This window comes from Coffea arabica, chromosome 5e (genome assembly GCF_036785885.1).
Source record: "Coffea arabica cultivar ET-39 chromosome 5e, Coffea Arabica ET-39 HiFi, whole genome shotgun sequence".
NCBI classification, from domain to species: Eukaryota; Viridiplantae; Streptophyta; class Magnoliopsida; order Gentianales; family Rubiaceae; genus Coffea; species Coffea arabica.
In genome coordinates, this window is record NC_092318.1 from 3,917,322 (window position 1) to 3,988,035 (window position 70,714).

At 32.9% G+C, this 70,714-nt stretch overlaps 1 protein-coding gene and 1 long non-coding RNA gene across 3 annotated transcripts; both read left to right on the forward strand.

Moving 5' to 3' along the window:
• The first annotated feature begins 22,204 nt into the window (after positions 1-22,204).
• LOC140006187 (uncharacterized) lies at positions 22,205-37,553 on the forward strand. 2 transcript variants are annotated; one of them, XR_011813824.1, is made up of 3 exons: positions 22,205-22,491; positions 23,621-23,984; positions 37,174-37,553. It is a non-coding gene; the product is annotated as an uncharacterized lncRNA (long non-coding RNA). The 2 variants fall into 2 exon arrangements; XR_011813823.1 differs by lacking the exon at positions 23,621-23,984 and adding an exon at positions 36,306-36,397.
• Positions 37,554-62,020: 24,467 nt separating this feature from the next.
• Positions 62,021-63,664, forward strand: LOC113722650 (alkane hydroxylase MAH1-like). Its single transcript, XM_072048312.1, has one exon. The coding sequence runs from the start codon at positions 62,041-62,043 to the stop codon at positions 63,574-63,576; it is 1,536 nt and encodes a 511-aa protein (XP_071904413.1). The 5' UTR covers positions 62,021-62,040; the 3' UTR covers positions 63,577-63,664.
• Positions 63,665-70,714: the final 7,050 nt, after the last annotated feature.

A 70,714-nucleotide genomic window follows, 5' to 3' on the forward strand; every position in this document is an offset into this window, starting at 1 on the left:
TATAGCCAACTAAGGGAAAAGACTCCCATACAAAAACCGATATGGAACAAAGCTACACATAACACATTATATGAAAAAGCTTACAACAATTCATAATTCATTTGCATCAATCCTGATGCGATCCTTGTTGCTTCAACTTTTGCAGTAGATGCATTAGCATCCTTCAGAAAAAAGTAAATTAGCTATTTCTATATCTTTCAGCTAAACTGATGAAAGATATTACCCCTTCAAGCTGTAGTGGCATTAGCACAAATACAGCAGTGAAGAGCTAAAGCAAGTTTGATCCTCTTTGAGCTCCATGAAAGACATTTACTCTCAAGAAAACAATGATAGATGTGTGTGTTCCTGTTATAATTTTACCTTTGCCTTTCAAATACAGAAGGAACTGAATATGCCATCTTGATTCCGAATCTATCAATGAAACAAGAACATCAAGAAATGAATAAACCTAGAAGAAATGAATGCAATCACTTTGGCAATCCTAGAAAGCAAAATACAAGGAGAGAGATAAAAAAGGAATAGGGTGAAAAAATAATAGTTCCCAAGCAAAACCATTACTATAGAAAATCAACAATCTGCAATAAAAGTACATAGCTTTCAGGATATTTGATTGTGCACTGAGAATGGTTTGTAGCTCATTCGCATTAGAGTATCTTACCTCTTCAAGTTCTTGCTTTTCTTCGTTCTCGATCTCCCATCCATGCTTCCCACAAAAGAACCGAAAAACAGGAGAGGAGCAGGAAACTTGAATCCAAGCCAGCCACACATACACACACATATATACATAGTTACATGCATACATATGTATATATGTGTGTGTATGTGCGTGTGTATATATGTACGTTATGTATGTATGTTGACGGGTACTTTACATATACGTACAAATTAAAAAAACCGAATAACACCCGTTCACTGCAAGTATACAGGTCAACTAGTAGTTTAGGGTATATATCGGGTCGATCCCACGAGAAAGAGTGAACAACTACCGGTATTAGTAAAACTTCTCTATTATTTAGACTATCAATGAATTATAACAAATTTAACCTATTGTAATTATACAAAATAACAAATAAAAGCTCCTTAGGTTGTGGTATCCCTAACTACTCATGCAAGTGCTATATTTGGATCATTGAGTACTACATCTAGGCTAGTTATGGTGTAATTTCCTTGTGCATTTGAATCCTACTTTCGTAGTGAATCAATTATACTTATAACTAATCCATACCTATTCTCATGGTTATGAAATTAGCTACAAGTTCATTTATTCAGTGAAATTATATGAAATGAATCACTAAAAACCACATAGGTGCACCTCTACTTTCGTGAGTGTACTCCCTATGTTTAGCACTTCTTGAACTAGTGTTAAATCTCAATTTGCATTGCAGAAATAACACCTTAGATAATCACCATTAATGGTACCAGATTAATCATGATTTAAAGAGCCAAAGTGCTAAATAACTTGCTCAAATCATAGCAATCAAATAACCTCCACACAAGTCACAAATCACATGATAAGAATTAAAAGCATTAACATTCCTCCCTTGCTCAATTTCATGCATAATTGTATCCATTTGAACTTGTAACATCATAACATTAGCCTTGAAGCACCTTAAACCATCTTCAAAAGACATACATTCAGTAAATTCTTGATTACCTCTGTTGAAGGAGCTTTGCACTTGGTAACCATTCATTGCCAAACTTCCATTTCTCAAGCATTGTCCTCCAAATTGATCTATCCTTCTCATCACCTAAAATTGCTTTTAAACAACCTCAAAAGCAAAATTAGGAAGAAAAATAGGTAATGAAACACATACACAAATAAAATACAAAAATAACAGAAAATAACATTCACACTATAACTAATGAATTGTCTAAACTAATAAAGATGCTCTTCACACCGATATTGCCAAATCTTCCCCGGCAACGGCGCCAAAAACTTGACGTGCGTAGGGTATACATATAACATTAAGCTCATCCTAATCAAGTTTTACATTTATAAACTCCTAAATACCCCACATGCGATTTATCGCAAGTATACGAATCGTGAGCGAGTATAGGGTATTAAGGGTCGATCCCACAAGGAAGATTGCAATTACCGGCACTACTAAAGCTTCTCTATTATTTAAACTATCAATGTATTATAAGAAATGAAACCTACTAAACTTATGCAAAATTACAAATGAAAACTCCTTAGGTTATGGTATCTCTAACTACTCATGCAATTGCCATTTTTGGATCATTGAGTACTACTATCTAAGCTAGTTATGGTGTAATTTCCTTAAACATGTAAAACTTACTTTCGTAGTGAATCAACTATACTCATAACTAATCCATACATATTCTCATGGTTATGAAATTAGCTACAAGTTCATTTCTTCAGTGAAATTACATGAAATGAATCACTTAAAACCACATAGGTGCACCTCTACTTTCGTGAGTGTACTCCCTATGTTTAACACTTCTTGAACCAGTGTTAAATCTCAATTTTCATTGCAGAAACAACACCTTAAATAATCACCATTAATAGTACCAGATTAATCATGATTTAAAGAGCCAAAGTGCTAAATAACTTGCTCAAATCATAGCAATCAAATAACCAAATAATAAACACTAACAATCATAGAAAGTTCAACCAAACCCAAGGCATAAACTTTAAAGACACATATTAAACACAAAATCCAGAACTTGTATATTAACTAAACTTGGAATCAAGTACAAAAGATAAAGAGTTTGGAAGGAATGTAACCCTTGTCACATGAGTTCATCTCCTTGCCTTCTTCATCCTCCATCTTCATCTTTGCCTAGCTAATAAACAAGAATGGATGAACTACTAGCTAAACTATCCTACACTAAGAAGAATGGTAGAGCTACATTTTTGCAGTCCAAGCTTTCTCCCGTATCTCTCTCTCTCTCAATATTTGCTAGCTAGAGAGAATTTGCTATCAGAAAATCTGGCTACGTATGGATGTCCAGACATCTCCCAATGTCTCTGCATAAAAACTGCTTAAGAGCTCCATTTTTCCAAGTCAAATTCCACCTTTTGATTCCCAAATCTTAGATTTGTTAAGATAGTTAATAACCAAGGTTTTTGACTTGAAAATAAGCCATATTATCTGCCATTTTGTCTTCTGAAGCATGTGCAACGAATTCCCTTGCAACTTATAGTTGGAAAGTAGTCTGAACACAAGAGAAATGGCTGAGCAAATTGCAGAATTTCGGCTTGAAAACGCGCCTACAAAAAACGCGGCTTCAACCCACGTTTTGTCAACTCGCATTTTCAACTCTGCGAAATTGGACTCACTTCAACTGTGATTTTCTCTATAATGGAGGCCGAACTAGCTTTTGTACAAAACACCAAAGTTGTATTCCTTTGAGTTAGTTTTACAATGCTTTGAGAATCATCCAAATCGGAGCTTTGTAGCCTGAGATATGATCGAAATACTATCACCTGGTCAAACCCCTGTTTCGATTTTTGACCACAGAATGCAGCTTCTGTATTCCGACTTTTTGTCCATGAAAACAGCAGAATTGGATTTCGATCTCTTCATAATAATTGTAGGTCTCTTTCTTAGCTTTAAAATGGTATAAAGATCACCTCAATCCGATAAGTGTAGCTTCAGATATAATCAAAATACCGAAGAGTGTCAAAACTGTCTTGAACCACACTTCTTCACTTAAGAAGAAAAAAGATATTCCAGGGGTTGAAGATTCAAGATACAAAGTCCGGTTGGTTGCAAAGGGCTATGATCAGGTATAAGGTGTTGATTTAAATGATGTGTTTTCACCTGTTATTAAGCATGGTTCTATTCGTGTTTTGCTTACTTTATTTGCCATGTATAATTTGGAGTTGGAGCAGTTAGATGTTAAGACAACTTTCTTATATGATGAATTTGAAGAGAAAATTTATATGAAACAACTTTAGGGATTTGAAGTTGAAGGAAAGGAAGGCTATATTTGTTTGTTGAAAAAATCCTTATATGGATTGAATCAGTCTCCAAGACAGTGGTATAAGAGATTCGATACTTTCATGTTGGATCATGGTTATTGGAAGACTATATGCATGGTAGTTGTGTTTATTTCCGAAAGTTAGATAATGGTTCTTGAATTTATTTGTTGCTTTATGTTGATGACATGCTCATTGCTGTCAAGAATTTGTCAGAAATTCACACTTTGCAGTTAAGTAGTGAATATGAAATGAAACATTTGGGAACAACTAAAAAAATTCTTGGTATGAAAATCAAGAGAGATTGAGAAGTTGAAATTTTATTCTTGCTTCAAGAAAATTACCTTGAAACGGTCTTGGAGAAATTTGGCATGAAAGATGCTAAAACTATAACTAGTCCTCTTGTTAGTCATTTTCAACTATCTGCTGCTTAGTTACCATAGTTAGTTGAAGAGAAAGAATATATGACACAGGTTCCCTATTCCAGTATAGTCGGCAGTATTATGTATACAATTATTTGTGCTCGTTCAGATATTACACAAGTAGTCAGTGTTGTTAGCAGTTAAATGTCTTGTCCTAAAAAAGTACATTGGTAGGTTGTGAAATGGATTCTTTGATACTTACGAGAGACTTCATACAGTTGTTTAGAGTTTGGGAGAAACAATGACACTTTGGTTGGTTTTGTAAATTCTAACTATGCCGGAGATCTTGATAGGCGAGGATCACTTTCAGATTATGTATTATGCATTGGTGATTAAGAAATTAATTAAAAATCTACTTTACAACCTCTTGTAACTCTATCTACTATAGAGGCAAAGTATATGGTTGTGATCGAGACAATCAAAGAAATCTTGTGGTTGAAGGATTTGTTTGGCGAGGTCAATCTACATTAAGGTGTTACTGCTATTTATTGTGATAGTCAAACTGCCATTTACTTAACTAAAGACTAGATGTATCATGAGAGGATGAATCACATTGATGTGAAGTTTTACTTCATTCGTGATACTATTGTTGAGGGAAAAGTTCTTGTTCAGAAAATTAATACCAAGGAGAATCCTGCTGACATGTTCATAAATCTCTTCTAGTCTACAAGTTCAAGTAGTGTTTGGACTTGATTAGTGTTCGTTATTGATGATTTAGACCTATTGGGACTTATATGGAGAAGATGGAATAGATTTGCTATTGTCGATGTTGAGGACACGCCAAGGTGGAGGTTTCTTATGTGTGGCTTTGTCCCATATCACTTTTTGTAAGGGAGTCTTTTCCCTTAATTGGTGATAAATAAAGTGGGCCTGTGATGGGATTAAGTGTACCAAATCGAGAGAGTTTTAATGGGCTACTTGAACTTTTGGGTCATTAAACCTTTTGTTTAGTAAAATATTTTTGGATTCTCTTGTATTTTAAGTATTAGATGTTTTGGATCTAGGAACATTTCTTAAGGCAATTTTGTATTTTCTTCTTCATCGTGAAATTTTGCTCCTTCTCTACCCGTGGATGTAGGTCAATATGACTGAATCACAGAAATTTCTTTGTTCCTGTCTTATTTATTTTTGCTTTGATATTTGTCTTTTGGAATTGTCAAAAATCCTTTTGTCAATTCTGGTTACTAAATTAATCTTATTGTGCTTTAAAATAAACTTAGCATATTGCATGCTTTTTTATGTGGTTTAGAAAAGTTTTCAACTATAAAGCAAAGAGAATGGTGTCAATTCATTTGGTTCTTGGAATCAACTGAGTAATTGGAAACATTTCCTTAGTGTTTTCTAGGAAATAAATAAGGACTTGTCCTAAAAATTAAACAAAGCATTCTCTCTATTAAATAACTTGGACTTGTAGATCAAAATCAATTGGCAATGAATGGAGTGGCCCAACACATTATATGTATGGTTGAAAATTTTTGGAATATCAATGTGGAATATTCAACTAACACCCCTTCACAAACATGACTTGGCAAATGGGATTAAACTAGTAGAGAAAGAACCAAGTCACGGGTAAAATAAATGAGGTAACAAACAAACGCAAGGTCTAACTCTGATACCGTGTTAAATTACTTAGAATTCCATAATCAATTGACAATGAATGAAATGGCTCAACACCTTCTTATATGTATGACTGGAAATCCTTGGAATATCAATGTGGATATTCAACTAACACTCTCCTTGCATCTAATTGTGCATAGTCTGGCTCTATTTCAACGATTCTACTAACTGCTCCTATCTCTTGAAGAGATAGTATATGCCTAGTAATAAATTAGACCCACACTGCGAGTAGGTTCATTCCATGTATAAACTTCAAAACTCAAGAAATCCATTCGACAGGCAAAAAAAAAAAAAAAAAAAAAAGAGACATTTTTTCCCTAAAAAAATTATTATTTTAGCACTCATAACTTGGCATCTAATCATAAATTTCATTGTCAAGTCATTTTCTAATCATAAAAGACATGATCATTGACTTGCAAGTATCGGAGTCTGATTCATAACAGGATTAGTATTAGATACTGGAAAAGTTTAAGAAACGCTTTTTCTTGTGCAATTTTCCCAAGATAGAGGAAAATCTATTAGCACCATACATTCAAGGAAGCCTGATTACTTTGACTTAGCTTCCTAATTGTTCTGAATCTATTATCATATGTCATCTTAAGGCTCTTTTTTTTGGTTTTCAACATAGTCGCTTGAACTAACATACCGTCCAAACTTGACCATTTCCTGCAAAGTGCTGGCAAAAAGCAAATATCAAAATGTATTAGAAAATGAAACATAAGGAACGGACCAAAAAAATTTGAAACTTCACAATGTTTATAAAATATGTAGTCTAATTTAAGGAGCAGAAAGGAGCAAATTTGAAACTTAACAATGTTTAGAAAATGAAACATAAGATTTTTCTTAGTTGGTTAATCGGAAAGAAAAAGTTTTGACATTAGGTATGAAGTCACTGCATTAAGATTGATAGGGTAAAATGTATGTCTATAAATATATATATATATATATATATATATATATATATATATATATATATATATATATATATGAATTTCAGGGTGTGAAATGGTCAATTCTTATAGTTGCACATGCATTTGACTACCTATAGCCAATCTGTGAGCACCTAAAGATAAGGATTGAACAATAATGTCATTAAAAATAAAATTCTTTTAGATGCATTATCATCTATAGGCACAATAATTGCTTGTGAAAAACTTTAACGGTCAAGATTTAATTAAATGCAACCTTGTAAGCAAATAGTGAGATCAATTTATTACCCATCTTTAACACTTGAAAATGTGCATAACTATGTGTTCAAGACTTAGGAATTTACCCAAGTCCACGAGCAATTTACCTAAGTTATTTCAAAGAAAGCGAGGAAACAGCTCTCAAAAACAGGTAAAACAATGCAAACACGTCAAGATGTTAAACCAAATTCCCATGCTCACTCACAATCCCACAAATGTGGGGCACCCTCATGTGGATGATTTCGTTCGATTCATCTGTTATGGGTTTAGATTCACAAATTTTTTCATATGTGCGTATTATTGTTCATCCTTAGTTGTCCCTTTTTACTTAACAGAGGTCAGGTTTGGCCCTCCTCTAATTCGCTGTACTCTTTTCGGTTATAAATAAATTAAGGGATGGCATCCCTATTTAAAAAAAAAAAAGACTTAGGAAATTTAATCATAGGTAATCAATTAATGGCAATACATGTAGACCAAACCTGAGCCTTTTTAGCAGCTTGCGTCTAGCATCAATTTGTAGCATCAATTTGCCTGAAATAGACATTAAACAATAAAAATGAATTCTTCTCTAGTTTAGAAACTAAAAATGTTGATATGATTTTCAGTCCAAGTCTAGTTTAACTGTTCTCGTATAATACGTTAAAATAAAGTTTTAAGACATCTTTAATATGGAATTCAGATGAACTATATGAGAACCACCATAGCAACTAAATCAATTAAATGACCATAGCATGTGGGTGACCAATTGTTCTTTGCCTGCAAAATGCATACATAAAGTGTTCCGCAATTATAATCAACATAATTAAGTGATGCAATGAAAAAAAATTTCGAAAAAGTTACAGCAAAATTCTTGAAAAAGAGCAAGGTCGATTTAACTTACCACCAAAGGCACTTGATCAACGAATTCGTTACATTTTCATAACAAAAAAAAGGAAACAAAAAAAAAAAAAAAAGAAAACATTTCTGGAATAACGTCACTTTAAATGCTTTAATTTTTAAAGAAAGATTTTGCTGCTCACCGATCGGTTATTGCTTGCTCTAGTTCAGGACTATCATTAGAACGTGCAATTTCCTCAAGTCTATAAAGAAGAAATATGTACGACTGATTAAACCAATACGGAAACATATTCAAGTTATAGGATATATAACAAATTGTACAAAGATGAAATTGTTGATATCTAATACCTGTTCAACTCCTCGACAGGTGGATTTTCAACACTTCTTTTACGTTTTTGAATTAGCGCTTGAGCAGTAGGGTTGCCATATTAGATGTGGCCAAGAATTTTTTTCTTTGCCATGACTTTGTTACTAGGAAATTGTGAGAGAAATATGTACAGTCTTTTTGAGGTATTTATTTAGATCTAGAGGCTAAAACCTTCTTGTTGGAGAATGCATTCTTTTCTTTTCTTTTTTGGTTGTTTGGGAGGGAGAGAAAAAGAGGGAAGAAAATTAGTCACTATAGTAGTAAAAATCCTGTCTTGGACACATCAACATTTTTAGTGGTCAAGGACATATGACGTCTGGCATTTTTACGTTATCAAGTTTTAAAAAATATGTATATCTTTAAAATATTGGAAGAATATTCAATTAGAATTTAAGTAGTCTAGACAAGAACAACTATTAATAATTCAACTACTTTCAGGTACGAAGTTTTAAGAGTGGTGACCATTGAGTAAAAGAACGCCTTGGATGGATCCAAAGTAGCATTTAATTTTCTTTCACTACTTTTTATGACTTGAAAATTTGTAAGACGAAGAAAATTAAACTTGTAAGACATAATAGTACCAGACTTTAATTTTTTTAGTATTTTCAATTAGATTAATCTTGATAGCACAACATCCAACCATGGTTTCAACCAATGTTTTAAAACTCGGATTGTTAATTGAACCGGTGAAGTGTTCGGGTCAAGGTTCAACCGATCGGACCGATTCAACCTTGGTTCAATAAATTTTTTTAAAAATAATATATATAAATATATATACACACAAAATAAGACATGCAATGGATTAATTTAAATCTTTATATGATGAAAAGTTTAATATTTTCAAAAAACTTGGATTTTCAAAAATAAATCTTTTAAACTATAAGTTGAAACAAATAAATTTCATTTCAATCTCAATTATATCTAAAAAAAAAATAATCTTAAATCCCACAAAAAAATATCACAATATTTTGAAATTATACAAAATTCACATATATGGGAATTAAACATTGTGAGTTTAAATTTTAATTCACGTTTTTGGAATTTAGAGATTGCATCTTTAAAAAAAAGTTTGGAGTTTGGAATCGAAAATAGAGATGCAAACTTGATAAGAAACAAAAAAATGAGATGAAAGTGAGTGGTTGTGGTATTTAAAAATTAGTTTTTATGGTTAAAAAACAATTATTTTTTAAAAATTTTTCAATTTAATAAGCAAAAACAAAATTAAAAGATGGAAGAAAACATCAATAAATTAAAACTAAAAAACTTGATTAAAAAGGGGTGACAAAAGAAAAGAGGAGAGAGTTGAAAATTACAAAGAAATATTTATGAGAGCATGAGATTTTGTAGGGAAACGGAAGAAAGAAAGATGGAGATTTATTTTATATAAACGTGGTATAAAACGAGACTAAGTGAATGTGATGGTGCAATGGTTATTATGTTGATCTTGTGTAGCAAAGGTCTTAAGTTCAATTCTTACTAGTCATATTTTGCAAAACTTTAAAAAAATATTGAGGGAAAACTAAAAAATCGGAAATTGTTGGTTCGATCCGGTTTATCGGGTTTGACAGTTATGACTGGTTCTTGGACAATTTCAATTGTAACATAGAATCAGACCCGTGTCATGATCGGTTTGTAGTTCAACCGGTTGAACTGGCCGATTCGGTCCGATTCTCAAAACATTGGTTTCAACAAGAAATCTAGCATAAACAACCTTATCTTATCCCATAAACATTTTTAACCATCATGTAAATATTGTAAAAGAACATCAACCTAACAAATATATGCTATTGAGTGTAGTCACTTATTCACGAAAAGATGAAGTCATACAAAAAATCTTAAAAGGTTTATGAAATTGATATCCCTAAAAAAATAGTTGAACTACAGAAAAGTAGAAAAATGGATCAAAATACTTAACATTCATTTGGTAGATTACAAGTTTGAAATCAATGGCATGGACTCATGTTTGACAGCCTATTGTATTGTATACAATACAGTATAAGAAAAGTTAAAGATCAATATCTAAAGACAAAAGAACATCAAATGTAAACAATTAGTCCCATAAAATCTCGATAAAAAGTGATATTAAGAGAGAGGAGATAATATGATTTTATTACTCCACATCTATTAAATTGTTTAATTAATTTAATATGTGCCCAAGCATTAAAGTTTGTTGTTTATCATCAGGGATTAAATTACATATGGTATCAAAAATAGTATATTATCTATATATTTTAATGTGTAGATTTGTATTAAATTTAAATTAATTATATAATGTCGTAGATGAGGAACATGATGGAATCATATTATCTTCACTCTGCTAATATTACTTTTTAATTAGTGATTGGGTCTAAATGTTGCAAGATAATTAACTTCAAGAGAGGTTAGTGTAATTTTTTATATTTGAAAGGAGACCAGTGAATAGTCAAAAACCTCAGGAGAGGTTTCTGAAATTATCCCTATCTATAATAATTCGTTACACTAAATAAACTCCCCATTTTACAGTCTTGCAAAATGGATGTTGGAGACAGCCATCTGAATAACTTTATAAGGCCCAAACAGTGGTTTATTTCATGGATCATTCAAGAACTAGTAATTGTTTATTATTACCGACCAAAATCATATTTACCAATTATCATGTGGAGAACATCATTAATGTTAAAAGGAAACATCATTCGGAGTACTTGTTTTATTGAGAATTCCTTTCCTTTTCCATGCTACTTTATTTTGGTCAACAAACAAGAGAAAGAAGTGAGAGAATTCCTTTCCTATCTCTTGGAGAGATCGTAGGAGCCTAGTAATGAATTAGTCCCACACTGCAAGTTGTTTCATTCTATGTATAAACTTTAAAGCTCAAGAAATCCCTTGGACAGGCAAAAAAATCTAAATAAAATTAGGCATTTTTTTCCAGAAAAAGAGAAAATTATTTTAGAATTCATTATTTTGGCATAATAAAAAATTTGATGGTCAGATTATTTTCTTTAGATATCTATTATTGGTACATAAAAGTTTCTGGATATGACATCTTCATTATCGAGTGATTTAGCTACATGAATTCAACCTGATTTATTTGTTGCGAAAGTAACCACCAAGCAACAGTCAATCCATAAAGATATATTTATTGACATTGTTTCCAATACCAGAGTCCTACAAAACTATATTCATAATAGGATTAATATTAGATACTGGAAAATTTAAGATACACTTTTTCTTGCACTATTTCCTTAAGATAGAGGAAAAGCTATTAGCACCACACATTCAATGAACAAGCCTAATCACTTTGACTTAGCTTCCTAATTGTTCTGAAGCTATTTTCATATGGCATCTTTAGACTCTTTCCTTTGTTTTTCACCATAGTCGCTTGAAAAAACGATATATACCATCCCATCCATTTGCTGCAAACTCCCAGCCAAAAAAAAAATCAAAATGCATTAGATAATTGCTAAAATAAGAAATGTAAAATTTCTTTCTGATTACTTGCTGCGACCTCATTAAATGTAATTTTCATGCATTATATGAGCACAATTTAACCTACATTCAATATTTCATTCTACGGGAGATGCAATTTTTATAGGATATGTTCCCTATAAGTACTCTTAGTTTGAAAATTTTGGAAAAGGTAGCAATTTTATACTCCAAGTCTTGATAATGGTCACTATATTAGTTAAGAATTGATTTTTTTTTTCTCTTGGCTAAAGAAATATGTAGTATAATTTAAGGAGTGGAAAGGCGCAAATTTGAACCTTAACAGTGCTTAGAAAATGAAACATGAGATTTTTCTTATTTGTTTACTCGGAAAGAAAAATTTTTGGCACTAGGGTATGAAGTCACTGCATTAAGATTGATAGGGTAAACATGTATATATATGAAGTTCTTGGTGTGAAATGGTCAATTCTTATAGTTGTACATTTATTTGCTTACCTATAGTCAATCTGTGAGCACCTATAGACAAGGATTGAACATAATGTCTTAAAAAATAAATTTTTTTTTTGTTTAGACACTTTCTTATATATAGAGACATTAATTTCTCTTGGAGAACTTTTGAATAATGATGATCCATCATCTAATGTGGACTGGCAAATCTGCTGTCAAAGAAACGTCGTAGTTCATCAACTTTTCTTGTATATATATATATATATATATATATATATATATATATATATATATATATATATATATATATATATATATATATATTTTAACCAATATTTTATTTATTTTAAGAAAATTTTGACAGAGTTTCCCCTTATAATTGGATGAAACTCCCTGCCAACAATCCAACTTTTCTTGTATAAAGAAATCTTTATATGATGAATATTGTCCAAAATTTGAGATTTAATTTGTTTTCTTAGCTAAATATACTCTTTTATGGCTGCATTGATTGAACAACATTCAATTAGGTATTATGATGTATTGTCAATGATTGGTACCAGAACACTAGAAACTTTAAAGAAGAATTAATTTTAGATAAGTGCATAATTTTGTTGGTTTTTCTAGCAGATTATGTTTGGCAAGTTCATCATTGGCATAGCGGGATAGAATTTGGGGGGGGGGGGGATAGTTATTTAACTGATTTAATGTCCATATTCTCGCCATAATTAATATTTTTTCATTGTTCTACTTGATAAATGAAGTAAGTAAATGAAACCTTGCATAAATTAGACATTTTTTCCAAAAATAAAAATATTGTAGGGATCATGACTGACAAAACTTCATTCATCATAGAATTAATACGAGATACTGAAAAGGTTTATGAAAGACATTTTCTTGTGCTATTAGCACCACACATTCAATGAACAAGCCTAATCACTTCGAAATAGCTTTCTAATTGTTCTGAAGCTATTATCATATGGCATCTTTAGACTCTTTCCTTTGTTTTTCACCATATTCGCTTGAAAAAACGACAGATATTATCCCAACTGGTCCATTTCCTGCAAAAAAACAAAAACAAAAATCAAAATGTATTATATAATGGATTAATCACATTTTATCCCCTTAAAAAATACCCCATTTTTCAGTTTACCCCCTAACCTTAATTTTGCCCACTTAACCCCCTTTAGGACAAAATTGCCCTTGCATTATTTTGACTTTTCATTTACCTTGTTTTCCTTTCTTTTATTTCTTTTCCTCTTTCTTCTTTATTTAATTTTTCCTCTTTCCCACAAAAATCTTCACCTTAATGATTGAAATTAAAAGAGAGGAATTGCAGAGATCTATCTTCTCCTTAAATGATTAAAAAAATATTCAAATCACTTCCCTAAAATACAATTTTTTTAGCCTTTCAATTCTTTTAATTTTGGGTTTTCCTCTTTCCTTTCTAGTTTCTCATTTTATTCTCAAGAAAATATCATAAGATGAAATTGTTTTTATTTCTTTTATTTATTTTTCTCTTTCTTCTCTCTTTCATCCTTCCCAATAGAAATTCCATTTCAACGAAAATTTTTGTTTTGAGTTTGTAATTGCATATTTCTGGTTGAAGGTTTAAAAGGCATCAAAAACTAATTTTGATTTTTTGTATGATGCAACGTGTCACAAATTTTAATTGATAATTATTAATCAGGTCACAATTTCATCTTAAGATATTTTCTTGGGAATAAAATGAGAAACTAGAAAGGAAAGAGGAAAACCCAAAATTAAAAGAATTGAAAGGCTAAAAAAATTGTCTTTTAGAAAAGTGATTTGAATATTTTTTTAATCATTTAAAGAGAAAATAGATCTCTGCAATTCCTCTTTTTTAATTTCAATCATTAAGATGAAAATTTTTGTGGAAAAGAGGAAGAATTAAATAAAGAAGAAAGAGAAAAAGAAATAAAAGAAAGGAAAACAAGGTAAATGAAAAGTCAAAATAATGCAAGGGCAATTTTGTCGTAAAGGGAGTTAAGTGAGCAAAATTAAAAGTTAGGGGGTAAACTGAGAAATAGGATATTCTTTAAGGGGATAAAATGTGATTAACCCTTATATAATTGCTAAACTAAGAAATTTAAAATTTTTTTCTCATTATTTATTGTGGTCTCATTACATGAACTTTTCATACATTAAATGAGTACAATTTTAACCTACATCCAATATTTCATTCTACAGGAGATGTGATTTTTATAGGATAAGTTCCTTGTAATTGCTCTTAGTTTGAAAATTTTGGAAAAGTTAGCAACTTTATACTCCAAGTCTTGACAAAGTTCATTGTATTAGTTAGGAATTGATTTTTTTCTTTTGGCTATAAGGAATATGTAATACAATTTAAGGACTGGAAAGCAGGAAATTTGAACCTTAACAATGTTTGGAGAATGAAGCATAAGATATTTCTTATTTGGTTAGTCGGAAAGCAAAATTTTTGACACTAGGGTGTGAATATGTAAGGAAACATGTATATTTATGAATTTCTTGGTGTGAAGTGGTCAATTCTTATAGTTGCACATTTATTTGCCTAGCTATAGTCAATCTGTGAGCTGCTAAGGATAAGGATTGAATAATAATGCCTTCAATAATAAATATGTGTTATTTCTCTTAGAAAACTTTTAACTGTCAAGATTTAATTAAATGCAACTTTGTAAGCAAGTAGTGAGGTCTTTTTTTTTTTGTAAGGTCGATTTATTATCTACCATTAGCACTTATATATGTGCATAACTATGTATTCAAGATTTTGGAAATTTAATCATAAGTAATCAATTGATGGCAATGCATGTACACCAAACCTGAGCCTTTTCAGCATCTTGCTTCTGTTTTCGACTTCCCTGAAAACGATATCAAACAATAAAAATGGATTCTTCTCCAGCTTAGAAACTAAAAACGTTGATATGATTCATTCCAAGTCTAGTGTTAAATGTTTTTGTATAATATGCTAAACATAAAGTTTTAGAATATCTCAAACATGGAATTAAGATGAACTATATGAGATCTGCAATAGCAAATAAATCATCATACTCTGAGGGTGACTTGCTGTTCTTTGTCTGCAAAAAGCAAACATAATGTGTCCCGCAATTATAATCAACATAATAAAATTATACACTAAAAAAATGAAAAACTGACTTCAAAATTCTCAAAAAAGAGCAAGGTTGATCCTTAAAATAAATAATACTAACATTATTGAAATAATGTAAATTTAAATGTTTAATTTTTAATGAAGGATTTGGTTACTCACCGATCGGTTGCAGCTTGTTTTGCTTCAGGACTATCATAGTAACGTGCAATTTCCTCAAGTCTATAAAGGATGAATATATTCAAATGATTAAACTAACACAAAAACATAATCAAGTTACAGGATATATAACAAATTGTACAAAGATGAAATTGTTGATATCTAATACCTGTTCAGCTCCTTGATAGGTGGATTTTCAACACTTTCTTTACGTTTCTGAATTAGTGCTTGAGAAGTAGGGTTGCCAAATTTTATGTGGCCAGGAATTTTTGTCTTTGCCATGACTTTTGTTACTAGGAAATTGTGAGAGAAATATGTACAGCCTTATTGAGGTACTTATTTAGATCTAGAGGCTAAAACCTTCTTGTTGGAGAATGCAATCTTTTCTTTTCTTTTCTGGTTGTTGGGGAGGGAAAGAGAGAGAGAGAAGAAAATTAGTCAATACAGTAGTAAAATCCTATCTTTGACACATCAATATTTTTAGTGGACAAGGACATATGACGTCTGGCATTTTTACGTCATAAAGTTGTAAAAGATATATATCCTTAAAATATTGGAAGAATAGTTAAAATTTAAGTAGTCTAGACAAGTACAACCATTAATAATTCAACTGCTTTCTGGTACGAAGTTTGGAGAGTGATGACCATTGAGTAAAAGAACACCTTGGATGGATCCAAAGTAGCATTTAGTTTTATTTTGCTACTTTTTATTACTTGAAAATTTAGAAGACAAAGAAAATTAAATTTATAAGACAAATAATAGTAGAGTTTGAATCTGATCAATTTGAGTGCTATTTGACATATGCTAAAAACAATTCTTTCTTTATTTTTTTTTAGTATTTTCGATCAGATTAGCCTTGATAGGACAACACTCAACCATGGTTTCAACAAGAATTTGAGAATCGTTAACAAACTAGTATACACATCCTTATCTTATCCCATAAATATGTTTAACCATCACGCAAATATTGTACAAGAACATCAACTTAACAAATATATGCTATTGAGCGGAGTTACTTATTCATGAAAATATGAAGTCATACAAAAAATTTAAAGGGTTTATGAAATTAATATCCCTAAAAAAATAGTTGAACTACAGAAAAGTAGAAAATCGAATCAAAATACTTAATATTCATTTGACAAATTACAAGTATGGAATCAATGGCATGGACTCATGTTTGGTAGCCCATTGTATTGTATGGGGTGATCATCTTCAAACAATGTGGTATAAGAAAAGTTAAGATCAATATCTAAAGACAAAAGAACATCAAATGTAAACAATTATTCCTATAAAATCTCGATAGAAAGATGCTTTATGACTATTAAGTATTATATCTTAATCATTGCTCTCTATTTGAACAAGCATCTATTATTAAGATATTAGTCTCAAATGATGATAGCTCATTTCATAAAATACACATTTGAGTTGTTAATCAAAATGATATATTGCTTGTTGAGTGGAACACATTTGAGTTATTAATCAAGAAATTCACAACTTTCATAAGTGAAGTGACTGACAAAAATTATAGGTGTTACAAAGTTGCTTGATGTGCCCTAATTGTCATGTTTTTATGTCCCTCTATCACTACAATTTATACATATTTTATCTTTAGAAGTACTACTTAAGGTATAATTTATGATTGGATAGGTTAAACAGCACTTAAAGTGAAAATAATGCAAAAGAAGTTTAATTTGGAAGGGGAATGCAAAATTCATGAAGGCAGCAGCTAATGGGCACTATCATGGGGGCCAAACACAAGGCCTGTCTGAGTTTGAAGTTGATTTTATTCAAATTGACAAATTAACCGATGATGGGCGCCCGTCTTACAACCTAACTTAGGGCCCGACATTGTTTGGACATGCATTTTCTTAGATTTAATGCACCTATTCAATTACAACACAAAACTCTACCTCCTAGCACTATAAATAGAGGGTTTTGATCGATTTTAAGAGGGTAAGAAGAAGAATGGCTACTTTCTTATATGCTACATTCTTAGGAGTAGATTAGAATAAGTGGAATTAGGATTTGGTTATGAACATCTCTGTTTCTCTCTTGGGGGTAGCATTTAGCTAATTCTCTATTCAAGCCAAGGATCAAAATCTTTATTCCAATGATTGTGAAACCGGATTTGATCTTTTCAATCTTTAATTTGCTATGCATGATTCCTTAATTTATATTCTATTTTGTTATATGTATGATAGAGTAAATGACCAATTATTCTCCATATGTGTATTCGTCATGCCAAAATACTAATCTTGTTCCGTAATTGTCTTGTGTTAGTATTTTTATGTGGCAAATAAGGCTAACAATTCATTGTTCTCTTTGTGAACCCTTAGGAGGAGTTATAGGGTGTTCATTAAATAATTGCGTGTATCATGGGTTATCGTCATCTTTGGTTGATTCTTGATTATTATGCTATTATTAGGTTAATTTGAGATTGCGTCAATACCTAGGCTGTCTAATAACAAGAATACAATTTGAGTACATCATTCTGATGGTTGAATTCGGAGAATCTATGAGTTATTACTGACGTCTAAGGTAAGTTAGGCCAAATAGTTGATTAAAAGTTGAATCTTTAGGAGTTGATGATCAATTGGAATAAAAATCTTCATGTCCTTGGTTTGGCTCGTTGTTTATTACTCTTATCTTCTATTGTTATTATTATTGTCTTCATTTTAGTTGTAGTTTTAATTATTCCAATCTACTTTTTACTAATTTAACAAAGGAAATAGAAGGTTTCAGCAATTTCCTGTGGGTTCAACTTGGACTCCCACTACTAAAAGTTTTAAAAATTCAGTAATTAATTTTTGACACTCGCGACAAGTGATTAAAATTTTGGCATTGGTGCTGGGAAACAATGTTAACTTTTATTTTTCTTTTGTTAATTTTTGCATATTTTTGTTTCCAATTTTATTATTTTTATTGGCCACAAGTTTTAGGTGTATCTTATCTTTAAAGGTAGTTGAAAGAAGCAATGGCTGGTGCTTTTGGTCTAGAAGGGACACTTTCTGATTTGCCCTCTATGGTTCACCAATTAGCTGAGATGAATATGCAAGCAGTAGAGGTTTGTAGAGTTTGTTCATTGGCAACACATTTTACAAACATGTGCCCACTACTTCAAGAAAACCCATATAAGCATGTTCAATTTGGGGAAAGCATGCATGATCCACCCCAGATGAAATATAACCCTTATTCATATACGAATAATTCGGGGTAGGAAGGGTATCCTAACTACATCTATGGAAGTCAACCAACTCAAGGTTCCTACTAGTATTACCTATTTCCACATCAAGGACCAATTCAACAACAAGTGCTAGATTATTCAGGTACTAATGCTGGTTCATCTCTAGAGGACATGGTTAAGTCGTTAGCTAGTTTCACTATGCAATTTCAGCAAGAAATGACACAATTTTAGCATGAAACAGAACAATTCCAATGTTTAACTCAAGCAAGTATTCAAAATTTGGAAACTCAAATTGGACTGTTAGCCACATCTATAGCTGATTTACAAGCTCAGAACTCACGAAATTTGCTATCTAGCCTATAGTAGATCCTTAGGATAGTGTCAGTGCAATGATTTTTAGAAACGAAAAAGAGTTGGAGCAGCCTGCTCAAGGAGAGCAGGACTCGGAATCTCAGTAAACCATATCAATAGAGGAAGTGGAGGATTTACCAATAGTAAGTGACAGTAAAATTAATGTTTCTAAACCTAATATTGTCATTCCTTCTCCTTTCCCGAGCAGATTAGTGAAACTAAGAAGGATGAGGAAGGGCAAGATCTTGATGTGTTTTGCAAGGTGGAAGTTAACATTTTATTGCTTGAGGTGATTAAGCAAGTTCCAAAGCATGCAAGGTTCCTTAAAGAGCTATGTATTACAAAGAGGAAGTTCAAGAGGAATGAAAAGGTGGCTATCAATAAGAATGCCTCTACCATGACCCAAAAGAAGCTATCCCCAAAGCACAAGGACCTAGGTATGTTCACAATTCCTTGTGCTATTGGTAATGCTCAAATTAAACAAGTTATGTTAGACCTAGAAGCACCTATCAATGTCATGCTTTTGTCAATGTATTCTTCTTTGAATTTAGGTCCTTTAAAAGAAACTAGAGTCATTATTCAACTGGAAGATGGATCTAATGTTTACCCTGAAGGGGTATTGGAAGATCATCTTGTGCAGGTTGATAGATTAATTTTCTAAGTGACTTTTATGTTTTGAACATTGAGGATGATAAGTCTCCAAATCCAGCACCTATTTTACTTGGAAGACCCTTCTTGAAGATTGCTAAAAACAGAATTAATATACTGGTACATTGACCATGGAGTTTGATAGTGAGATCATTAGCTTTAATATTTTTGATGCTATCAAATATTTAGTTAATGTCCATTTTGTGCTTTCTAGTGATGGTGAAGATTGGAGATTTCATGTCGCACCTAAGAAGGATCACTGCATTTATGAAGGATATCAGGAGCATATTGTGGAAGCAGTGAAGCGAGTTGAAACATTTTATATGTAGCTATGTCGAGTTAGCAACATTAACCAGAGGCGCTTGTAAGGAGGCAACCCAACATTTTCATATTTTAAATTACTTTATTTTATACTTAGTTTTATATTTATGCTTAGTAGTTTTTCTTGATTATTTAGCAGGTAATAATGAAAGTAGTGGTAGTAATAAATGGGCAAAACATGTTTGATTCTATGTCTGGCTCTCTAAATGGTTTTCCAATTTGCATATTCACATCACTTAATATTCACCATACCTACTCACGATTTCTGAGGAGAGTATTCTTTTTTTTTTTTAATTTCTTTATATCATTGAGGACAATGTTGAATTTAGGTAGTGATGGTTAATTATGTTCTTTTGTTTGTTTTGTTCATGAATGTTAGTAGTTATGTTTAGAGTAGTGTAACAATCATCTAATGCTGCGTACAATGCTGCGGTGATATTTTGCAATCTTGAATTAATTGATGCAATAGACAAGTCTTGTGTAGAATTGGCCTAGTGTGATAAACAACAACCTTATGAGCTTTTGGGCCTAAAGATTGAGTTTTCATGGTCAATCTATTCCTCTTTGTTATATGATATCGTTCATAAATTTGTTACTGTAGAACTCACTCGGTGTCTTTCTTGAAGTTATCTTGGAAATATGTATGATGAAAATGATTAAGGCCATCTTTATTTATCAAATTTTGACTTGAGTAAATGAACCAACCTTGGTATTGAACCTTTTGCTAGACCTATTGAGCCAAATGACCGTTTTTCTTGGTTTTCAAATTGTTCCCATCTTTTAAACTCTTAATTCTAATCTTCATTTATCTTTCGTAACCAGTGAAGTATTTTTATGTTAAATGGATGGGTTATTTCTAGTGAATGGGGGTTATTTTGTTGAAAGCGTGTGGGGTTGATATATTGGGCAAGTTTATGATATTTGCACAAGAGGGAATTATGTTCAAAATTTGACAAGGATACAATAAATAAAAAAGCTGAAAAATGAGAAAAAAAGAAGAAAAAGAAAAAAAAGAAAAGAAAAGAAAGTATTTTTTTCTCGTTATTAATAAAGAATAGAAAAGAAAGTATCCCTTTTCGTTATTAATAAAGAAAAGAAAAGAAAGTATTCTTTTTCATTATTAATATTCTCTTGGTGCTTTATTGGTTTGTTATGAGTTATTATTGTCAATTGGGTAGCTAATGGTTGCAGAATGACTTCTTGTTCGCAAGGGATACATTTGATTCTATTGAAGAGAAGTTTTGGGAGTTATCTTCAGTGGGAGATTGTTTGTATGCTCTACTAGTTCTAATGATTTATCTTACATTCCCAACTATCTTACCTTTAACCTTGGCCCCATTACAACCAAAGTTTGAAGTTCTTATGATTCATGTTATGCATATTTTAGGGTGTTGAAAGAGTAGATTCTTTGCAAGATTATAGTAGTGTATTTTATGAAACAAATTTGAGTGATATATAGCCCTACTTGTGTGATTATTGCATATGCTTGAGAGAGTGAAATCATCCTGTGAAGTCTATCACTTAGGTTGATTTTTGTGCTTGGGTGCTTTTGTTTTGTTAAGAGATTTTTGGTTATTTAATATCTCGCTCAATATTGTATTCTGGTTTTTGGTATTTGATCGTTTTGTAGGGGTAGTATCACTCCAATGTTCTAATAGAGAATTGAGTTAGTTGTTTGGGCATTATTCATGTATTCTCTAGTTGAGTTTGGCCAAGAACATGCAAAGATTTGGTGTAGGGGAATTTGATGTGTCCTAATTATCATGTTTTTATGCTCCTCCATCACTATGATTTTATGTATATTTTATCTTTAGAAGGGCTACTTAATGTATATTTTATGATTGGACAGGTGGACAATGCTACAGTGCCTATAGTTATGGTAACAATATTAAAGAAACCTACTATTATAGGTTTCTATTACCTTTAGTGACAGATCCAATTTTTTAGCGACTTTTTAAATATTATATTAAAATAATTAATATTAACTTTAGTAAGTTTTTAATTAAAATTAGTAAGTTTATGCCTAAAAGATAAGTTTTAGTCAGAAATATAAATTTACACTTTGAGTAATTTAATTTACTTATTATTTGACAAAATTTACTTATGTTTAAATTAAACTTACTAATACTAAAAGTAAAAAATGTTCATATTTAAGTAAAATAGTTACCAGAAAACGGTTTTGGATTCCTGAAACACTTTCGGGTATCATCTCTTTAAAGTCATCTGCATTCTTATTACTTAGTTATCAGTTCCAACAATACGATTGAATTCCCAGGCAAAGGATTCCACTTTGGTCCACACTTTCTTTTGGTTACAATTGAATAAATTTTCTCACTTCAAAATTTTCATCTTCAGTTCCCACTTTCCCTCTATCCTTTCTCATCGATCGGTTGTTTTTGGGTGCTGCCATATGCGGACACAATAAAAGGGTTAGCGACGGTGGTAGCCAATCAGAGAGCATATGAAAAATAGCAGTGGCGAGGTTAGGCCATCATGTCCTCTTGAAATCGTTTCATTATATTGCTGTAATTTATTTATATTTCATTTGTTTTGTTTGTCAAGATTTTCTTGCGAAATCAAGGCTGAGAATTTGAAGATTTTATTGCAATTTTGGGGCTGAAAATGTCCACTGAAACATCTAGGAAATGGTTGTAGTTTTGATTGTCTACGGGTAAAATATGCTTAATAGCCATATGAAACATCTAGGAAAGGACTTGAGACTAGACGTTTAAATTAAATGTGATTAATTTGTGAATGCATATAAGATGTTTGGTGAAATGTCAAAGAGAAATTTCTGTGTTATGATTGCTACTCGGTGCGGGTGAAAATTAAAAGTTCTAATTGCCAAATGGAAATAGCAGTCAAATTGTTAAAAATCTTATCGGAGGCTTCTTAAATTACTCCTTTTTAAGCATACCATTCACTTTCAGCCGGCACATCCTACAAAATATCTGCACTGCAGTCCGCATTTGGGAAATTAATTCAAACCAAGATATCGGAAATATTTCCCCTAAGAATTACTCTGGATGCAAATACTAAAACTCTAAACAGAAATGATGTTTATGATTCTTTAACAAGTCAAGAAATAGATGGGCCAACCATTTTTATGGATCAGAATTTGTACTTACCAGTAAGTTCAGCCTGCTGTCGAAGGTGGAAGAGACGTTCTTTATTAGTTCCTCTCTTTCTGTTCTTGAAGCCTTATCGCAAGTTGAACCATAGACTTTGAAACCCTTTGCTCCCCATTCTTGCAGCCTTTCATTAAGTTCCTTTTGGTTTCATGAACATGTGTATACTATGGCCCCAAATCCTGCTAACTCTTCCACTATGGAATGCCTGAAATTTTGGGTCAAATAGTTAAAATGGGGACGCGCATTTTGGATGTTGCATTAAAGCTACTAGGGACATAATCGCACATATATACTAGAACAAGTGAAGGAAGTAAGGATTTATGTATATGAAACGAGATATGACCGTGATTGAGTAGGTTTTCTGCTCATTAAAAGTTGTCCAATTGGTTGTTAACAGTTAACATACCCTTTTGAGGAGTGAATGAGAAAACTAATGTTGAAATGAATTTACTAATTTTTTGATATAAATATAAATACCAGGAACTATATTTGAAGGAATTTGCTTACCCAATGCCTCTGGTGCCACCAGTAACAAGGGCAGTCATTCCATTAAGAGACCACCTACCACTCAATTGTTCACTTGCCATGCTTTCAATGGCTTCCGACTGGGTTGAGAAAAACGCAAGCTGGAGGGAAAGAAATGACCAGATAGATTTCTTATCATGACAAAGATGCAAGGATAGATGATACCTGTATATGTACACTACTTGTTAAACCACAAAAAGTACTTTAAGATTTTGTGAGATGGGAGGTCAGAGTTTTGAATCTTGCCTTCCATCAATTGTCACTTTATGTAATTTTTTTAAATTCAACATGTGTCATAGGGCATCCGTCTAATTCAAAGGTAATTTAGTCTTTTTCTATTCCTAATAATCCAGTTAGAATTGTCCTTTTCCTCGTTATTTAGGAGCAAGAGTAGGTAAAAACATAGATTATTGACATTTGAAAAAAAAATCTGCCAAAAGTATAATAATCATTGAAATCTACAATCCATCACAATATTGCACTTGAGATAATTGACGGGTATTTTACATACGTGCAAGCTAAAAAATACCGAATTACACCCGTTCACTGCAAGTATACAGATCAACTAGTAGTTTAGGGTATATATCGGGTCGATCCCACAAGGAAGAGTGAACAATTACCGGTATTACTAAAGCTTCTCTATTATTTAGACTATCAATAAATTATAACAAATTTAACCTACTGAAATTATACAAAATGACAAATGAAAGCTCCTTAGGTTGTGGTATCCCTAACTACTCATGCAAGTGCTATATTTGGATCATTAATTACTACATCTAGGCTAGTTATGGTGTAATTTCCTTATGCATTTGAATTCTGCTTTCGTAGTGAATCAATTATACTTATAACTAATCCATACCTATTCTCATGGTTATGAAATTAGCTACAAGTTCATTTCTTCAATGAAATTACATGAAATGAATCACTAAAAACCACATAGATGCACCTCTACTTTCGTGAGTGTACTCCCTATGTTTAGCACTTCTTGAACTAGTGTTAAATCTCAATTTCCATTGCAGAAACAACACCTTAGATAATCATAATTAATGGTACCAGATTAATCATGATTTAAAGAGTCAAAGTGCTAAATAACTTGCTCAAATCGTAGCAATCAAATAACCAAACAATTAACACTAACAATCATAGAAAGTTCAACCAAACCCAAGGTATAAACTTTAGAAACACATAATGAACACAAAATCCAGAACTTGTATATTAACTAAACTTGGAATCAAATACAAAAGATAAAGAGTTTGGAAGGAATACAACCCTTGTCACATGAGCTTTCTTCCTTACCTTCTTCATCCTCCATCTTCATCCTAATCTAGCTAATAAACAAGAATGGAAAAGCTACACTACTCTATACTAAGCTAAACTAACACTAGGGAGATGAAAGAGTTACATTTCTGCAGCTTCAAGCTTTCTCCCGTGTCTCACTCTATTTTTCTGCTATGAACTCCAATCTCCTTCTATTCTTTTCTTTTCTTTCCTCTTTGCAATGCATTTGGCTATTTAATGATGAAAGGTGGTCAAGGAATGAAGCTTTACACTTTCTCCTTCCAGCTGGTAATGTCTCTCACATGTCTAGCATCACATGTGAGTTGGTAGGAGTGAAATTGAGTTTTACGCGTACAGAGCAGCCTTTTCTGACCACAATCCGGCCAGGAATCCGGCCAAATTCCGGCCGGATTGCTACAGTGATCCGAGCTGCTACAGTGATCCGAGCTGCTACAGTGCCTAGGATCCGTATGGATCCGAGCTCGGTTCCACTAACCCAGAAACAGCCGAGGGTTCGGATGAATAGTGGATCCGAGTGTGGATCACTTGCTCTGTTTTTGGCCCAACTTCAACCGATCTTTTCTTGATGTTAGAGGCTGAACCAGCTCATGTCTAAAACACGAAAGTTGTAGCCTTTTGAGTTATCTTTCCAATGCATCAAGAATCACCTCATTTGGATCTGTGTAGGCTGAGATATGACTGAAATACCCTTGCCTGCTCCATGCCTTGTTCCAGTTTCGACCAATAACAATTGACTCTGTACTTCGGCTTTTTGACCTGGAAAACCTTCAAACTAGATTCAGATGTCTTCACCAAAGTTGTAGATCTATCTCTTATCTTCAAATGGGTCAAGAATCATCCCAATCCAATTATTGTAACTCAAGTTATAGCCGAAATACGAAAATGTGTCAAAACTGTCAAAATACACAAAATCCAAGTAAAAAGTGATAAAAACCTCATTTAATCACTTAAAAGCATTTTTCACCAATTATAGCCAAAATGATTCATTTTCTTCCAATAATATAACTAAAGTGACTAAAAATAATATAAAATATCATACAATTATTACGTAAATTAGTCACTTGTCAAACTCTCCCAACACTTAAATCATTGCTTGTCCTCAAGCAATCCACACATAATCAACTACAATGATTCAAGCGGTGAAACAATATATGCACTTTGTCAAATTTGATTCCTCAAGACTTGAAAAATAATCATTGTACAATTATTCAAATTACACTAAATACTCATAATATCAAGTAAAGGAAAGATAATTATACCCTAATTTAACAAATTAAACTTAATCTCTTACCCTAACCTAATTTCACAAATAAGCAAATCACATAGTCAATTTATAGCATTCCTCCTCCTATAATCATCTTTTTCTCAAAATTTTACATCTAAGAGGGATTTATTCATACTAATTTTACTTAAATAGTGAGAATGCCTTTTTACGCGAAAATCGACACTTTTAGGTGAAGATTCCCGGTTACTCAACATTTCACTTATTCAAGTTGCAATGCATACTCTTGATTCAAGTACCTTTTTACGCGAAAATCGACATTTGTAGATGCCAACCCCCGGTTACTCGGTACAAAAATCATTGGAGTAGAATAATTTTTTCTTTCTTTTCTTTCTTTTCTTTTTTTTTTTTTTTTTTTTTTAGAAATAAAGGACAATAAATAGATATTCCCTCTTAGAAAATATATAAGACTAATCAAAGGAGGAGTATAACCTTTTATCAACTATGTCAATCACTTACTTATAAAATTAAGTAAAGAGAAGAAATCTCATTAAACATGTAAAATTATAGGCATAATTTTCCTCACTTTACCAAATATACTTTCTAAAATGTAAAAATTCTAATTGCATAATAACTATTTTCAAGTTAAATGAGGACTAAACTTTCCAAAATACATATAAAGTTTCAACAATTGGAAGAATTAAACACTTAAGGTTGGAATACTTTGGCCCTTTTTGAAATAAAAATGAAAAAATTGAAGAACTTTTGGGGCATAGTGAAATATTGGACAAGATGTTAGAAAAATTTTGACAGAGTTTCCCCATATAAATGAAAGAAAACTCCCTGCCAACAAATCCAATTTCAGGCAAATTATCCACATGGCAAATAATTCAAACACAATTCCAACATTTCTAAACATTTAGATTCACAAAATATCATCACATGGCAAGTAAATACAAGTCCAATATTTTCCTCCCCCACACTTAAACTTCACATTGTCCTCAATGTGAGAAAAGGAAAATAAATAAGGAGTAAAAGAAAATACTGCTCAATTGAACTTGCGCAATCCGAATCCATGTCCAAGTGATGAATTTCCAACCGTATTTGAGAAAGAATGGAAAGTTCACTTATTGCACCCTGAAAAAGACAAAATCAAAACAAATAAATTCCTTAAAAATAAAAGGTTGCAATCAACAAAATCATGCAATTCAAGGAAAAAGGAAAAATGATCAAGCATGTGGAACCATACAATGTTCAAGGGATAAAAACATGAAATGAGCTAATCTTTGCTAATCAAATATATGCATTAGTATCCAAAGCAAAGGGAAGCTAATTTCACACAAAAAATCCACAATCATGAACAAAATAAGTTCCATTTATACATTTTGCCATCAATGATCAAATCCCTTCAAGTACAAAAGTAATCTCAAAATGGAGGCAAACACACCAAACGAAAATATAAATGACCTTCGTGAAAATTCATGAAATACTAAAAACTATTGAACCACAAAAATTGTAAGTTCATTTATGAATTTCATCAATTAAGGCCATCTTCAATTCACCTCTTCTTTTAGAATTACCTAAGAATTCAAGAAATCATTCAATCAAGCACCTTTTCATTCATTAGGTAATCTAAATTACTCACATGAATATCAAAAACTCCCACTAAGCTAATTAAAATGCTATATTGGCCACTTAATATGCAACTTTGTTACCAAGCCAAATTAAGCATAAAACTAGCAAGAATTCACCAAATAAATACAATAAATGCAAATCACAAAATATATTTATCACTAACAATCACCAATAACATCAATAAGCTCAAATAAATACACCTAACTTCACATATAAAATTTGCCTAAAAATAAAAAATATTCAACCATGGCAAAATTCAAATAACAAAGTTAGGTGAAGAATTGTTACCTCAAATTGGTTTGGTGATGTTAAGTAATAAATATGATGTGAAAACCCCCAAGAAACTTACTCCAATTTGACCTCAATTGAGTGATTCAAGAAAGTACAACCCTAACTATTGGTAAGGTTGAATCCACTTTAGAGTTGTTTTTGAAAGAATATGTACTATGAAATTCACTCTAAAAGATAGGAGAAAGTGATTTGGTGAAGGTTATTTGAAGATTAAATGGTGAAAAGTGGTGTTTTAGTGAGTAGTGTGTGTTTGAGGTGTGAGTGTGTGTGTAGGTTGAAGAAGAAGGGAGAAAAATTGCGAGGAATCCGTGAAACGGATTCATCTTATGCTGGTTACTGTTCACAATCCGGCCAGAAATTGGAGGGATTCGTGGAGGGATTCTGGGCAGAATTTTTTTTTTTTTTTTTTTTACTGTTGCATATCCGGCCACTTTCTGGCCGGATTTCCGGCCGGATTGTTGGCCGGATTTGCTACAGTGGATTTTTTTTTTTTTTTTTTTTTTACAATCCGGCCAGTTTTTGGCCGGATTTTCGGCCGGATTCTGTCCAGAATGCTCGAAAAAATTTTCTTTTCTCCCCTGACTATCCGGCCTTAAATCCGGCCAACATTTGGCCGGATTTATGGCTGGATTTGCTGCAGAAAAAGCTGTTTTCTGCAGTTTTTCCTCCAAATTTGCTTGGCCAACCTTCCACATTCAACCTACTTCATGTTCTTTGAATAAAATTCAAATTTAACATGATCATGCATGAATATAACTTAAACATGAAACACTTTAAATGCATGAAATGCAGCAATTGAACATGAAAACTCCCTTTTTGCCTTAATATAAACACCTTTGCAATTGAGATCATTTGCATGAACTCTTGCCATTGCCACCTACAAAACACACAAAAACATTAATCGAAGAACTAAAACTTACTAAAAACAAGCCAACATGAAGAAAAGTGGAGTTGAAAAGTGATCCAAGCCTTCGTTTTTAAAAGGATCCGAGGTCGTTTTTGAAAGGATCCGAGGTCGGATCAGTGTGAGTGAGCTCGGATCAAGAAGTTCGAATTTTTTTCTGATTGCAGAAGTGGATCCGAGGCCTCGGATCCATATGGATCCGAGCTCGGATCCATTGAATCTGCACTTATTGCAGAATTTTTGCAATTTTCAGTTTGACCCCAATTATTCAAAATACACCCTAGATCATTTCTATGTCAAAATAAACCATTCACGCACATGTAAAATGATCTAAACATGCATAATGCATCAAAAACCACAATTACTGAATTTGAGGTATTGAGATCTTTGATCAAACTTCGCCTTTTTCACCTCATTTGGTCACTTTTCCAAAACCTACAAATGAAAAACAACAAAATTACTCAAACTTATGCTTTAAACATAAAATCACTCCAAAGTAACACTAACTTAAACAAGCATTGGGTTGCCTCCCAATAAGCGCTTCTTTAAAGTCAATAGCTTGACTATTTCACCTCATTTTTTCAAGGAGGCTTTGTTAGCGAATAATCCACCATTTTTGGTTGTGGTGGATCATTAAATGGTGACTTTATAGCAAAGCCACATGATCTAATGATGTGAGAAATGAAAGTGACTTTCCTATCTTAAGTGTTTCATAGATATTACCTTGAATATGCACCACTTGAGAACTTACCAAAGGAAATGTCATGAGAGTATCTTGGGCAGGAATATCTTTAAAACCTGTACTTTTTATACACTCCTCAAGAGGGGTGAAAATTGAGCCATTAAAACTCACCTCTTGAGGTTCAAAGTGGCGGGTATTTTACATACGTGCAAGCTAAAAAATACCGAATTACACCCGTTCACTGCAAGTATACAGATCAACTAGTAGTTTAGGGTATATATCGGGTCGATCCCACAGGGAAGAGTGAACAATTACCGGTATTACTAAAGTTTCTTTATTATTTAGACTATCAATTAATGATAAGAAATTTAACCTACTGCACTTATACAAGAAATTAACAAATAAAAGCTCCTTAGGTTGTGGTATCCCTAACTACTCATGCAAGTGTTATATTTGGATCATTGAATACTACATCTAGGCTAATTATGGTGTAATTTCCTTATGCATTTGAATCCTACTTTCGCAGTGAATCAATTATACTTATAACTAATCCATACCTATTCTCATGGTTATGAAATTAGCTACAAGTTCATTTCTTCAGTGAAATTACATGAAATGAATCACTAAAAACCACATAGGTGCACCTCTACTTTCGTGAGTGTACTCCCTATGTTTAGCACTTCTTGAACTAATGTTTAAATCTCAATTTTCATTGCAGAAATAACACCTTAGATAATCAGAATTAATGGTACCAGATTAATCATGATTTCAAGAGCCAAAGTGCTAAATAACTTGCTCAAATACTAGCAATCAAATAGCCAAATAATAAACACTAACAATCATAGGAAGTTCAACCAAACCCAAGGTATAAACTTTAAAAACACATATTAAATATAAAATCCAGAACTTGTATATTAGCTAAACTTGGAATCAAATACAAAAGATAAAGAGTTGGAAAGGAATGTAACCCATGTCACTTGAGCTCATCACCTTGCCTTCTTCATCTCCATTTTCATCCTAATCTAGATAATGTACAAGAGTGGATGAACTAACTAGCTAAACTATACTACACTAATCTAATACTAAGAGAATGGAAAAACTACATTTCTGCACTTCCAAGCTTCTCCCGTATGCTCTGCATGTCCTGGTTGCTCCCTATATAAACTGCTCCAAAAGCTCCTTTTCCATTGGTCCAAATTTGCTGCATTTGATTTCCAAATCTGAAATTGTTAAGATAGTCAATAGCCATTGTTTTTGACTTGAAAATATGCCAACTTTCTTGCCCTTTTGTCTTCTAAAGCATGTGCACCGAATTCTCTTGCAGATTGTAGCTGGAAAGTAGTCAGAACACAAGAGAATTGACTGAGCAAAATTGCAGAATTGCGGCCGGAAAACGCGCCTACACAAAACGCGGTTACAAGTCACGTTTTGTGTACTCGCGTATTCACTTTGTCCTTACTTCAGCTGCGATTTTCTCTATCATAAAGGCTGAACTGGATTTTTTGTAAAACACCAAAGTTGTAGCCCTTTGAGTTAGCTTTCCAATGCTTCAAGAATCATCCAAATCTGAGCTTTGTAGCCTGAGATATGATCGAAATACTAAACACTGGTCAGAGCTCTGTTTTCCACTTTGGACAGCTGAGTTGAATTTCGGTATTTCAACTTTTGGACTATGAAAACGGCTGAACTGGACTTTGATGTCTTCATACCAAATGTAGATATATCTCTTAGCTTCAAAATGGTACCAAGATCACCTTGATCCGATCTGTGTATCTCCAGATATAGTCAAAATACCAAAACGTGTCAGAGTTGTCAAAACCTGACTTTTCTTGATTCAAATTGCATTTTTCCTTTTTACACTTCATATTTTATTTTCACCACTTTAATCCATCTTCAATCATCCAAATATCTTCTCAATGCACTTCATTTGATGATTGAATCATTAAACCTACAAAATATGAAGTTTTTACCATAAAAATCCATAAAATGCAATGTTTAGCCATTTTAACATAAAATGTAGTTTTTTTACCAAAACCTTAGTTATTTTAGTTATTAAACTAAATAATCAAACCAAAATTAACTAATAAAACACACAAAAAATACGTAAAATAAACTCTTATCACAAAGTTAGTTCCAAAGATATTATCATGTGAAATGGATATTTGCTCATTAAAACACTCTTGAGATTCATCATTTTCATCAAAATGCAACCCATTTTCACATACAACATTCCCACCATTCATGCTAGGATCATTTTGTACATTATTAGAGGAAATAACTTCACACAATGCACTCAATTGCTCATGTATTCTACCAAAGTGAGAAGCTAATTCATCTATTCTTTCCTCAATCCTATCAAAACGGTCGGAAGTCACATTAGCTAATTTTTCTATAGCTAACTCCCAAGATGGCTTAGAATCATTAGCTACTCTTTCTATTGCCAATTCCCAAAATGGTTTGGATTCATATTGGACACATTCAGGTTGGTAATCATAAAAATAAGGAGACTCACTATAAGTACATTGATTATCCCAACCATAAGTAGGAGAATTGCTCCAATTAGCACTATATTGATCAAAACCGGGATTGTAATGCTCTAATTCATCAATATAATCCACATTTTGTGCTTGCATACATGTGTTAGTAGCATGATAATCTCCACACAAGTCACAAATCACATGATAAGAATTAAAAGCATTAATATTCCTCCTTTGCTCAATTTCATGCATCATGGTGTCCATTTGAACTTGTAACTTAATTACATCAAATTTTGCCTTTAAGCACCTTAAACCATCTTCAAAAGACATACATTCAGTAAATTCTTGGTTACCTCTGTTGAAGGAGCTTTGCACTTGGTAACCATCCCTTGCCAATCTTCCACTTCTCAAGCATTGTCCTCCCCTGTTTTCTACTCTCCTTGATCCCCTAAACATGCTCTCAAAGTAGCTCAAAAACAAGTTTAGTCAAGAAGAATATATGACTTTAAACATACAAAAACAAGACATTAAACATAAAAGACTCAACAAGACTCAAAACAAACAAGACACTTAACCAACAAAAACAAGTGAAATTGTCTAAATTAATAAAGTTGCTTTTCACACCGATATTGCCAAATCTTCCCCGGCAACGGCGCCAAAAACTTGACGGGTATTTTACATACGTGCAAGCTAAAAAATACCGAATTACACCCGTTCACTGCAAGTATACAGATCAACTAGTAGTTTAGGGTATATATCGGGTCGATCCCACAAGGAAGAGTGAACAATTACCGGTATTACTAAAGCTTCTCTATTATTTAGACTATCAATAAATTATAACAAATTTAACCTACTGAAATTATACAAAATGACAAATGAAAGCTCCTTAGGTTGTGGTATCCCTAACTACTCATGCAAGTGTTATATTTGGATCATTAATTACTACATCTAGGCTAGTTATGGTGTAATTTCCTTATGCATTTGAATCCTACTTTCGTAGTGAATCAATTATACTTATAACTAATCCATACCTATTCTCATGGTTATGAAATTAGCTACAAGTTCATTTCTTCAATGAAATTACATGAAATGAATCACTAAAAACCACATAGATGCACCTCTACTTTCGTGAGTGTACTCCCTATGTTTAGCACTTCTTGAACTAGTGTTAAATCTCAATTTCCATTGCAGAAACAACACCTTAGATAATCATAATTAATGGTACCAGATTAATCATGATTTAAAGAGTCAAAGTGCTAAATAACTTGCTCAAATCGTAGCAATCAAATAACCAAACAATTAACACTAACAATCATAGAAAGTTCAACCAAACCCAAGGTATAAACTTTAGAAACACATAATGAACAAAAATCCAGAACTTGTATATTAACTAAACTTGGAATCAAATACAAAAGATAAAGAGTTTGGAAGGAATACAACCCTTGTCACATGAGCTTTCTTCCTTACCTTCTTCATCCTCCATCTTCATCCTAATCTAGCTAATAAACAAGAATGGAAAAGCTACACTACTCTATACTAAGCTAAACTAACACTAGGGAGATGAAAGAGTTACATTTCTGCAGCTTCAAGCTTTCTCCCGTGTCTCACTCTATTTTTCTGCTATGAACTCCAATCTCCTTCTATTCTTTTCTTTTCTTTCCTCTTTGCAATGCATTTGGCTATTTAATGATGAAAGGTGGTCAAGGAATGAAGTTTTACACTTTCTCCTTCCAGCTGGTAATGTCTCTCACATGTCTAGCATCACATGTGAGTTGGTGGGAGTGAAATTGAGTTTTACGCGTACAGAGCAGCCTTTTCTGACCACAATCCGGCCAGGAATCCGGCCAAATTCCGGCCGGATTGCTACAGTAAATCTGGGCTGCTACAGTGATCCGAGCTGCTACAGTGCCTAGGATCCGTATGGATCCGAGCTCGGTTCCACTAACCCAGAAACAGCCGAGGGTTCGGATGAATAGTGGATCCGAGTGTGGATCACTTGCTCTGTTTTTGGCCCAACTTCAACCGATCTTTTCTTGATGTTAGAGGCTGAACCAGCTCATGTCTAAAACACGAAAGTTGTAGCCTTTTGAGTTATCTTTCCAATGCATCAAGAATCACCTCATTTGGATCTGTGTAGGCTGAGATATGACTGAAATACCCTTGCCTGCTCCATGCCTTGTTCCAGTTTCGACCAATAACAATTGACTCTGTACTTCGGCTTTTTGACCTGGAAAACCTTCAAACTAGATTCAGATGTCTTCACCAAAGTTGTAGATCTATCTCTTATCTTCAAATGGGTTCAAGAATCATCCCAATCCGATTATTGTAACTCAAGTTATAGCCGAAATACGAAAATGTGTCAAAACTGTCAAAATACACAAAATCCAAGTAAAAAGTGATAAAAACCTCATTTAATCACTTAAAAGCATTTTTCACCAATTATAGCCAAAATGATTCATTTTCTTCCAATAATATAACTAAAGTGACTAAAAATAATATAAAATATCATACAATTATTACGTAAATTAGTCACTTGTCAATAATGGTCAGCCGGCTGCAGCCCAATGGCGTAAATATATCAATGGATAAATGTGGTTTTATTGACTAAGATTCCACTGGGGCCCTCTAACATTGTCCTTCAATTAAACAGAGAAAGTGTATGTATATATGTGGTTTGAAGGTCATATTAATGATTTGGGTTACTTGGCTTGGAAGTCTGTGGGAATCGGTCCAAGTTTCATCCATACATATTAATTACCACTGCTTACTTGCTAGGAAGGAGTCTTGCGCCACTCTCAATCATAAGATATGAAGAATTAAGATGACTCCAAGCTCCATAATAAGACAAGCATAGTGGTTGAAGTATTCATAAATACGATTATATGTATTCTCTTTTTTTTTTGTCCAAAAAATACCACTTTGTGTATTCAAGTAAAAAATTTGGGGGTTTACGCCAATGGGATAGGTAGCAAGTACAATCAAACTCATTTCTTGTAAACTTGTCATTACTAGCTAAAAATACTCCAAATGAATGAATCCTGAGCCAGAAAGCACCGTCCTGGAGCTGCATGTTTGGTTCAATTACATTAGCATGTACGCATCAATTAGAATGCATAATCTCTTGCCTAAATTAGAAGTATGTATGAATTTCATTAATATGTAGAGTCTTCGTGAATCCCTGCCCTACTGTCTAAAGATTTTTTTTTTTGGTGGTGGGGGGGGGGGAATCTCGTGGCTAGGAATCGGTTCTTTTTGGAATCTTCTGAAGGAAAATTCAGATAACATATGGTTAATTAAGGCTCAACTAAGTGAACTGATCTCTGCTCTATATGTAGAATGATTTCCTTCATAAAATTTTCAAATAGTCTCCCTCAAAGTCTAGGAATTAAGCATCAATTTGTGTAAAAGTGACTTGGGAATACCATTATTTAGACCACTGATCAGTTCCGGTCGATTTATCATATATAGTCAATAATGTTTAATTGCGTTGCTTATTATTGTAATTATTTTTATTTTTATTTTTTTGGTAAGCAAAGTTTTCAATTATTGAGGTTGAAGTAAAAACTGAGAATTTGCGACTACTTTTCTTATAGATAGATAGGAGTGACTTGCTTTAGCATTTGCAGGTACTTATGGTGTGAAACATGTGTTAAATTTGTGCGATTTCAGTTCAGGTGGGCTGACTGGAAAATTAATTTTAAGATTCATAATTATTATGACATGTTTGTTGATGATCAGTCTTTTCCTTTATAGACAATGCTACAGTGCCTATAGTTATGGTAACGATATTAGGGAAACCTACTATTATAGGTTTCTATTACCTTTAGTGACAGATCAAAAATTTTAGCGACTTTTTTAAATATTATATTAAAATAATTAATATTAACTTTAGTAAGTTTTTAATTAAAACTAGTAAGTATATGCTTGAAAGATAAGTTTTAGTTAGAAATAGAAATTTACACTTTGAGTAATTTAATTTACTTATTATTTGACAAAATTTACTTATTAGGAGACGGAAATATTCAGGTACATTTTTTTCTTCTTCACGCCTAAGTTTTATGTTACCTATTTGCTATGATTATGTGTTGTTGTGGCCTTTTTTTAATACAAATCTTGTGATGGTTTTGTAGTGAATGAACCAGATTTCAGCGAAGACCATTAAGGAATTTTAATGCATTTTGATTGTAAATCTGAACATAATCTCCTTAGTTTGCAATGATTGGTGAGTAGATTCTTACTGATGCTCAAAATGAGCCGTTTTCTCCTATTTTGAAATACCAATTTTATATAAAATGTCGTGAGGCATGTAGAATTTTGTTGTTTACTTCAAATTGGCCTGGCATTTCCTCTTTTATTGAAGATGGACTAATAATTGTCTGGGATGGTATATTACATGGGATTGAATCTCTCCCTTCTTTTTGGTTCAAGGGAAACTGAAACAAAATAGGAAACAGTGTTGCAAGATATCTAGGTAAAACTATTCATTTCTCTTTTGTTGATAATATTGATCATCTACTTCAAACTGTTTGTTCTTACTCCTAAAGCTAGTATTGTTGGTTTACTGGGCAAAGAAGGTTTGGACTCTCTAGGATTCTTGGGGTTCTTCTTTTGTATGGCGGCCATATGCTTGATCTTTAATATTATTACTTATTAAATCTCAGATCATTCTTAGATATTTGAGAATATTATTAGATAATTTTAATATTGTCTTGATGATTGGAGAAGGGTGGTTTGGTCTCTCTGAGTTGTTCTTGTGGCTTTCAGCCTTATTCTGGATTTTTATTCTTATGTTCTCAAATAAATGAATTATCTACTTCGATTTTTTCGAGCATTAAAATTGGTACAGGTGGTTTACTATAGAAATGTTTCTCGCATGGCTTGTTCTGCTGCTAAAGCTTAGGGGCTTGAAGCACGCATACGTTTTACTGTTATTCTTGTCATCATTTGGTTATTTCCGCTTCCAGATATGCTAAAACTGAAAGTCATGTTCTTTTTCAGGACTGGATATCTCAACGGGATGGAATAAGTGAAAGGAAGCAGGGAAGATTAGCATTAATCATGAAATTCCATATGGATGGTTCTAGTCAAACATGGGGTGCATCGGACACAGTCTCTCTTTTGGTCTTAGTTGTTATAGGTGTTTTCTGATTGCGCTACTACTTTTGTAGTTGTGACCCTGTCACATTTTGTTCAGCTTAGTCAGGGACTATTATGCAGTAGTTGTTCTAATGCTTAACCATGATAAAACCTCGGTAGTTTTAAATAAGCAGCTACTTACTACATGCTACATTTTGCTGTAAAGTACTAAGGAGGATGCCCTTACCACATTAATGGCTGTGTAACATCCATTCTGTCGTAGGAGCACGTACTCTTATTTATTTCTGCGAGCATTAGAAGTTTTTACTCCGAAACGAATGTATCGTTTCGTTTCGACCAAAAAAAAGTGTGTTGCTTTCCTATATAGACTGACGGCACTTTTATGAGAGAGCATCGGCCTTTGTGAATTTAAGTGCACCGATTTCCTCAGTAAGCCATTAGCAAAAGTCCAAACAAATAGTATCTTCCCACGTCCTCTACGAATAAACAACTAATCCACCTTTCTATTTAATGACAATCTGCCATTAGGAATAATGGGACAAACTTTTAGCTAGGCACCTGCATCATATTAACACTTAATTCCTGCATCGATGGACATAGAAGAACCAAGCAGCTCAACTTTCCAATCCCGCCCAAAAAATGACAATGGATGGATCACTTTTCCTTTTATCACAGGTATATCCCATTAGTCTTGCAGCAAATTAGTGTTTGTCATATGCACTCAGGAGAATACCGCTTCTCTCTTCAAATATAAAGCACATTTAGTAAGATAGGAGAATAGCAAATATAAAGCACGTTCTTCTGGTTATAAAGTACTTGGTATTCAGCTAGAAATAGCCAAGATAAATTAGAATTTTTCCTAACTATGAATATAGATTGAACCTAATTTTTGTGCTTGATTAATAAACAGGGAGAGAGCAGCGGGGGATTGGAATTTTGGATTTGTTGGTGGGAACTAGTTTCGACTTTCTTTGTCCATTTATCGTAACCGAGAAAACAATAATTGTGGGGGTCTCATAAATACCTTCAATGAATCCGGAAAAAGGCTACCAGCTTTAGGTACTATGAATTCTTTGGCATAAAGAAATCCAAGCGTTACTAGTGCATCGACCTTTCCTACTCTAACTAAAATTAATGGCTAATAAAAGTCACCTTGGTACTTATCTGTTGAATTCTTAACTGTTTCAGAATTTAATAAAGAATTCTATCACAACCACAACACTTTTGAATTCAAAACTACAAAAAAGCCTATCCTTTTTTTAAAAAAAAATTTTGGGTTAAAGTTAGCAAAAGTTCTACTTATTTGCACCTTTCCTGTAAAAATTATTTTTTGTTGCAATTTCAAATTTTAGTTATCCATTCGACACTAGTACGGGCTTAGATACGGATTAAGCAACCAGTTTGAGGAATAATATTTTTTATTATAAAATTAATTTGAATTGAATTAACAATTTGATATTTTCACAAAAAAGTGTAATTTTTTGTCATTTTTCAAAAAAATTTAAGAAAACTATATTTTAGCAATTGTTGTCCTTAAAATTGTCTTAATTGAAGTTCATTAAGAATAATTGAAGTTCCGATATCAATACTCTATTCAAATGTAAATATTCAACCTAAGTAACAAAATAAATGATAGCTAAACAAACGAAATATGCATTCAATTGATCGTGTTCAAACTACATATTCTGTTAATGGTTAATATATATGAAATTGTATTTTCCATTTGTAAAAAATTAATATGCATTTTATATCTACTAATGAATAAATTACCTATGTTTTGAACAAATCAAACCTAAACTTATGGTGTGATATGTATATAGTTGCTCACATTTATACTTATGCCATCATCCTTTCTTCCACTTGTTTTTCAGTAGTGCAAATTTCTTTTGATTATATTTAGGGGTGGTAATTTCCGATACGACCTGAAAACACGATATGAATCTAACACGAAATTAATTGATTCGGATTGAGGTTTCGCGGGTTCAGATTAGAATCGAGTCGAATCCGACAAACCCGACAAAGAAAACGGGTCGAATTCGAGTCAAACCGTGGGTGATCCGATATGACCCGTCACCTGTTTATGAATTAAAAATTATTTTACCTAACTAAACTAAGTTATTCTTTTTTTTTCAAAGGCATTAATCACTTAATCCTAAATGAATTTATTTAACTTATTTGAAGTTGAAATTATTATATTTGGACAAATAATGTATTATATTATTTTTTACTTTTATACTACTTTTATTTATTTTATATTTGGTTTGGAATAAAACACTTTTACGGTGTTTTTAATTTATTTTAGATTTGGTTTAGGATTATTTATTTAATTTTTATTACTTGATTATGTAATTAGTCTTGTGCGAATTAGAAATTACAGTGGTAAATTAATAAATTAAAATTACGTTTTGGATCATTCGGGTCGTCCAGCCAACCCGACAACCTGAAATTTTCAGATTTGGGTCAGATATCCTGACCCGTTTCGGGTTGGAGGGTCAAGTTCGGGTCAGCCAGTTTTCTATTATACCTGGGTCTCAACTCGACCCGCTGCTCCGATTTGGACCCAGTTGCCACCCCTAATTATATTGGTAAAAAAATAACATATTTTACAAATTATTCCAATTTATTTAGAAAATGTTACTAATTCCATTAGAAACATTGAAATGTAATCATGGTTTATTAATTTTTTACTAAATATAAATACTACATACAAAAGGAAAAGATATTTGACTTTGTTTTACTTTGATTAGAAAAACTTGTGATAGAAATAACGAAATAGTGACAGGGGTGCAAATTTCAAATCAACAACCAACGTACACTTAATTACGATAATTTTTTAGTTGACCAAACTAATATATGCCATAAAGTAGTAAGATTTGATCATTTATAAATTGGCAATTTTAGCAGTTTATATACCATTCACCTATAAAAATTATGATTATTATAAAATGACATTTTATAATAATTTACATACTATTTGCTAATTAAAAGTAAGTTTGATAAAAATGTGCATATAAATCCATATTGTAAATGATACAAAATATATTTGAGTCTCACGAAACTTAATATGTGGGTAAATTTATTATAGTTTTCAAAGATTATGCCACATTAGTACAAATTTAACTGTTATACTTGTGACCTAGAAAATAAATTTATTAGAACACATAACCTTTGTAAGTGATACATACATTTATTAAAATGCTTAAAACACATAACATTGATGAATGATACATACAATCATATATTATACATTTACGTTACCAGCAATTACTAACTATAATATTAAGTTTCAATCATTTTACTTAAAAAATCTTAGCATTATTTTAAATAAACTTCCTAATACTTGTTTCATATAAGTTTCTTTAAGTAAAATAGTAAATTTTATGCCACAAACTAGTAAGACTTGATGATTAACCAAATTTACTATTCTATCAACAGGATTTACTATTAATCCGTGAAAACTTACTATTACTTGAACTAAACTTACTCTCCAAAAAGTAAGTTTCGAATATAGAGTAGTAATTTATTTTTTTAAAAAAAGTAACTTTCATTTTTATTTCAATTTACTTTTTAAGACATAAATAGGATAACACTTAGATGACCACTTTCTATTTATTTTTTATTTGCTTTTAGCGACCATTTGATTATTTGATAGGTCTATCCACCTAATTAGGATAACACTTAAAAATACGAAAGTAAGTTTTCTATCTAAAATAATAAGTTAACAGTAATAAATTAGTAACTTTTATACTTCAAAAGGTAAGTTGGAATAAATATTAAACTTACTTTTTAAATAAATAAATTACTACTTTATATCCCAAACTTACTTTTTAGAGAGTAAGTTTAATTCAAGTAATAGTAAGCTTTTATACATAAATAGTAACTCTTACTAATAACATGGTAAATTGATTAATAATCAAAACTTACTGATTTATGGGACACATGTGCTATTTTATTTTAAAACATATTTCAAACTAGTATTAGGAAATTTATTTGAAATAACGATAAGATGTTTTATTAATGATTAATTCTTAGTACCTTAGTTAGTAAGTACTCATAATATACCTGTATAATACATGATTATAGGTATAATTTAAAAAAAATATTTATATATTTTAAAATACTATGAAAAATAGTTTGACTTTTCACATAATCTTGTGAAATATGTAATAAAATTTTGTCGTATTATAAGCTTTTAATCATTTTCAATTTTTGAAAAGTTTGAAAGTTCGAATAACAATAACAACAAATCTTCCTAGTTATATATAGAATATTACTTGTTTATATATCAAAATTTTTATAATTTAACACCTATGAATATAAAAGATGATAAAGTTTTAATAAATTTACATCTGAGACACAAGAAACAATAAGAGTAAAAGCCTAAACAAAATGAGAAATAATATAATAATAAAAATGATAAAATTAGTATAACAATTAATATAAGAAAATCAGTATGATCTGGATTTTTTCCCTTGGGAGATTGTTCATAAGAATAGGATCCAATAATTATAAATGAAAATCACATGCATGTATAATCTATTGTATAATTTAAATTAAATTTAGTTCACCTATAAAATGGTCCTAAAATAATTAGTACACTATAATATATGTTATTTTAACAACAATTTTTTTTTTACTAAAAGTCTGAAATATCCATGACATATGTATGAGGGATATTTTACCATATTTGTATCTCACATCTAATCATGAAAGTTAATTTGAGAAAAACTATTTTTGACAATAGAATTATTTTGAATTTAACCAACAAGTTGAGATTTTTTAAACAATAAAAGTGAAATATTTTGGGAACTTAGTTGTTTATTTTCCCATAATTAAAAATTTAAATTATGACAAATTATTCTTACATATTTTATAAGGTTATATGCAAAAAAAAGGTTTTCATAGTATATTTAAAATGCTTCAAACATATAACATTTATAAATGATACGTACAATTGTAAGTTTCTTTAAGTAAAATAGTAAATTTATGCCACAAACTATTAAGTTTTGATGATTAACCAAATTTACTATTCTATCAACAATATTTACTATTAATCTATAAAAACTTACTATTACTTGAACTAAACTTACTCTCCAAAAACTAAGTTTCAGATATAGAGTAGTATTTTACTTCAAAAAAAAAAAAGTTAGTTCCATATTTATTCAAGTTTACTTTTTGAGACATAAAAGTTACTAATATATCGAGTTAACTTACTATTTTTTATGCAAAACTTACTAACCAAAATTTTAGGTACTATTTCATTTAGATGACCAGTACAACAGGTAATCAAATGGTCGCTAAAAGTATTTTTACCTGTTGTATCAGGTAAAAATAGTTTCGTTACCATAACTGTCGTTACTTCAGACTTTTCCTGGACAGGTTGGAAAGCGCTTAGAGTGAAAATGCAAAAGGAGTTCAATTTGGACGGAGAATGCTAAGTTCATAAAGGCAGCAGTTGTAGGGCGCTATAATGGGGGCCAAACACAAGGCCCATTCAAGTTTGAAACTGATTTGGTCAATTTGATAAGTTAACCAATGATGGGCACTCGTTTTACAACCCGACTTAGGACCCGATATTGCTTGGACATACGTTTTATCAATTTTAACTCACCTATCCAATAATAACTCAAAAACCCTACCTCCTAGCACCATAAATAGTGGGATTTGGTTGACTTTAAGAGGGGAAAGAAGAAGACGACCTAAGAGTGCTACTTTCTCATATTATACATTCTTAGGAGCAGATTAAAATAAGTAGAACTAGAGTTGGCCAAGAACATCTTTGTTTCTCTCTTGAGGGCAGTATTTACCTAATTCTCTATTCAAGTCAAGGATTGAAGTCTTTATTCCAATGATCGTGAAATTGGGTTTGATCTTTTCAATCTTTGATTTGCTATCCATGATTCCTTAATTTCTATTATCTGTTGATACATGTTTGAAAGGCAAGTAGCCAATTATTCTCCATATGTGTATTCTTCAAGCTAAAATACTAATCTAGATCTATAATTGTCTTGTGTTAGTATTTTTATATGACAAATAAGGCTAACAATTCATTGTCCCCTTTGGTGAATCCTTAGAGAGAGTCATGGTTTTGATTAAATAACTACATGTGTTACGGGTTATTGTTATCTTTGGCTGATTTTTATTTATTAATGCTGTTATTGGGTTAATTTGGGATTGCATCAATACCTAGATTGTCTAATAACAAAAATACAATTTCAGTGTGTCATTCTAATTGTTGAATTCAGAGAATCTGTGAGTTATTACTGGCGTCTGAGGTAACTTAAGCCAAATAGTTGATTAAAAGTTGAATCTTTAGAAGTTGATGATCAATCAAAATAAAGATCTTCATGTCCTTGGTTTGACTCGTTATTTATTACTTTTATCTTCTATTTTTATTATTACTGTCTTAATTTTAGTTGTAGTTTTAATTATTCCAATTTACTTTTTACTATTTTGACAAAGGAAATTGAAGGTTTCAACCGTTCCCTGTGAGTTCGACTTGAATTCCCACTATTATAAGTTTTGAGAATTCCATAATTAATATTTGACACTAATGACAAGTGATCATTGCTTTGATGTGATCCTTAAAAACATTTGCCAATAGGATGATTAACAAGTGATAACAATTGCTAAAGACATAAATAAGTCAGTTTAGACTTATTCTAATGGGTAGAGGTCAACCTATAGAGTTCATATAGAAAACTTTAATTTAAGAGAGTTCAAGACTGACAAAATCCAATAATATCATATAAAATCAACCTTAACTTGACTTCAATGGCTCTTCAACCAATAACCATGTGTTCTAATCCTTTCTCCGTAAAGCCTTCGAATGACCTCAAGGTAGTAACTGCTTAGAGAAATCAACCTCTTTGTCAATTCATAGGCAAATAGTGAAAATTTGATAAGCCATTATTAACCACGTATGTCATATCAAAATTTAGTTTGATTGAACTAGTGTATAGTATTAGTGATTCTTTATGTTAATATTTCAAGAATTATACTAGTGACTCTTTCTTGAATTTCATTGTTGCTCAATAGAAGGCATCATTCTATCAAGCATGCAAGAAAAGATCCAGTATCCCAACAAACTTATAGGTTTCTCATGTAAATCCAAAGGTGCTTTGAAAGATAAATTTACTCTATTGATTGGTAGATGATAAATCAATAGTCAAGAGCATGGCTTCCTTAAGGTAAACCTTGACAGCGTATGAGCTAATCTTGATTCTATCTTAAAGGAAAATGATATACTTGAGTGGAAGCATCAAAATAACTAAGCATAGAACTTTAATCAAGCTCCTATTCTATTTAATATGACATCTATGATTCATCATTTCATTCTAGAATTTTAACCATATGCAGAAGTGGGAGCAAATTTCTACTTCAGCAAAACTACATTATAGTTGGGCAAGGATAGGGTTGGGTAATTATGTCTATGCATGGTTTTGAGCATCAAACAAGTGTTAAATGATAAGTACACACACTAAAGTGGATGGAAAAATTATTTACTTTTTTTTGTTCTCTTGAATTTGGTACTTTACAAAACAGATGCGCATGATTCTGTATATCTATAATAATTTGTTACACTAAATAAATTCCTTATTTTACAATCTTGAAAAATGGATGTTGGAAACTCAAGCCATCTGAATAACTTCATAAGGCCTAAATAGTAGTTTATTTCATGGATCATTCAAGCACTAGTAATTGTTCATTATTACCAACCAAAATCACATTAACCAATTGTCATGTAAAGAACTTCATTATGTTAAAAAGAAGCCTCTTCATCAATAATGTTCTTGTAGCTTTGGAGGTAATGAGAGTGAGTGGCATTAAACTGTCTTTGTTTTCTGATAAGGTGTAAAATGTAGTGCATTTATATGCATAAGTCACTAGTTAACTATGTCATTTGATATTTATTTTGAATGGAAACAATTATTTTTGTTGTTATATTGTTGTGAAGAGCTCAATTTGGAGAGAAAACTGACGAAAAATGTGGCATGAAGTAATGAAAGAAGAAGTGAAAAGGAAGGGATTTGGAAGGAATGACAAGTTTCAATATTTGATGATAACTTGAGCTGCACAAATTGGGTTGAGATGATTCTTAATTCATTTTGAAACTAAGAAAGTGATTCTACAATTTCAATTTTTATGAGACATCAAAGTCTAGTTCTCACATTTCCATAGCCAAAAATCCAAATTACTAAAGTATAGTTTCACTGTGATGCTATTCGGACCAATTCTCAGTATCTCGAGTATATCTTAGAGTCCAGAAGTCCAAATGCTGTGATTCTTATGCTATTGGAAAGCAAATTCAAAGGGTTACAACTTTGATGTTTTGTAAAAAAGTTGATTTGGCTCCATCTTAGCGTAATTGGGCTTCAAAAGTGATCTGCACAGGGATCCTTACAAATCCACCCACACATCTAATGTCTAGCGTCGGACATTGAAAGGGATTTCATGCCGGACTTTCTTAGATTCTGATGGTTCATGAGCATCGAAACAAGTCAGGGTCTAGATTTAGGGCCAGTCTTTGGGCTAGACTTCGTCAGGAAACATGCCCAAACTTGATTTTTAGCAGCTTTTCAAGACCCAATCCTACCATACTTGGGGTACAACTTTAGGAAGCTATAAATAGGAGTGCATTCGGTCATTTCTAGGTTAGAAAACACTAGGTTAAGTTTTAGTTCATCTTTTTTACTTATTTTTCTTGAGAGATCAAGAAGAAGACATGGAAGAACCAAAGAGCAACCAACACGAGGAATGAAGCCGGACAAGCTGAGAAGTTTTCTTTACTTTATTCTCCATTATTGCTAATGTTGTTTCTTGAATTTTTGGTTTTAATTATGAATATGTTGAACTAACGTACTTCTAGTGTTAGGGTTTTTATGAAGGAATTATGATTAGTTTCTCCAGATAAATTCTTGCCTATTGCTATGATTTGTCTATCTTAATTTCTATTAATTGTTTATGCCTCATCAACATGAACATGCTCCTTCGGTTTGTATTGAACTAAGAAATGAGAAACAACCATGCCAATGGCGGATTTAAGGTGGGGTACAAGGGGCACAGGCCTCCACTACCCTCCCTTAAATTCCTATAGTACCTATAGAATTTTGATATAATCTTAAGTGTGCCTCCTAGAATTTTCTTATGAAGGATGTGAAAGAATTACGTAGTCCTTTAAGTTAGTTCACAAACTAAAATTCTAAAAGGATATGTAGGCCACAAAGTTCCATTTGAAGTAAGCTAAAAAAAGCCTTCTCTTTCCAACAAACGTTAAATGGAAATCACAAACCTAATTCCACCGTGGAACCCCAAAAGCCGGTAAAAAAAGCCTTCTCATTTCAACTTGTTGGTGAATTTTTTTTTTTTGCTTATAAAACTAGGAAAAGAGTAGGTAAAAAATTTTAGTGTTGCTTTTGTCCCCACTGAGAATTTTTTCTGACTCCACCACTGAACCGTGCACTAGATAGATGAACATATTTAATCTGATTACAAGAGTAGAAAAGGATTTTTATGACACAATTATATCACATAATCTCTTAAAGGGTTTAATTGAACACTTATGATCTTGAGAGAGTTGTAGGAGTTAATCAGACACTTTAGATGTATCAAGAAATAATCTAAAATATAATTGTATAATGTATTCATTGCTTTTTAAGAAAGTAACCGGATAATTGGTTCAAATTCTGGATTAAAACCTGAAATCCTGGACTCTCATCTATTGTTTTCTCAACCCCTCTTTTATTAGATTTCTTCACCTATTTTGCTTCTTAATTAATTAGTAGTTTAATCTCTTAAATTCAACTTTTGCAATTTGTTAGAATTATTAAAATAAAAAATTAACTTGTACCTATGAGTTTGACCCCAAAAATATTTCAAGTTAATTATTACTACGATCGGCCCTATGCACTTGTAGGAATTTGTTGATCATTTTCACTCAATTTTCAATCTATAACCACAAAATTTAATGCCATTGTTATATTGCTTACTGCCAAAAATTAAAACAAATTATAAAATCAAAATGATGACTTTGTTTACACTGAATAGATTCACCTACAAAAATAGTACAGGAAGCAAAATTCATCTTTTATTTTTTTGGGCAATATAACCATTTTATTGATCAAAGAAACAGAGCGTATACAGCAGGAATTTAACATTCCAACTACATCGGTATATCCCTACCAAAGTACGAGACACAGAACAATTACCAACTAAAGCAATCATGAGTGAAGCCATGTTCCAAAGCTAGCTCCCAGTTCAACTTAGTACGAGCGATTCTTCTCCAACTTTCAGTCATATCTTGTACTATAGCAAGTATAGCAGCCACAATGTCAATAGCAGAGACAGGTTTCCACTGAAAGATTCCTTGGTTTCTCAGTTTCCATAACTGATACACTACGGCAGCAACACCAACCTCCCAACTTGATCAGGAAAAGAGATAGAATTACTTACAAAGTCACTCTACAGTCCACTTGAACTCTACAGTCCACTGCATATGCCCCTTTTTATCAAGCAAACCCTCTGCAATTTCTGCCAAACTCTACTAGCTGTTGGACAATCAAAATAGAGATGGTCTATGGTCTCCACTGCTCCATGACAAAGCTCACATTGATCTGAGGTGAGCTGAAGACTCCAGGCCATAGTTTGTCCTTGGTCGGAAGTCTCCTTTTACACAATAGCCACGCTACAATCAGAATCGTTGCATAGTTCCTCTCAAGTACTCAAGAACTGATTTTTGCACGTTTAATCAGAACAAACTTGATGGGATCTTTTCATCAAACATTTATTTGCCTCGACATGTTCATGTTATTGTTAATTTATAGCTACAATAAGCACTACTAGATTAATAAAGAGGAATATGCTGAGTACAAAAGTTTAAGTTATGATGTTGCTCTTCTAGTTTTCATAACATTAACTAACCAATAATATTCAATTAAGGAGTCAAAATAACTCTATTTGGTTGACCATTTCATATTATTAAAACCTCCTCTGGAATTGGTTGTCGAATCATAAGTTATTATTATTATGATGTATTTCAAAACTGAAAATTTCGTATTTTTCGTAAGTTTCATGATCCTGAAAGTAGAGCTAAGTACTTACATAGTATTAATTATATAGAAATTAAATAAGAAAAAAAGAATCAAGAAAAGAAATTGATTATATTATGGACAAACTCCACTTTGAACCCCCTAACTTGTATCACTTTCCTATCTTGCACCCTAAGCTTCAATTTTGGACATTTTGCACCTTAAACTCTTAATTTTGAACACTTTACGTCCTAAATTCTCAAGTTTGTCATATTTAAATCCAATCAATGATAGCTTTTGCAAAATTAACCACAGAGAACCCAACATATCAATGATAATGTGCCGAAAGTAATTAAAAAGTGCCAAGATATTATAGAAAAATAAAATAATATATTATCATTGATTTGCACCATCTTTTATCTTGTTAATTTTTATAATAATATGGTAATTGAGACCACATAAATAAATGACAAGGTGCTAAAAATAGCCAAAAAGAAATCATAGTTGGAATAAAACGGGTATGTTGTCATTAATTTCCACCACCCTTTTATCTCATTAATTTTGTGAACGTAATCATTGATTGGATTTAAATGGGACAAACTTGAGAGTGTAGGGTGCAAAATGTCCAAAATTAAGAGTTTAGGGAGCAAAGTGTCCAAAACTAAAATTTAGGTTACAAAGTCAAAAAGTGATGCAAGTTCACGGGTGTAAAATGGAGTTAATCCTTATATTATTGACTAACAGATGCACATTTACAGACTAGTATGGTATATAATCCATGTGATGATTTGAAGACTATTTGATAAGGTTAATGTGTTTTTCTTTTTAATATAATCTAAACGAAGAAAATGACAAATATTTGAGCTTTTTAGCTTAACGGCTGATACTCAACAATTAAAATTTGAAAGAACGACAAATATGGAAATACTTAATTGTTGGCTACAACTAACAAAATGCATAATCAACTCTTTCCAAATGCATTCTGTCAAGATTTGGTTGACGCAAAAGCACTAAAAGTTAATTTGGTAAAGTTATATCCATATATATAATGCCTATGAAATAGTTCTGCCATAATACTGAATTTATACTCAATTTAAACTAGTATCATGTTCTCTCTCTCTCTCTCTCTCTCTGAGCAAAAGACATTCTTCTAATTGTCAGAGAAAGAAATTTTCTTGTAGAAAATTAACGATAGTATGTTGGTCCAGTGGTCATACAAAAATCAATTAGCCAAACCTAAAATGGAAAAGAAATACAACGAAGCATCTATAACAACTTATCTTTTTGTAACCGATGTTCAAGTATTGATAGCTCTACATATGGTTTTTGTTATCCGTAACTAAATATAAAGCTAAAATTACAAGCATTGCTTAAAGGGAAGTAACCAACAAATTAGCTCAGTAAAGAGGGAGAAATTGGACAAAAATAATTATCTTTCAACAATAGAAGGGGCATAGTGCTACCTCCATGCGTGGTAAATGAAATGAAAATTGGATATGTATATGGCGAATTTTTCTTACCAGTTACACTTCTATAATGTGAATTGACCAGAAAAAATGGAAAATTAAATTACTATAAATTTGCACTATGATTAAAAGTAACTTTCAGCTCTTTTCCTTCTAAGTAAGAAAAAATTGGGGGAGGGATGGGATGGATTCGGTGGTACGGGAGAGAGAGAGTATCAGTAAGAGGTTTCGACTTAAAGACCTCTCACTTGCACTAAAAAAATTTTTTTAAAAAAAAGAAAAAGTTGTCTAGGATTCAGCCTTCACATTACACACTAGAGATTTAGACTAGGCATTAAATTTCTTTCGTTCAATGTTTTTATGTAGGATTAATATAATTCATCCTCTCTTCTTCCTCTAGAAATCTGTTGCTGTTTTCGTGTTGTCCTGTAATTCTTTTTAATGCTATATTTTTTTAGGTGCCTTATGATATCGTAATTTCAAAACTTTGTGTTTTCCTCTTAGCTGCTGTCATTTTATTGATGTTAGCCAATTTAGATTACACTCAAGGGTATTAGTCTTTATCCATAAATGAAACAACCACTATCTATATACAAGCCTTTAAAAAAAAAGATATTAAAGCCAATGAGCTAGCAATATTGTTCCAAAAAGAGTTGGCTTTCTAGTGAAAGTTCATAATTCTTTCTGTTTCTTGTAAACTTTCCTTGGCTTTTGACCGCACACTACACCATGTCAATAATGGATCTGATAATGTATACGTCTAACAGTTGTAAACGTAGCACCCCCCCCCCCCCCCCCCCCCCCACACACACACACACAAAAGGTTGTAAACTTAGGATCACTTCCAGCATTTCCAGCACTCTACGGCTAATAGATTGTGACTACAAAGATCAATCTTTTGAAGTCCAAATGAATCAATCAGTTTACAAATGGTGGGCCAACCAAGTGATCTCTTCTTCCCAACTACCTCGACCTTTAAAGATTGCTCATGGTCAAACGGATTCATCACTAGCTTCATATAGCAGAGACTACAAAGATCAATCTTTTGAAGTCCAAATGAATCAGTCAGTTTACAAATGTTGAGCCAACCAAGTGATCTCTTCTTCCCAACTACCTCGACCTTTAAAGATTGTTCATGGTCAAACGGATTCATCACTAGCTTCATATAGCAGACATTTAGCCTTAGATACCAGTAGTCTCCATAGAATCTAATCCATAACATTAAGCCTCGTTCTACAAACCAACCACAAAATAACAGAACAAATCGGAACATAAATTTTTTCCCCATATCAACTGATAAAAAACTACACACAATCCTTGAAGTCGAATAGCTTTAGAGAAAATACTGTTAGGTTTATGAATAAAAGATTGTATCTCACGTTGGTCCAAGAGATAGAGAAAGAGCGGTTAATATGTAAGTAAAGGTTCGAGACCTAATGGCTTAAGATTTTGGGTCAAAGTTGGGTTCTCGACTTACATATTAGACTCTTTGGTGGACTCTCTCGAGATGTTTCCCCCTATCAAATTGGTATTAGAGTTTCAAGTTGCGAGACTAAGCTACTCATCGGCAAATAAATTCTTTTAAGAGTTGGACCGGCGAAAATTATCTTTTTGATGGTGGACTGAAGTGCAAAAGTGGACCAGATGCACCATGGATTTGGCAAAGGTTCAAAATGCAGTTTGGGTGTTGAAGAAGAGAGGGTTCATGATTGGGAGAAGAGGTGACCTTAACTGATAAGGTGGGCTTGCGTTGAGTATTAAAGTGGACTTGAAAAAGGGTTTGTAAATTTGGGTTACATGTAAGGGTTACTCATGAAGGGGGAGATTTGTTAGATCCATGAGTAAAGGATTATATCCTATATTGGTCCGAAAGATAGAAAAAGAGCGGTTAATATATAAATAAGAGCCCGAGACCTAATGACTTAAATTTTTGGGTCAGAGTTGGATTCCTGACTTACATATTGGACTCTTTGATGGACTTTCTAGAGATGTTTTTCCCTATCAAGCAATATCAGAACTTGGTTGCAAGACTGGACTGCTCACGGGCAATAAGGCAAGATCCATGGTTGGATCCTGATTGACTATTAAGATCAAATGAATTGGTGGTTATTACCAATTAAACAATTTAATAGTTGATATCCTTATTTCAATGACTTAGTAAGAAGCATTGATTGTGAAAGATGGGAAGGCGAAAAACATGGAGATACTTGACAGTAAATCTAGGCAGGTGATTCAAGAGTCAAGAAAAATGTGAAATCCAATGTCGATTTTTTGACATGAATTGGTGGAGATTTTCTCACAACTCCAACGGTTGATACTTCATCCTAGATGATTGTTAGATTCAAATTATGTTCTTTAGGTGGTGTGGCATATGGTTTAAAAAAAAAAAAGGAATCTAATTTCAAAATACCAAAAAAACTTTGATGGCAACGAATTTTACTTTGCAGGTGGAGTTTTGTAAACTATACATGGTGAGACAGTCCTAAGGATGGAAAGAAGTATGGTGATTTTACCACTTGATTGCCTCAATAGTTAGAACTCATAGTAGAGGATCCCAAGTTGCAGGTGATGGTAAAAAGAAATCTTGCAAAAAGAGATGATGAATTGAGGCACCTTCTTGCGAGTCAACTGGAGGTTGGATTCGGGGTAACTACATATGTTCATTTGTCGATTGAATCAATTTGGTGTCAGGACTGTATTGATTCATATGTGTAGTTCAGTACCATATTATTTGGTAGTTGAAAGCAAATGGTTGCTAAAAAAAATATTTGCCAAGATGGAGATTTGTTAGGAAATTGATTTAATTTCTTTTAGGCAGGTTTCTTATTTTGTATGGAAGTAACTAGTTTCCTAATTGGTTTTAGTTACTTGGAATAGTTGTCAAAGAATTTCCTATTTTGTTTACCATTTAGAAGTTATTTTCTATTTTGTATAAGTTTATGAATTAGCATTGGTTTCTTGTTATTATGTAGTTTTTAGCCAAATGATGTTCTCTATAAATAAGTAGATTGACATACTACAAAGTGAGACGCAAAGGACACACAAGAGCATACAAGGGTTTCATATAGCCTTATACATGGGGTGTGAGAGAGGGTTCTTGAGAGATAAGAGATAGTATACAATGGTTGGATTTGTATTCAAGTTATATTCTTGTATAGGATTTTTCTCTCATAATAAAGAACGAGTTTTCTCTGTCCGTAGACATAGGCTCAATGATGGAGTCGAACCACGTTAAATATTGTATGTCATTTATCATTTATGCTTGTGATTTATTTGTCATTAAATTGTTGTGTACATGATGTCTTAATAGTCATTTGTTGTGCGCTTGGATCCTAACAAATATTTACTAGAGGAACTAGGGGTCCAAATAGTTTGATCTTTCTCTTTAGGGAAAATTGCATAAACCTCCCCCGAGTTTTCTGACACTAGCACTCACCTCCCTTATAGTTTAGAAAATAGCACTTACCACCCTTGAACTTAAGGTTTGTGTTGTAGATTCAGTCCATACCAAAAAAGTTACCATTAAAAAATTTTTTTAAGGAGTGAGATGAGAAATTTATACCAGATTTGCCCTTCGTACTTCTTGCCAAGTTTTATTAACAATGAAATGACAAAATATGAAAATTTATTAAGAATTAGTAAAATTTAACGGGTGTAAGAGCAATTGAATGAAGTTTACCAACAATACATGAAGCAACGGTGGATATTAACGGCTAGTTAAATGATTATATATCCAGGTTCTTGTAGTAAAGTTTATAAAAAATACACTTCACTTTTAAAACTCTCTATTAGTAATGTGAATAGCTATTTGTGGGGGTAACATAACTGCTTATATTATCAGCACCAATCATATACAAAAAAAAATATCGTTGAACAATTAGCTAATTAACAGTATACTTAAACATCACTAAAAGTTATTGAGCATGAGATAAGCCTATAGTTACAAGTAATTAGAAGTGCATACTAATAAGATAAAGTTGTCTTTAGTAAATGAAAATTGCAGTAAGTGCATTAAAATCACATACTAAAACTGTTGCTGCTATTGATATTTCCAGATTACAGAGTTATAACTATATTAATGAAAAGAGATATAGCAACTTGAAAAGTAGCAGTAGGCTGAACTAGAGGAGGTTTTGAAATAGAAATGACTTGAGTAGTTACATTTGTGCAAATTCTCTTTATACTTACTTTAGTAGAAACTCCAGAATTGCTTACTGGTCTTTGTCTCTACAGTTGTATAATATTAGACTTAAATTAACTGGTTTGAAAAACATAATATGGAAACATATACGCCGTTTTCTCCCCTCAATTGGCACCATTCCTTAGTTTTGCTTACAATGGCTAATGATGTTAAAACGCACAGGTACTCTAGTTTAATTAGTCACTCAATTTGTTGACAAAAAATAATTTTCCTTTTCTAAAATTCGTTCATTAAGTTTCTGCAATTAGTTAGGCTATAAAAGTAAAATCATACAATTTATTATTAGTAATAGGTCCAATTTCCTCCTAGGGGAGGTTAGTACCATTTTAGAAATTATAGGGGAGGTGAGTGCTATTGTCAAAAACCTCAGGGGAGGTTTCTACAATTATCCCTTCTCTTTAGGAAATGCTATGAGAAGATCAGGAGCACATTGTGTCGGTATTTTGACTTCTCCAGACCTTCTCCGCCCATTTCACTATTTCTAGGACTGTCGTAGATGCATTTACCATCTTATCTTATCTTTGACATCAAAACAAGAAGGCAGGTTGGAGAGAAATGTTAATGTACTTGGGCTAATGGATGCCAATTATCAAACCAAAAATATCCCCCCCCCACCCCCCCGGCTCACATTGGCTACCATTCTCTGTATAAAAGGCTATGCTATCGCTCTAAGTTTTGAAACGTTTCTCTTGGATTAAGGGCAGTCCATAGGGATTTTCACCCCCACAGAAAACAACCCTTAAGAACAATCTCAGGACACATTTAACCTAAAGAATGTATCTTTTGGTACACATGTTCCACAATAGTTTCAAAATCAAACATTTGTTCTTGGGTGCAAGTTCGAACAAGCTAAGTCCACTCTCTTTTTTAGGCAGACAGACATTCTTCTAGCTAACTTTGGTACAATAGTGCTGCATCACTTCACCAGCCCGCAGAAGTGAAGTCAGCATACTACCAATCCCTTTGAACACTGCCTTAGGATGTACAAAAGCACTCGTCTAGTGTAGGTGGATTCCACTGAGAATAGCATGAATTAATTGCAATCTCCCACGTAGCAAAGTTTCTTGTTAGCCTAGCCTTGAATTTTTCGCTAAATTTTACTAAAGATAGCCTGAAACTCCTTTGTTTTTTTTTTTTTGTCAAAACTGAAACTCCTTTGTAGATAGTCTAGATGTAAGCAGTGGCAGTCGAGAGCTTACAAGCAACTCCCCTCTTAGAACATGCACTATTTACAAAGTTCAGTGGTCACTGTATCATCAAATCCTACAAGGAAAAGCTTGAAATTTTTGAAGGTTAGGATGTAAACTAGATAAAAGCCCAAAGTCCTGAACAATCTTATCAATCACTTCAAAGAATCTTTTATAGCAACTGTGAGTAAGAAAAGGTCACTTGCACAAGCTAACTGGGAGAGGTCAAGTTTTTGACAGTGTAGATGAAAATCATAGCCTTGCTTCATAATATTCCACTTAAATAATTATGACAAACACTTTGATAGCTAGAAGAAAAAGCTAAGTAGAGATATTGTTGCTTGCCTCAATCCTCTCTCTAGCCATCTAATCTCGCATTTCATTTTCATCTTGTGCAAATATTTCTTTCACTTGAATAATTAAAGATGATAAGGTAAAATTCCTTTTTTGTAAAATATTTTACACGATCTTCGTGGTTTCATGACTCTCATTCTGATATTACAATACATTTACATCATTTATGCCTATCTATGCCCGATGTAATGATTAGTGTGATATCTTTGATTGTACTTCTTAGTCATGAATTAACTTATTTTTTAATAAAAGAAAATGAATAAAAAAATTTCTCAATTATGACATGACTGCCAGTGTTTCATGCGCATATGGCACAAAATCTACATTACTTATGGCTATACGAGTATTGAATTTCAAGATCTAATGAGCACAGTGATAATCTAAATTTCTTTCCTTCTAAATCTTTATGTAGCACTAGTAATATTCTTCTCTTCATCATCCTAGTTTTTGGTTTCTTTCTTGTATTGTTCTTTAATTTTTTTGTGTTATATATTTTAGATGACTTAAAATATCATAATTTACCCCATTTTGTGTTGTTCAGTTCCGGTGCTAAATTTCTTTCCTTCTATATCTTTGTGTAGCACTCTGGCAATAGTAATCATCACCCTCACTTCTTCCTCCTGGTATTTAGGTTCTTTTTTTTTGTTTTTTGAATTTAATTTTGGTCCCTTATAATTTAATTTCGTGTTAGGGAATCGTTCAAAAAAGTCCCTAATATTTTGCAAAATGACTTTTTTCATCCCTCACTTTTATAAGTGTAATTTTATGTTCCTTATAAATTCACATTGATCAAATTTGGTCCCTACCTAAGTTTCTGACTAGTTTTTGGTTGGAATCTACCACGTGCCTTGCACCTAATCATTTTTTAAGGGCAAAATTATCAAATCAAATTTTACATAATCCGATTCATAGTCTCTCACATATCACAAAATAATTTTTTTTGTCCTTAACATTTTACAAAATGAATTGTTTCGTCCCTCATATTTCACATAATGAATTTTTTCATCTCTCATATTTTTCAAAATGGATTTTTTCATTCCTCATTAATTCTGTGCATAAATAGCTTCTTTTTTTTCTTTAAACCCATGTATATATCTATTTGATTTTACCTGAATAGTACAAATAATATGTAATATATTTTTATTTGATTTCAGCTAAATAAGCTAATCGTATTTATACACATGCTATTCAATAGATATATATAGGGGCTTAAAACTAACAATTTTGTTTTAAACCCATGTATATATCTATATGATTTCACCATTTTAACCTATTCAATATTTGTGACTTTTTTTTGTAATAATTTATTTATTGAGTTGTATAATAAGGCTATCTAATTAATGGGTCATAACTCGAATTCTATAGACGTACTAACAATTGCAATTTAAATCTAAAATTTCTAATCGCCATTTTTAAAACTAACTGTTGAATTACTTGCCTTATGATTGTTTTTAATTTGAAAGTGCCAATCACTTACTTCCTTTTGTCATACTTTTCCTTTGTTTATTTTTTCTATCCAAATTTAATTTGATATAAATATTTGATAATGTTTAAGATTACATGAGCAGTACGAATAGCATGTAATATATCTCTATTTGATTTCGCTTACATGCTATTCATACTGTTTAGGTAAAATTAAATAGATATATACATGGGTTTAAAAAAATTTATTCGCACATATGATCAATGAGGGATGAAAAAATTCATTTTGAAGAATGTGAAGGATGAAAAACATTCATGTTATCAAATGTGAGGGAGAAAAAAATTATTTTGTGAAATGTGACGGACTATGAATCGGATTATGTAAAATTTGATTTGACAATTTTACCCTTAAAACATGATCATATGCAAGGCACGTGGTGGTTTCCAGTCAAATTAGTCAAAAACCTAAGTAGGTACCAAATTTGACTAATATGAATTTGTAAAGGACATAAAATTACACTTTTAAAAGTGAGGGAGGAAAAAAGTCATTTTACAAAATGTGAGGGATGTTTTAAACGATTTTTCCTTTGTGTTATTCTTGAATTTTAATATTGTACTTTTTATGTGCTTTATAATACCATAATTCCAAACTTTCTGGCCATCTAATCTCGAATTTCATTTTTAGCTCACACAAATATTTCTATCACCCAACTAAGAATTGATATGCTAAAAATCCTTTCGATTTCTATAAAATTGTGAACAAGATCTTCATGTCCTTACTTTTAGATCACCATACTTGTACTTTATTTATGTCTATTTGTGTCTCATTTTCGAAATGTAATTAGCAGGATGATATCTTTTGTTGTACTTCTTAGGTGTGAATTTATTTGCCTATGATATGAAAGAAAATTAAATAAAAGAGTTCTCAATTATGACATGTTTTTACCAATTGTGCTGTGACTTTTAGTGTCTCATTCTTCTATGGCACAAAATGTACACTATACTCATGGCTAGAGTGTTAGCCGTAGTTATACTTACTGGAGTAATGGTGTCTATGATTGGAAGACTAGAGGAACATGCTACAATTGCTCAAGAAGACTAGAGAAAATGAAACGCCCTGATTATTTTTTTTGTGCCCCCCCCCCCGAGGGGGGGGGGGTGGGGAACAAGAATGAAGACTGAACTCCATCCTGTCATGTTAGTTTAGTCACTATAAACAAAAAGTTCAACAGCTTGCTTTAAGGGAGTCTAACAAGACAACTAGTAGATCTATTTCAAGAGTTCTTGCTGAATTTCCTTCCAGTTATCTGTTCCGATTCATGTATTATGTGATTTGTCAGTCCCATTGCAGCATCATCTTTTAACTTTTGAATTTTATTTGATTCTGTCTCATGCATACGCTTCTTGAATTGCTGCCTCACCATGCCAACAAGAGAAGTTCAGTAAATAGTATGGCAGTAGTAAATTGATCCAGACTCTAAGAAAAAAATTGAAATTGCCACCCGTGAGCACCTACGAAGGAGTGGAGCAAGGCAATGATGGAGGCAAGAGGAGTTACTTGTGGATGGGACTGGGCGCCATCTCTAGGTGTTTGATCTAATTTTGGGAAGTACATCGACAATAATTTACTAGAACTTGCGTAGCATCAAACAAATGGAAGAAAACAAGAGACTTGAGATACAAATAAAAGAGAGAAACTTTTGTATTGAATGACATTGGCCTACCTCAACCAAAGACATTATCAAGCTTTTATAGCCATTTATGAGATACAACAAAATCTTTTTAGTGCATTCAATGGTATCCAGATGGTCCAAATCTGGTCATTTGTTTACCAAGTGAAAGAAATTTGGTAGCAAACTATTCATCCTTCATGCAAGAATTATAGTTAGAAGTATGGATTAATCTTTCCTATATTGACAGTGTATACACTGTTAATTTTGGATTAATGATAACTATACAAAATTTAAATTTGAAATTCAACTTTTGCAAATGTGTCATGAATCTAACAGTAATAGTATATATATTATCAGTGTATATAAAATTTATCCAAGAAGTATACACAGATGATCTTGAGGGCTATTAGGTATTTTATCTTTTGATTTGTTTGAAGTTTTAGTATAATATTCTTTTGATTTTATAGATCTGAAATATCAAGTATTTGTCCTTCAGGTTGATGTAATTTCTACCATTAGTGCAGATTTAATGAAATGGTAATTTTTTTTTATCAAAAAAAAAAATCTTCATGCTAGAATCTTATCCACATACATCTTACACCTTCAAAAAGGAAGATTTTTCTAAAATATTTTGTTTTTCTTCTTTGGGTCAATTTCTTCCTAAAATAAGATCTATTACAATTACAAACAATCTCATTTATGCCAATATAAGAACATTTAGATTAAGAAGCAATGCATTTATACCTTTTTTAAAAAAATACCTTTATTTGTTGAGTAAATTTTATATATACTGTCAATGTATACACTATTACGGTTGGATGGATAGCACATGAGTAAATTTTGAATTTCAAATTCAAATTTTATACATATGTCATATATCTAATAGTGATAATGTATGCACTGATAGTGTATAAAATATTAATACTTATTTTTTATACATTACTTAATAAGATCAAAAGAAACGAAAAAAAATAGGTGCTGCATTTTATAACCTGAATTACCTTAAAACCTATAGAAAGAAATTAATTGTAGAGCATGAGGACTGTGGTTGATACTCCTTCAATTAAGGATGCATTCATTACCATTTAATTACATACAATTGAAATGAATAATAATTTCAAAAACCTTCTCTGAGATTTCTGATAATTTTATCTAACGCCCTTGTTTGCAATCTTAGATTCACCTCGAACTTGATATAACAAAATGTCACTATCAATGCAATCAAATTTATCCAATTACCCTCATCATAATAGCTTATTATAATAATCTTAATGAAGCAAAATATCAGCTTCAATTTTTACCAAAATATCTTCCAATTTGGCACCATTTAGCTTAGCATATAAGCAGATGGCGCCTTTTGTAGCATATTATACTAATTGTTTAAAGGGTAACCTGTAGAGATGATGACTTATTTAAGGTCCGGATCATGAATATGTTGAAGTTTATGGTGAGAAATTTATGATCGATAATGGCATGCATTTGCTGCGTATGATGTATATTGTTTAGCTACATGGATGAGGTTTATATGGCTTTATGAACTAGACACTGAGAGTTAAAGTAGATATTTGAGTAAGACTTACTAATTTGTTACTATTTTGTTCATATTCATCCAGAAGAATATCTTTAAATGAATGATTAATCTATCAATACAGATGGTTTTTGTGGCATCTCTTTGTTGAGTTTTTAACATGAACATTGTTTCAAAGAAAACCTTATATGAAATTAGAGTAGACTGCGTGTGCAAAAGAAAGTCATGTTTCTATCATCAAAAATTGAATCGTGAAAGTAACCTTATTTCGTTAGATTACTTTGTCTATGCTTTTATTGAGCAACAACTGAAGTATTAGTCATGAATATCTTGAAAATAGGACCGGAGCTATTTCTCACATGACATTATTTTGAGTCTCAGAATTCTCAACATGCATTCTGATAAATATTTTGTGTATAGAGCCTATTGAATTATATTACATAATCAGAAATACTGTAGTACATATAAGGACTGCTATTCCAACAGTTATAGCAACCCTGGACCTTGTCAGTTGACATGAATTTCCTCTATAAGCTGATGAAGCCATCCTTGTTTTTCAACTGCTGTGCTTCGTCTCTTTGGAATTCTTCAACTGCTGCTCTTAAAAATTGACTCTGGTTGCCTCTTCTCTGTGCAGAATAAGGCCTCTTCATTGGGTTCCTTCACCAAGTCTTTCATGTTCTCATACCGAGAGAATGACCATGTCATGTGTAATTAACAATCATAAATTGGCTCTGTGATAAATTTTTTTTCCCAAATAGATGAAGTCAACCCAACTTTTCTCCTTTCTTGTATAGCCATTTTATTCAATGTAAAAATTTTACATTAATTTCTTTTGGGGCCCATAAGAAATAAATGTGGAACAAAATGTGCTGACATTAAATTGTTGTCAGTTCTATACTTCAATTGTTCTGACATGGGCTTCTTTTGTAACCAAAGCAGTCGAATTCAGGGAGGCTAGTGTGATATTTCGGTACTAGGTAAAATTGTCAAGAATAATCGCTACAAACTTATTCTAGTTTCTATGTGTTTGATATATGTTACTGAGGCACAAATATTTAAACCACCACAATACTTAAAAATTTGTAACATTTGTGCAAAGAAACAAAGAGGGGAGGGATTGTTCATGGGGGAGATGCCTCCACTGCCATCAATGAGGCTCTGCCCCCACTGTTTAGTACAAATATTAAGAATCTTCTATCCTATTCTCCTACTCCATACTGTAATATTCTATCACTTCTTCATTCATTTAAAAGAAAAAAAAAACTGTTTAGGTTCTCATGTTTTATTACCAAATCTCAAATCTCGCACATTTGTTAATAACAAAAAATGAAAAAATTAATTTTTTTATATACTAACAATATATACACTGTCAAGTTTGAATGATTGACAATTTATTTTAATTTGAATTTGAAATCTCAAATTTTACATATGGTGCATTCAAGTATGTCAATATATGAAAAATTAATTTAAAATTAAAATATTTAAAGAACATAATCCGTAATCAACTTCGTAAAAATCATTTGTCATCTTCCCTTCCACTTTTCTATTCAACATTCTAATAGTGTCAGTTGCTCATTCACTAAAAATAGGAAAAGCGCCTTGTTGGGATACTCACGTTTTAATATCAAATCTCTCAAATATCTTAGTAATCTTATCTTTTTTTTCATAATAATAAAAAAGGAATGCATGACAGGGTTATAAAAGTAAGAGATTCTACGGTTCCTTTTGACTATCATATCCTCAAGTCAAATTTACAGTTGAATAAGTGTTATTGAACAATTATTTTAGTGGAGAGATACAAGTTAAAGGAATTTTACCCTAAAGACCGCTGAATTTTCCTATAAAAGAAAGGGCTTGACATTGTGGTAACATAGGCCTGAAAAAACCTAGAGACAGATCTGCTCTAAATGGCTATCATTATTCAATCATATCTTGAAACTCTTCCAATGCTATTATTGTGTTTTGTTATTCTTCTTTATTACTACTACAATCTCACTCAGAGATGGAAAAGAAGCTCGCTGCCCACAACCTGGCCAGTTGTCGGTATGCTGCCAGCACTTCTTCAAAACTCTTACAGGCTACATGATTATGGAACAGAAGTTCTCAAAGAAAGTGGTGGCACATTCCAGTTCAAAGGCCCGTGGTTTGCCAACATGGACATGGTCATCACCTGTGACCCGGCCAATGTCCATTACATTCTCACCAAAAACTTCTCAAACTACCCAAAGGGTCCTGATTTCAGAAAAATATTCGATGTTCTGGGAGATGGGATTTTCAATGCTGATTCTGAGTTATGGGAAGCTCACAGGAAAATAACTTTGTCAGTTATGCGCCATCCCAATTTCCAGAAACTTTTGGAGACAACCCTTCGGGACAAGCTTGAAGAAGGGCTCTTCCCAATTTTAGAAACCTGTGCAAAAACAGGATCCCAGCTTGATTTGCAAGAAATTTTCCAGAGGTTTACTTTTGATAATATATCAAAAGTGTTACTCGACCATGATCCGGGCAGCTTATCCATGGATTTACCATACATCCCATGTGAAAAGGCATTTAGTGACACCGCAAAAGCCCTTTTACACAGGCACTTATTGCCAGAAAGCTGCTGGAAGCTCCAGAAATGGCTTGGAATAGGCCACGAGAAGAAGCTAGGCAGAGCAGCTGATGCTTTTGAGCAATTCATCTGCCCTTGTATATCGCTGAAGCAGGAAAAAAGGAACAAAACAACGGAGGAAACAGGATTTGATGGACTATCAGCTTTCATGGAGGCTTACAAGGGAATAAATACTAGACAAGATGCAAAGCTGTTCATGAAAGACATCATGCTGAATTTGATTTTTGCAGGTAGAGACTCCACGAGTACAGCTCTCTCTTGGCTTTTCTGGCTCATCGCCAGAAATCCTCAGGTGGAGGACAAGATTCGTGAAGAGATTGCAACTAAATTGGACGCCAAACAAGGTCAAAACCTGAGCCTTTTCATCAATGTCCAAGAATCCCATAAACTCATTTACCTCCATGGTGCTGTGTGTGAAGCTCTCCGGTTATATCCATCCGTGGCTTTAGAGCACAAAGCTCCAGCCAAGGCCGACACTCTTCCAAGTGGTCTACGAATCGATGCAAATACCAAACTGGTTCTTTCCTTCTACTCAATGGGACGGATGGAGTCCATATGGGGTGATGATTGCTTGGAGTTCAGGCCTGAAAGGTGGATATCCGAGCATGGAAGTATTAAACACGAACCATCCTTCAAGTTCCCTGCATTTCTTGCTGGACCAAGGACTTGTGTAGGCAAGGAAATGGCCATGATCCAGATGAAAATGGTGGCAGCCTCCATCGTCTATAATTACCATATCCAAGTGGCGGAAGGCCATCCCATTTCCCCTAGTGATTCTGTTATTATCCAAATGAAGCACGGTTTCATGGTCAGGCCCTTTAAAAGAAATTAATGAATGTAGCCTTGTTATATATGATAATATTGTACTAGAATAAAAAGGATGAAGTATATTCAATCCAATCATTTACTTATTTATTCTATTTTTAGTATATAACGTATTATGGAACATAATGTTTAAATATGCAGTGCTAAATTTTTCTCATGCTTTGAAATGATTCACAATTTGATTAGATGTATTTCACAAGTATGGATTTCTTGTTTGAGAACAGTTGATTTTTTTTTTTTTTTTAAAGATAGGAAAATGTTCATTTGTAGTTAAATTTGTTAATTATCCCTTACTGACAAGTTTATAGATTAAAGAATTTCGTTTAAGAAAAAACGAAAATTGATGCCCATTATATGCATTGTGTGAAGCATCGTTAAATTGGTGGTGTTCCTAATTGGTGCTGTGATTTTTTTATTTTTTTTTATTTTTTGCTGACGGAGTGGGTGTCCGGGTCAAGTCCTTAAAGGCGGCCCGACTAATCCCACTTCGGCCCGGCCCAGCGCTCCAACCAAACCTAGCACGTTAGATGCACGGAGAAGCTGATGTTGCTGCGGAGATTCGACCCCGGGACATGAGGACCCGAGAGAAGAGGCGCCAACCACCAGCCCATTCACGGGGGGCTGGTGCTGTGATAATCTGACTCACTTTTGTTTTCTTTCTTTCAAAAATGTTAAGTGATTATGACTTTGTAAGTGGTAAATGGTAGCATGTTAGTTGTTGAAATAGGTAGTAAAAGATCATTAAATTCTTTATCCAAAAAAAAAAGGAAGAACATTTCAATTGAAGGTCTGTGGCTAATACAATGAACTGGTATAGCGCAATTTCTCATACCAACTAAGGAGCCATTTGACGAATTACTTGTTTTGGCAAGTGAATTTTTGGATGAACTGAGTAAACTGTAAGCTGTTAGAAATTTTTTCTATAGACACTGGAAGAGATAAGATAGTGTCAATCTTCATCCTGAGTGCAATAATGAATGTGCATTTTACCAAGTCTTTGCCTGTTTTGGTCTGAGTGGTACCTAACGAGTCTTAACGGTGTAGCTTCTCAAGTATGTGTGTGTAAATACATTTTATATATATATATATATATATATATATATATATGTATCCACTTTAGGTTTAATGTCCTTCTGACTTGCACATGAGATTGTCACTGGATCTGGGACTCACAAAGAGCAAAGACATTCAAGATGAATGCAACCATTCGGTCTGCTCAAGCAATTGTCTATTTCATTTGGCTGGATAGGACTTCAAGGCTTCGTCCTACGTACATATTAGACGATTTCTAGGAATCCGTTAATAAAATTTACTTTTTATCCAAAAAACAATGCCTGCTGGACAAATAAACGATCAGATAGTGGCTAGACTTTTATCGGTTCTTCTATTACGTGCAGTACAACTGAGGAAGGCCAAACTGATGTTAAGGGAAATCCAGAGATTCGAAGTGATTGTAACTGTAATCCTTTAGCTCAGTACAATCCTATCAAAATGCACAAGGAAAAAGAAAAAGTCAAATTCATAGAACAACAATATCACACTCGGTGCGATATTTTACAATCGAGGAAGGCCAAACTGATGTCAATGGGAATCGAGGAAGGACAAGACAAACTAGTTACTTGCGGTGGACCAAGACAAGCCAAGGAGTTCTATAACTAAACAAGTTACAGGTATATATTGGTTTGGTAAGGTTAGCAACTTAGGCTACTCTTTGCCACTTCTAATAGCAGTACTTTTGACCATGCACCTGATAATGCTGCTTCACCTAGTGAGAAATATTTGTCTGAAAAGGAAGTTTTGCTAATGTAGTACTAGCCTGTTAAACTTATTAATTGTAGTATATAACGCTGACTCTTTTATTGCATCTTCTCATAAATTATGTTGAATATCTGATTGAAAATTTAGTATTGGTTTCTTTCATTTGTTTACGTTTATGAAGGGAAAAGTATTGTCTTACTAACTAGATTAACTAAGGGCAAATTACATTTTAGCCCCCTGTGGTTTTCGTAAAAATCATATAACCCCCCATGATTTGCCCATTAACTAACTATACATAGTAAAACATACAAGGAACATTTGAAGTAAGAACTTTTATTCATTTCTTAGATGAAAGATGGACGGACAAGACATTGTACTTAGATTTCGCCATGACGGCTTTATATTTAAGTAGCTTCCTCTTTTGGCCTCTCTTCACACTTTTTTTTGGTTTCTGTTTTGGGGGGGAGGGGGGCCTTTGTCTTTCTCACTTTAGTTTAATGAAGATTGCAATTTTAAATTTCAGTATTTCTTCGTCTACCTTTACGAAATCTTTTATTACAGAAGCAAGGATGACTACCAAAAGGAGAGAATAAAGTTGGATGATAGAGTGATTGAATTTTTGGTACTTCATTTTTTGGCTTTATGAATTCTTTTTTAAGTTCAATTGACTTAATCGGATGGATCTGTTATGGATCACAGGGACTAAAATGTAAACAGTCAAGAGCTTGAGGGATAATATTGTAATTCATTACGTTAGTTAGAATAAGGGCAGGTAAAGTAGTAAAAGGATGTAACTACCCATGCATGCAAACGGCGGGGAAAGTTGTTAAAAGGGTGTAACTACCCATGCATGCAGACAAAACCAATTTGTTAGCAGGAAAGCACTGCCTATATATGATGGGATGGGTAGCAGTAGTAGGCACGGATTTTGTATGACTCATTTTCTCAAATCTGAATAATATTCTCTCTTCCAAATTCTCCCTCAGTCCCCAACTTCTTCTTCTTATCTTCCTTCTAGCTCTAGTCATAACAGTGGTATCAAAGCCTGCGACCCTCGGATTGCAGGCTTCACCCACTCAAACCTTCTTTTGAACCTTCTTTCACAATAGTGATCTGTAGCTGAATCTGCCATGGCCGAGGGCACTCGCTTGAAAACTCTTGAAGAACAGATACGCAAGCAAGAGACTTGGTTGGAGGGATTCATCGATTCCAAGCAAGAGGCATTAAAGATTATGGAGGATAAATTTGAGTCGCATTCTGCAAAAATGGAGTCCAACTCAACGGAGATCAGAAGTTGCATGGCGGCTATTGTGGCTCAGCTCAACCAGATGAAGTCCAGCCATAATGACCGTGGCATCCTCGCAACACCTACAAGGTCGGCCGAACGAGGTTTGACCTCTGGTGGTGGAAGGCGAGGGGAATGCGAGTTAGGGCAGGGGGAGAGGCTCGACAGAAGTCCTTTCTTTCCGGGGACTCCAAAGCTGGAGTTTCCCCATTTTGAAGGACGGAACCCGAGGGAGTGGGTCAGGAAGGCAAAAAAATTTGTTCAGGTCTACCAAATACCTGCGAGCCAAATGATGAACATAGCTGAGCTCCACTTGGCTGGGAAAGCAGATGTTTGGTTTCAGAGTTTCAAAATAGGACGGCAGACGATACAGTAGGAGGATTTCAGTGAGGAGTTGTGTCGAAGATTTGGTGAGCTTGGGGGACCAGATGTAGTGGCGGAGTTCAACAAATTGCAGCTGACCTCTACTGTCATTGATTACCAGGAAAAATTTGAGAAGCTAAGGGCGTTGGTTTTGGCCAAAAATCCATGTTTGAGCGAGCCTTATTTTATTTCAAGTTTCCTGAGTGGATTACCCGAGGAAATCAGGACAATGGTCAAGGTTCATAAGCCTGCCACCTTACAAGAGGCATTTGAAGTCTCCAGGAGTCAGGAAATCGCGATGGAAGCTCTGGTCAGGAAGTACAAGTCCATGACTAGGGGCGGTGCATCATCCGTACCATCCACGGGAGGAGGAGGACAGAAGCAGGTGGGTCTTCCATACACGGGAGAACAGCTAGCTAAGAAAGCCTATCCTACCAACTCAAATAGCTCCAATACCAGTTCCACATTCAAAAAGATATCCCCCAGCGAGTTCCAATATAGGAGAGAACACAATCTTTGCTTCAAATGTGGAGACAAGTTTGGCCCCGGCCACACTTGCAGGAACAAGGGAATACACATGATCTTGACAGAGGAGATGGAGGTTGATTCGGGTGAGAGCGAAGAGGAAGAGATCATTTAGTATAGTGGGAAAAAAGAGGAGCGCAGCATGCATACTTCTGGAAAAAAACCAGACTCAGACATAGAATTCACCATTCATAGCCTGTCTGACGACATGCTGACTAGTAGCACTATCAAATTGCAAGGGGAAAGCCGAGGATGTCGAATAAATGTATTATTGGATGGGGGAAGCACACACTGTTTCATCAAGAGAGCCACTGCAGAAAAATTTTTGGGGGATGTTCAGGCTCACAGTCCTTTCAAAGTCACCATTGCTGATGGAAAGGAACTTATCTGTACTAGTTGGATCCCGGAATGGAGGTGGACTATACAAGGCTATTCTTTCACTCATGCTGCATTCATTCTAGACCTGGAGCCATATGATCTCATTCTAGGCGTGGACTGGATGAAGAAGTATAGCCCCCACACTTTTGACTTCAAAGAGCTCAATCTCTCCTTTGACTATGGAGAAATTTCCAACTTTGTGATGAATTTAAAAAAAATTCTACAAAAGGGGTGATTTTGGGATTAATTTCCGTCCGGGGGTCTTCGCATTTGTGAAATGCGAGCTCACTGAGCTCGCATTTCACAAATGCGAGCTTACAAGAGCTCGCATTCGCGGAATGCGAGCTCTGCTTATTGAGCTCGCATTCCGCATATAAGAGCTCTTCTCTATTTTTTTTTTCATTTTTTAAGAGCTAGGGAATTATTTCCAGAAAGCAAATGCGAGCTCTTATCTTTTTTATTTTGTATTTTTTGAGAGGCAGGGAATTATTCGCAGAAAGCTTCTAATTTTTGTTTTAAAAAATGTTGCAAATATTTAAAATTTTGCAAATAGCTCGCATTTGTTAAATTTGACCTGGAAAAATTGTATTTAACTTTTTTGTTAGATTTCGCATTTATAAGTATGACTTTTACAAAATTAATTTAAAAAATGTTAGGAAAAAAATATGTAATGATATCTACGAGCTCCATAAAAAATATAAAAGTAAATGTAAATATTGTTTGTTTTGTAGAAGTTGCCTTTATTAAAATGGTGTCGGTAGTAAAATGTTATTTTAAAATCTGTACGAAAATCTTATTTTTCGGAGAAAGGTTAGAGAAATTTTGTTTAAAAATGTGTAATGTTTAGAGGAATAATAAATTTTTTATTTTAGAACTTGCACGTGGCTAAAGTCATTAAATATGAGCTAAAACAAAATCAGATTAACAATAATCTTTTTAATATAATTTACTATACATGCATAATTCTTTTATAATAACAAAAATTGGTAATTGTACGTTGAAAATACGTTATTTAATTATAATACATTTAAATGGTGGAAAAAGTACACATGATAGTTCTTTGTATGTCATAGATCAATGTTCTTTCTATTTTATAGATCAATGTAAAAATAGAATGAAATTGTTAACATGTAAGGTGTTGAGTATTTGTTGTGAATAAAATATTAAGTGTTTTTCCTTTTGTATGAAATAAATGTTTTGACACCGATAAAAATTAGTTATAAGAATATAATAGGTAATAGTCATTAATATATGTTACAATGTCAACCGTAATTTTAGAAATTGCACAACGCAATGTTATTTTAAAAAATTATATAAGTTATTTTTATGAAGTGCATGTTATTTGTTTGTTAGTTGGAAAGGAAAAGGAAAAAAATGAAAGCAAAGAAAGGTTAAGGAAGACGGGCGTTACACTTGCTGTAGAGAGTCCACTGATCCGATCGTTGGATGGGAAGCTTGAATATAAATCCGAGGTCGGATCCTATGATCCGAGGTCGGATAGTTAGGATCCGAGGACTTCGCATGATGGATCCGAGGCCGGATCTTCTGACCTCGGATACACTCCTACAGAAGTACAGACGAGGGATCGGATCTGTCTTAGCTCTTATCGATCCGAGCTCGGATCTATTCCATTAAATTTCCTAATTTTTGTCTTCTTTCATTTTTCGTTCATTTTTTCTCCTAATTTCTGGTGCACTTTATCGTCGGGACTATCTTCCCATTGATTTCAGCTCGTGCATGAACTTCGTATGGAATGTCCCCCACAATCTCAAGTATCCAATAATGCATTTATCCACCCATTTAATCAACTAAAAAAAATGGGCAAAATTGAACATTTTGGCCAGTAACTTGAAATTGTGGACAACATTGTTTACAAATTTTGAAAGAATTTCCCCAAAAAAATTGACAAAACTCCCTGTCAACAACTTCAATTTCAAGAAAATTAACCTTATGACAATATTTTCAAAAACAAAACTAACATTTTCAAGCTATAGACAACTAAAATGTAAAACAGTTTCAAGCCATAGACAACACTTTGTAACCATTTTCAAGCATAATTTTTCTTATTTAACCAAATATACTTTGGAAAATGTAAAAATCCTAATAGCATAATAATTCATTCCAAGCCAAATAAGAATTAAACTTTTCTAAAATACACATAGCATTTTATCCAAAGGAAGAATTACACACTTAAAATTGGAACATTTTGGGCATTTAATTGGAAGATTTGGAATGAAATATTGGAAAACGTTTTCGAAAAATTTGGACAGAGTTTCCCCATAAAAATGGATGAAACTCCCTGCCAACATCCTCAAATTCAGAAAAATAACTCCTCTGTACAGTATCTCCAAATATAATTCCAACATTTTGAAGCCATAAACAACTAAAATCATGCATTTCAAGACACATTGTCGTCATTGTAGACGAAGGTAAAACAACCTAAACTTCCAATTAAAAAGGTGGTGATGCAATTTGAAGCCCTTAATCATCACAATCATCCAATTTGTGTCCAAAATGAGACAACAAGGGTACCAAACATGCTTAAGTAGCACAAGATGATTCAACTAAAAGAAAAATAAAATGTACAAAGTTTGTCTTAACAAAAGAAAAGAAAAATAAAGAAATAAAAGATCCAATCCGCTAAAGAGCATCATGGCTGCTGGGAACGAGGGTCTACTCCCTCCTCGGCTCCATGAGGACCTTGTGAGGTACCAATATGGCCCTCCTCCTGATGAGTTGTAGGAGTAGGGGACCGGCGGATATGGAAATGATCCTCGATCGCACGAAGACGGCGATCGTGTCGGTCGAGCCGCTCGGTCATCATCCGCTCCGTTTG

Excerpts from the sequence above, each read along its gene's own strand:
- LOC113722650 (XM_072048312.1), top strand. The coding sequence starts at position 62,041 with ATGGCTATCATTATTCAATCATATCTTGAAACTCTTCCAATGCTATTA.